This window comes from Anas platyrhynchos, chromosome W (assembly GCF_047663525.1).
Source record: "Anas platyrhynchos isolate ZD024472 breed Pekin duck chromosome W, IASCAAS_PekinDuck_T2T, whole genome shotgun sequence".
In the NCBI taxonomy this organism is placed as follows: domain Eukaryota; kingdom Metazoa; phylum Chordata; class Aves; order Anseriformes; family Anatidae; genus Anas; species Anas platyrhynchos.
This window is the reverse complement of record NC_092620.1, coordinates 15,741,254-15,813,342: the sequence shown is the minus strand read 5'-3', so window position 1 is coordinate 15,813,342 and position 72,089 is coordinate 15,741,254. Positions and strand designations below refer to the sequence as shown.

Genomic DNA, 72,089 nt, shown 5'->3' with positions numbered 1-72,089 from the left:
TTTTGTGCTTAAACAAATGTTTATGAAAGCCTTGGGAAGAGATTTTCACATACAAAATCACTCTATTTTATAATTCTAACTAAATGGATCATAGGAGAATGAAAATATTTAATGATCTGTGCATGATCCTCATTTTAATACATTTAATACACTCCTTTGCTTTATTTCATACAATCTACTTAGGCTAAATTTTAACTGTGTAACTAGCATTGTTGGAAGAATAAAGATTTCGTGAAATTGTCATTCTGTCCCTCTGTCTAACTACTGATACTGCTCATATATCACTTGCGACTGTGAGAAAAGAATATGGGGCAAACTATAACCGCCATTTAAATATAAGTAGCATACTCTATGGATACAACAAGCATCCTGATCATCATGTAAGTCCTCTATGAATACTTCAGTTTGCACAAAAGAGAAAGAGAAAGAAAGATTTTGCTGAGACTAGGAAGCAGATGATTTTAATCATACTCAAGAGCATCAGAACTGCAATTCACTGAAGGAGCAACGGTCAAAAGAGTTTAGGCAGCAATTTGCTTGTCAGCATTTAGGTCAGATTTAAGTCAAGTGAGAAGAAAACTTTAACGTTGTATTCTTGTGAACCACTGTCTCAGCGTGCCTTTAAGAACAGAGAAAATACTCCTTTAATTAACACTTTCAAAAATAACTAACTCTAAAGTCTTTAATACTGCAAAAGCTCTGAGAGACTAAATTTCATGTACTAGAAAACGAAGCAGAAAGTATTTACAACCATTCACACAATTCTTGTCTTAAAGAAACAAAATCAGCAATTTTGCAAACAACTTGTTCAAACATTTAAAATTGTTGACTGTAACTTGCAAAGCTACTTATAAACTTGACTGTACTGCTTGACTACTTGACTGTAACTCGTAAAGCTAGTAACAGGAAATAATTAATCTTGCCTGGGTTTTTAGCAATTCGTTATTTTCCCTCAGAGAGTTAAGCGATGACCTCAGTTCGTTATTTTCATCAGTCATTTTTCTCAAGGTTTCTCTCAGTTGGCTCATTTTTGTCTCATGCTGCTAGAGAAATATCAAATTTTAAAACGTGATTAACAAGAGAGTCTTTTTAGAAATAATTCTCAACTAAGTTCCATTTCAGTGTTAAAAAACAGGACAAACTTTCAAAGATCAAATTTGTAATTCTTCATGGTCCAATCTGCACATACCACCAGTAGTGAAGAAAGCAACATCCACACCGCATATTAAGAAGAAATATAAAGAAAATGGGAGCCATGGTGTACAGCCTATGGATCTTGTTTTTTTTTTTTTTCAGAAAATACCTAGATCTTCTCATTGATCCTCTTGTACATTCCTCAGTTAAGTCAGGTGTGGGAAAGAATTGTGAATGAAAACAAATGTCAAAGCTTTTGTTTACACTTAGCTCTTTTTTTTTTAACATCCATTTTAACCACAAATATGCCCAATTCTCCCTTTTTTTGAATCTTTCAAATATTCTAACTATTCACTGCTGATAGTTAAGACGCTTTAGTTCACCTGTACTTAAACACCTGTCCTGCAATGTCCAGCAATGTATCCAATACGTGCTACATTTCATCGAATTGGAAAAAAATAATTGTGAAACTCAAGATAGTAATCTTTTAATATTTGTTATTATTATTAGTCCACAATATAATTTAATACCAGTACATACCATTAAAATATAAGCAAAAACAGACAAAAGAAACTGCAACAAAGGAAAATTGAAGCGACAATTACTTGTAACAGTCAAAAACCTGCGTGCCTTGAAAAAGAAACCAAGGAATATGTCTTTTTTCCCCTTCATTGGAAATTTGAAATATAATTAAATATTTTCCAGCAGATTCTGGAAAAAAAAAAAACAACACTGAGGCTTTGAAGCCGAGTATAAAACAAATGTTTTCAGAAAGTAACATTCCATTTCTCAGAAACCGTGAGAATCTTCTATGTGAAAATAGCTTTTTGTTCAGAAGTGTTGTCTTCTGCACTAGGAATTCAACCATCCACTACATTTTCTTAAGCCTCACTCTCAGACTGTTATCATGCTGCAAAAAGGACTTAAGCGGTAAATATAGAAATGATCTCATCAACAAAGAAAATGCTACAGATAGGCTCCAAACGGAGTGCTCAATTACTTCCATTGAAAAGGCCAAACCTTTAGAGTTAACCAAGCCTAGGAAAAGCTTGCCCAGCTTGGGATGGAACAGGAGCAAGGTGGCTTGAAATTGACCCTAAACTTTCAAAACAGTCAGGGACAGCAGAATTATAAGTGAAAGGTTTTGAGAGGAAAAAAAAAAGAATTAATATTCTCAATTTCTCCAAACCACATTACACAATGCTTTATAAGGCTTGCATATTTGGGGTTTTGACAATAATTTCACAGTTCTTCAGGGATTTGGCAATAATTTCACAGACCACAGGGCTGTTGTAGGTGGTGCCAGGATGTCTAAACCATCCAATTCCATTATCAAATCGGGTACCATCTGTATCATAATAAAGTGCATCACTTCATTCCTGCCAAATGTTTGTCTAGTCTGTTCCGAAGACCTGCAAATACTGGAAGCACCAGTCTTACTGACCTCTCTAACCCAGTGGTTAACTGCTTCATTTTAATCTAGTTTTCCCAAATTTCAACAGTAATCTGTACCTACACATCCCACAATTCATTGCACCATTCTGAACTGGAAACCACACCAAACTCACTAACAACAGTTTGGCACTTTTTATGCTAAATCTTTCATTTGGGGGTTTCAAACACTTTAAAGAAATAAGCATTATATCCAGCAAACATATGATGGCTTAAGAAAACTACAAGCAAGTTAAAATGTATGGGGAGCAATAAGAATCACTAAGTAAGTTATTGTACTTTTTTCATAGTTCCAAGTACTGCCTAAACGTCTTCATCAGCATCTTTTATTGCAGCGAAAGCTGCTTCACATCTGTGAAGCAATTCTTCTCGCTCAACTAGAGCACGTTCTCGTCTCTCAAGTTCCAGTGCATATTTCTCCTGTGCTGAACGCTCCCTCTATACCAAGGAAAAAAAATGTTGAAACGCCTTCGAAACACATGAAATTACCGATTTATAGTGAACTAGAATTCTTTCCTCTGCAGATATGCTTAGGTTTTGTTTTTAATTATAGTGTTACACAATAGCTGACTAATTAGAAGTATCCTAATGGCCATCTACATTCAATTGGATTTGCGGCAGGACTGCTTGGCCTTCCAAAATGCAGAATTCAGCTCTGCATGGCTGTTCAAGTAACAGCATAGACAATTAAAAGTAGGATTTTGTTTCCAGAAGTTTTGGATAATGCTATTATCTGTAAGACAAAAGAGTCCAGTGCCCTAAACACTAGATTGCTGTATTGTTTCTTCAGTTAGTGGAAAGCACCTCTAGGAAAGTGGTGAGAAAAAAGATACGCACAATTCTTTTGATCTTGGATGGTGCAAAAGACAGTCCCAGCAGGAAATCTAGCAGAAGCACAGAAGCTGTTACAGAATAAAACCAACGCAGGTTTGGGAGCTCTTTAGTTAGTGGCCCAAGCCTGCTGGTGGATAAACTATTGGGAGTCACCAGCAGCAGAAAAGTAAAGGCAGAAGGGATGGTCTTCACAGAAGATCAAGTCAAGAGGGCAAGTGCTCTTGAATGCCCAGAGTGAAGAGCATAGTTTCAGGTGCTGTCAGGAAAAGCAGTGCTTGTAGGTGTTTCTCTCCATGCCAACACCGCATCACAAGACACAACTCTTGGAATAATAGCACTGTGTTCAAACTCCCTTCAGCAGAGCAAATATCTGATCTAACCACTACCCATGTCATTACCAAGTCAGTGAACTAATTTAGGGGAAGAGGTGGATGATGACAGTCATATAGTTAGTAATTTCTGAATTCTCTGTCAAAAGTGAGAATCTTTGTAACATTACTGATCATTACAAAATGTCTGAGGCCATTACAGTTCCTACCTGGAGATTCTGACAGGCGACTTGCAGTTCGCTATTACTCTGACTTTTACCCAAATGGGATGGTAAGGTGTTATCTGTGGAGAAAAAGAACACACTTTACATTAAAAATATAGTCTTAAATAAATAAAGACTGCTTATCCAAACCAGCGAAAGTGTATTTTAAGCGTTTACAGCGACCAGCATAAAGCAAGACATATTGAAATGAAAAAGTAATCTCCTAAAGAATTACGGAGAAATGCTCAAAGTTTTGTTCCATGACTTGTTTGAATCAATCTATGCACGGACTGAAACATGAGGTAGCCAAAGTTTCCTTTTTGTTATGGCTTCAGGAAAGTGATTAACTGCTGAATAGACCCAGACCTCTCCTATTTCCCGTTGAGTGAAACACTTCAGAACTGCAATTTAACAAATTGCTACTGAGTAAATTAAGAGGCATTTAGTTGTATACAATGAGAGTTGATGTACAATAGTCACAGTTTCTCTGTTAAGAATTTAGTTTAGAATAAAGAGAAGCCAGTCCACCATTTAGGGAACCTGAGCACTTTCATTTCTGATAAAGGCTGCCTCACACTCGACTCTAAAAATACTAATAGATACGCCTCTTGCTCGAATATTTAGTCCTACCTAACCGACTACATTAGCAATGAGCGTGAGCACCCATATAGCCCCAATGCAAATTCCTTTTTGTCATTCCTGGTCCTCCCTTGTTCTGTCTTGAAGACCCAAGTGTACATCTTTGGCACAAATGACGATAACACAAACATTACTGCCCATTGTTCCAAACCAGTATTAGTCCGACACTGCCATTATTACAGAGCTGAATTCATTCTTAGGTGGTTAGAAACATATTCGGAGCCTATATTCATAGGTCACATAGGAAGACAGACCTGCCTTCCCATTGACGCTTACCGATGTCCAAACACAAAGAGCTAAACAGGCAGCAGCAAATGAAAATGGATCAGAACAGACTAGAGAACACAGAAAGGATAGAAGTAGGGAAGTATGTGACAGATTCTTAAGAACCAAGCATAACAATACTGCTTCTCAGCAACATGTTACAGCATAAATTGAAACTCCTTACATATTCACTCCTCTTTTGGAGTGATTAGGGCCATACTAGCTGTTCAGTGTTGCTATCTGTCTCTTACTGCAATACGAAGTATTTCTAGAAGAACCTCTGGTACAGACAGTCATGTTTATGCTGAGTTTCAGAGAGTAACGCCTCTTACCAACATCATATTTATGAAGTTCCGCTAGCGATGGTGCTTTACAATCCAGCAACTGCTCCTATTGAACATGAAGGCAACGCATTAATATTTCATCTTGCATGTGGGCCTTTTCAACAACTACATTAACAGACAACTCTTGCCTCCACCACACAAACTACATTACTTAAACTATTAAAGCTGAAAAGCTTCCAGTTATGACGAAGCTTAATGAAACACTCAAACATTTAAAATAGGGAAAAAAAATCAGAATTTGTCTCTTATGGATGGCATGTTCAGCTTGTGAAACCATTTGGTTCAAAGGCAGCATACCCTGCCACAGAATAGCCTGTCTAAAACAAACATCTTAAGACTAAGTGTCATTGCTGCTGTGTTACACAAAACTAATACCTGTGCAAAAGTCAGACTGTGCGACTGAAGGCTTTTACGCAGCAATCGAGAGTTAGAGCATTCCTTACTTTCTGCTCTATTTAATCCAAATTTAGAAAACAAACAAGCAGCATAGAGGGCAAGGAAGTCTGAGTTCTCAGGCCTGATACCTTCCTGCCAGTCACACAATAAATAGAGAACTGCCTACCTAGTCTTAACTTCTTGGATGTGACTACTAACATGATTTTCCTGCATTTTTGAAGACTGTCAACCCTGAAACCTTGACAAGTGTACGAAAGCCTGCAGTTGCAGTTTTCTTGAAAGCTAGACCGAAGTGTCAAATGGCAGAGAAATTAACATTTCTTTAAATAGAAGAATAGGAAATCTAGAAAAATAGAATAAATTCTAGAAGAATTACATCTAAAGAATATTAATTCCATTAGATTTAATACTCAAGATTCTAAAATAATTTAGCCAGGAAGTTTTACAGAAGATGACACGGGAAAAGTGCTCCTCCAGTCAGACGCTAGAAGCTTCTGAACGTCACAGAACAGAGGTTGGAAATTGGCATTTACCTTCAACTTGTAAACAGCAGGGCTTCCAGGAAACAACTTAGCAGATTTTTCAACCCAGTATTTTGCTCTTTCATCAGTGACGGCATTATTGCACAGTAACTCCGCTATCTTCAGTACTAGATCTTTCTGCATTGGGTTCAACTCCACAGAACGCTAGTTTTCCCCATGCACGCACACTGGAAAAAAAGGCAGGAAAAAAAAGGTAACCTGATCTTGCAATCCACACAGAATGGGAAAGAAAATTATAACAGTCATTGAAAAGACACAGGTATTCAAATTAGACAGATCTATTAGTAAATACTTTTTGAATGAGTTAAGAAAGACCTCAGTTGCTAAATGCATCACTAGTCTACAGCACCCAGATACATCTGCTGCAACTCAAAAGAGCAAAAATTCAGAAAAGAAAGAATTTCCAAGGGAAAAAACGCAGAAGCCAGCTACTCTGCCCCCACCACCAGCTATACGCAGGCAGCTGGACTCTTACGTACCTTTAGTCTAACTCCATATAGACATTTTTGAAGAAATATATAATTAAGTCACACCCTACGACAAGCTGGGATGTATTGGCAGCAAAACTTTTGAGCACATCCTCTCCCTCCCCAAAACCTGAACAAAGGCATTCTGATGGTGAATTTTTCATTGGGCAATCATACAAATAAATGTCAATTATGTTCGCCCTGCCCCATCTCACACCCCCCCAAACAAAACCCCCCAAAAAAGCAATAAATACAAACAACTAGAAAACACCCTAGGTCTAGTCTTCCAGTAGCAACTAGATTACTGCTGTCACCTGAGCCCTTGCTAAGAATCTGTCACTGCTGTCAAATTCCCTAATCCAAAGGGCAATGTAAGATATGGAAAGAATTTAGTAGCAGCTAGCACAAAGACCCAGTCTAGGTCACAAAAGAATCATCTTAAAAAAAAATACTGATGAAGCAAAACACATCAAATGAAGAATCCCCTCTGCAGTACGTCATATACACCTTTGGCAACAGAAAGCATACATATTACACTTTTTCCACAAACATGTTTTCTTCTATGCATTTAAGAAAAGTCCAGAACAGAATGATTTTAAAAGTCCCTTTACAATGGATTAAAGCAGGACATCGGAGGTCGGTGGAGTACTTACCCTGTAACATCCAAAAGCTTTTTCTATGTTGTCCTCAGCTTCATAAATTTGTCCAAGAAATCTGTGTGCTCTCCGATCTCTCTTTTGCACACTGAGGTATGTAGATATATACCTATGGAGCAGGAAAAAAAGGATCAATATTCCTCAATAATACGAGTCCCTCTGTCCTCCCCCGCCCCCCCCCAGTGTCCACGGAAGCGGGGCAGGAATTTAACATGTGATACAGGAAATGCAGTCATGGTTGGTTCCAGATACCTGGTCTGGACCTTAAAGTACAGAACAACATTATTTTTACATGTACAGACGCTACTTATTTGCCACCAAGTATTGGTATTTACTAAAAAAAAAAAAAAAAAAAAAAAAAAAAAAAAAAGAGAAAGAAACTGTAACTGTAATTACTTCATAATACAATGGAATAAAAGCCATTTCAAACAGCAAGTTTTTCAGTATCACGCAACTAATTATCTAAGTTGCTGTTTTATAAAGATTTAAACAGCACTTGATACCCACATCTACTGCTACTGTAAAGCAGCATGATAGTGATCTTGATTTCTCCAGTCTACTTCATATTCACTTAGCTTTTCTAAAGTACTTTAGAGAACAGAATAGCAGAATACAGCAACGCGTATTACCTTTTAGCAAGTTCATACTCCTTTACTTCAAAATACAGCTTAGCGAACTGGAATCCTTTCAACGATTTCTGAACGGAAAACACACAACAAGCACATTTTAGATGTACAACACTTTCAAAGTAATTGCATAGGAAGACCCTTCTGATACTTTTTGAGAGACTGAATTTGATAACTAGTTATCAGCTCCAGTCCGCTCCTCATACCCAAAGTTTTGTTTCTGAAAGATGTGGGATTTGGAAAACAATGCTTTTCCAGTAACTGGCCAAGGCTACCAACGTGAAATCGAGGCGGCCGCTGCGCTGAGGGACCGGGGCGGGCGGAGGGGGTTAACGGGAACAACGGCGGGGCCTCGTCCCGTGCTGTGGAGCTGAAACGGGGACGAGCAGGGGAGAGGCTCGCTGTTGGGTTACAGCTCCGTGTAACGCAGGCACGGGTCGAATCTGTGCGCTAGGGGCGTGCAGGGTAATGCTTGTGTAAGCAGCGTTCCCTGGAGAGGCTGAGGGAAGGGTTGCTCTCGCTAGCCTCAGAAGTAAAGCATGATATGAAGATATAGCGCGTGACAGAAACATGTGATGTCTATAGTCATCTCTAACTGCATATATGAACAGCAAGTCGGCTGTTCTGAAAAAAATACTGATAGTCCTGGCGCCGAGCTGTAAGAGAGAAGTTAAAAAGAACTTACCCATGCACGTTCCCCCTCTGCACCACAGCTTCCCAGATAACACTCCAGGAGATGGTTGTCACGAAAAGTTACCAGCCACTTTAACATACCATGTACAAAAACAACGTGGGTCTGGAAGGTAATCTCCCGAGCAAGTATGAACTAAATCCTGTGGCAGACTGCACATAAGAACTGCTCTTTACCTTTCAAAGTACTCAAGTGCCCAAGAGCCTGCAGACAGCACAAAACAGCATCCACCTGACCAGCACCTGCCCAGCTGCCTCAGCTTCCTCACTGCTCATCAGAGGAAGAATGACATTTCAAAGGCCTTCCGCCTACTGACCATCAACATCAATTAGCATGTTCAAAATAAGTACACAACGCGATGCAAATTGCTCTTCAGCAAGCCAAAGTGAAGACAATAGTTATTTTGACAAGACTAAGATTTAATTTGTAAAATTTGACATTCCATACAAATATGTCATAACACAAATACACCCAAAATATGCCAGTGTCTGAACTTATTTAACATGCAAAAAAAATCAATTAGAACACATAAAAAACAACCATAAGCTGCAATTTTACATTTATACATCAGAAGTGTCCTTTTTAAGGAAGTGGAAATAATTAAGCAATAACATCTAAATACTGATTTATACTGCTAGAACATCTGTATACTCAAAAGCCAGAATTCTCTATTTGCCCACAGTCTGTAATGACAACTCTTCCACTTACTAACCCGTTGGGAGAACCAAAGGATTCGAGCTTTTTCACAACATCCGTTCCATCTGTCACAAAACCAAACACCACGTGTTTAAAGTCCAAGGCTTCTACTGTTTTGAGTGTTGTGAAGAACTGAGAGTTATTCGTAGCCCGACCCCTATTTGCCATCGACAGCAATCCAGGACCCGTGTGCTTCACTTCAAAGCTCTCTTCTTCAAATGCATCTCCATAAATTGACCGTCCACCTGTTCCACCATGGTTAGTTACATCACCTCCCTTCAAAAAAAAGCACAGCGTTTACTTTCAAGTCCCAAAGAACAAGATCATCACGAACATCGTGATGTTCAAGAACATCGACCAATAGCACAGTTACATTCTTTCCAAAATAAGAGTTTTTGTTCAAAAAACACAGGTAAAACCTCATTCTTAGTTATCACAAGTACTATAGTTACTTGGATATAAGGCTTTCCACCTTCAGCAGATTTGCTCGTGGTAACAAAGCATTACTGGAATGTTCCTCGTTTATCCTGAACACAGCATTTTATCTTTGTTCCACATGGCAACTACTCTAAGCGGGTCATTCCCACTTTCTGCTTCCTGCTTCACTCGGCCCTTACAACTGGCAACCACGATTATCTCTATTCTCACTTAGTCCCTGCAGGCACAAAACTGACCACCCAGAAAAAGTCATGGTACCACTGATCAGAACTTTCCTGCTTTTGTGCAGAAAGTTTAAAGAAAAGAACAACGAGAGTCATACTTCAGATTCACTTAATACCCAGTCAAGACTGGAGAGTTTTTCACTCTGATGACAAGCCATTTGTATATTGCTATCCATTTCTGAATTTGGAAACGATTGTGCCCTGCCTTGAGGGATGTAGCATTATGCAAAAGCATTCTTGTAGCATGTAAGGAATTCAGTTTATTTTACCTGTTTTAAGTCATTATACCTCCTACTGAATATTTGGAAGACTTTTAGGAACGAAGGGAAGGTATACGTGAGCAGATACCGATCTCCTATGCCTTCAGAAATTATGGGGATACTTTTTGAGAGACTGAATTTGATAACTAGTTATCAGCTCCAGTCCGCTCCTCATAACCAAAGTTTTGTTTTTGAAAGATGTGGGATTTGGAAAACAATGCTTTTCCTGTAACTGGCCAAGGCTACAAACGTGAAATTGAGGTTACTGGTGAAGCAAGCAACAAGCCTTAATACTTGTGACATTTCACAACCACTTCTTACTGAAGAGTGTAGAAGAAGTAGAAGAAGAGAGTCTGCTACATTTAAAGTACAGCCTGTTTTTTTCCCCCAATGTAACAATGTTGCAAAAAGAACCCCTAAAATCTGACAGAGTAAACAAAAAAGATGGTACTTAGTCCTGGTCTAGTACATATCACTCACAACTGTTTCAAGATAGGTAAAATGTTTTCTTCCCACCTAAGAAATCCCACCTACTCTCAGTTTAGAGCGTGGAAACACAGCAAAAACCACGGAGTTCGGGCCACAGGGTTACTGCGGAGCCTGGAGGAGGTGCAAACGAGGCTGCCACGTTCTGGGATATAACCACACAAGGCAGGCCATACCCCTTGGGGTCAGGGGCTGTTTCCACCCACAGTAGGGCTGCGCATACGGTCAGCGGAGCATGAAAAAACTAGAAGAACTGAATTACAATTTAAAGGAAGTATTGCTGAGAGTGGTCTCCCGAACCCACGGCACAGTCCGAAATCCCAACGGTGTTATCAGGCTAGTTATATAAACTTTTTTTTGGGGGGGAAGAGGGCTTCTCGTCATGAACACAGTAAGGACTGCATTCAGCTACTGAACTGTTACTGCACTGAATAACTACATACAATAATAACAAATAATAACAATCAAAAAGACCTTACCTAGCACTAAACTATAGGCTTGAGGTGAAAGCCGCATTACATTGAAAACAAGAGAGAAAGATGTGGTAGGAAGGTACGCATTTTAAACTCAGACAAGGTATTTTCTTTAGGAAAACCTCCTGACTGTGCCGATTCAGAAAACAGCCAGAAGAACCAAGTTGTTCATTACGAAGCAAACTGCAGTTTCTGTCTTAAACCTAATAACTAAAGTGCATACATAGGTTAGGTGTGTGTCTCCTTTAAATCAGGATAAGGAAGTATTTACATAGGCACAGGTAGAAGCATAGGGAAGAAAGGCTGCCTTGCTGCTTTTCCATCCATCTCAAACACTCATTGAAGAGAGCTGATACAAGTCTTAATAACATAGCCTTTATTGATGACACTGGAAAGATGTTTTGAAGCAACCAGTTTTCCATAAACAGGAAAGGAAATTTTGCTTGCTATGATGTAATTACATAAAATCTGTGTAAGTCACTAGTATAAAAAGGAAAAAACAAACACGTGTAGTTGGTAACACAGTACCATCAGGAATTCCTGAGCAACTGCATTTTCAATAGAAAAGGGAAAAATAAAACAGGTGTGCATGAACAGAACTCAACAGTATAAAACAATCAGGTGTATGTTATAAGGAATTCTGATGACTTGTGAACTCAGTTCTTGAGGATGACTAAAGAAATAGATCCTAGCAGGATCAAACCACATATATTTACACTCACAGTGTAAAAGTAATATTGCCAGTTAATTGAAATATGCATTTCCATTACTGTTCTAGACGTTAAAGAAGCTAAATTTAAACCTCAGGTGTTCACATTTGTAACAAAATTCCTCTTGCATCCTGAATAATTAAGGCAAAGTATGTTATCTTTTGAAAATACCTTGTATATAGTTTCTGCATAAAAATATGAAATAAAAATAAAACTATATATATATATTTAATGGAACACTGTTATGTATGGTCCAGCAGAACAAGGCACAAAAAGTGAATACAATGCAAAAGCATATATAAAAGTTAATGAGTTACTCTGAATGGAATATAGCAAAATTCAAGTAGTTCTGAGCATGCTCATTTCCTGCAGTAGGAATATAGACTTCATACAGATATTTCATGCTAAGTCCGATGTACAGATTCATCATGTAAGCACAAACGATCAGAAGCAGGTCATTTGTACAGTGACTGTATCTAGAAATAAGATACTTTTCAAACCATCTGAAACCAGGCTCCTTAATGAGACTATTTGACCTGAAATCTGGGCATGTTTGTTTTGTTTTGTTTTTCCATGAGGTGAGGTATGTTTGGTTTCTTGCCCTAGACACTTGAAGTTTTATATTCATGCTTAATCTGCACATCAATACTTTCATTAATATAAATGACACTCTGTGTCCGTAACATTGGACACATTTGCAAAGTGTGTCTTTGCCGGTATTCACAAGCATATTCTCCATCTAAAATTCCACAGAGATTACTGTGCACAGTGGCACACTTGTACCAATTCTACTGCATTATCAGGGTCTGAAACCTTTCAGGTGAGCTGATATTTAATTTAGTCTATAAGTGTGGTCTATTTATCAACAAATAAGTATACATGTACACGTACAGAGAATGGAAAATTTCAAAATATCTCAGTCTGATTGAAAGGCATGCATCATAATCTATTATCTCATTGCAGCCTCAAAGTCCCTCCCCACGAGTACGATGTATAACATTTCCATAAAGAACAGGGAGAGCAGAAAAGTCTTCACTTCCTTCCCAAAGTTTCAGCTAGTTTCTTCAGTCTTTTCTTCAGCTCTAGAGGAAGCTTCTCATAGCAGGTTTTGCAGACAGGCTTCATATCAAATTCTCATATCAAACTAGAAGCTATTTTTAAATATGTATTTAAAATCCGAGCTCCCAACATCGGATCAAAAAGCAGGTTTTGTCTGTGAACTCCAAACTACTGGAGGTAGTTAGGCCCAACGACGCAAAACATGAATCAACGGTCTGCATTCGAAATACACTCAAATTGCTACTCCCCACCCCTCCCCCACCCCCAAGTGATCTATGTAAAACTTTAAGTGAATTTCAATGAAAACAGGCCTCCGCGTTTTCGGTCCATCTTTTCAGGTATCACTGACACGCCAGAGCGGACTCACGCTTGACGCCTTGCGGACAGGGATGAAAAGCAACCTCAAAAGAAACGCTTGCAGCCTTGGCAGACCCTTCCCTCCGAAATCAACACAACAAGGAAACCAGTAACTATTCCCTCGGTGGACTGTGCTACACAGTCAGCTGTAAGCATCGCTCGAAAGTCAAAACTAAACGCGTCCGGTGGCCTTGAGCACAAGAAGAGGAGAGGAAATATTTTGTGTCGAGGCCACCGGGGAGTATCAACACTGTGGGAACGTATCTGTGCACCTGGCGGCGATGCACTTGACGCTGTCTAGCCCAAACAGTGCCCAAGTCGAACCCACAAAGTCACAGGACAGCTTTGCTGCTGCTGCTGCTGCTGGGAAAGGCACCAACCAAAGGCACAGCCCCTGCACGCAGTCCCTACCGGATCACGCTTAGCTCGGGCACATTCACGCCGCTTCAAAGCAACTCCGAGCGGCAGGCCGGGATCTTTCAGGATTAGGGCCCGCTGAATCGCATCAGGCGGCTGAGCGTTTCCCAGCTAAAATGGGCACGGGTGGCGTTTGTCACCCCCGGGCCCGCTGGCTGACAGGGAGCGGAGCTGTGCGCCCCCAGCCCCCCTCGCTCGGCGCTGTCGCTTCAGCGAGCGGCCGGCCAGAAACCTCCACGGCGCCGCACGGAAAGGACACTGAAACTTGAAGGCGGCGCGGTGCTTCCTTTGTGAAGGAAAGTACCTCTCCCTCGCTCCGGCCCCGAGGAAAGCCCTGCTATAAAACCCCTCCTGTCCGTGAGGCGCCGCGGGGCAGGGGCAGGGGCAGGGGCAGCGGCAGGGGCAGCCCCAACCCTCCCCTCACGACGCCGGCCACCCCCCTAGCCCCCCACCCCACCCGGGACCCCACCGGGACCCCACCGGGACCCCCTCCGCCTCCCCCCCCGCCGGCCAAGGGAAGCGGCGAGGCCTCGCTCACCTCTCTCCGAGAAGCCGCAGAGGCCTGCACGGAGGCGACACAGCGCTCCACCTCGGCCTTGCTGCGCCTCAACATGGCGACCGCAGCAGCGCCGAGCCCGGCCGGGCTCCGCTCCGCTCCGCTCCGCTCCCGTGCCGCGCCGCGCCGCCGCAGCGGCACAAACAAACAGCTCCAGGCGGGGCACCGGCCGCGCCCTAGGAACGCCGCGCACGCAGCGCGCTACGCACACTGCGCACACTGCGCACACTGCGCACGCCCCCGCTGAATGCGCAGGAGCCGTTGCCACAGTGCGGGGAGGGGAGGGGCGAGGCTGTGACGCATGCGCGGGGCGGCCGCTGGGGCTCCCTGACAGGGCTTTAGGAACTGAGGTTGCAAAGGGTCCCTCAGAAAGTAGCTGGGAGCAGCCCTGAAGACGCGCAGGCTGCAGAGTTTGAGACACGAGCTGTAACTTATTCTTTTGGATTGATTGATTTAATTTTGTAAGCCGTAAGGCGGTTGCCCCGCGGCTTGCTGGAGGTGTGCCCCTCTCGCTTTTCTGCAAGTTCCAGGCACTTTGCTCAAATGGAGGCCACTGGGCTGTCCCCAAATGGTGTGATATCTCTGTGGACAGGCTGCGTTAAAAATTCATCCCCTCCTCAGTCTCTAGCGTCCCACTGACATGCACAAGTTTCCTGCTGGACCTAAGCACTACCCACATCTCCACAACTCCTCCCGCCTTTATAAAAAAAAAAATAATAATAAAGTATTGATTCAAAGATCGAAGCCGAAATTCCTTTAAGTGGTATATTCTTTATTGCAGCGCTGGATGCACGGGGGATCTCTCCACCTATCGTGCATACCCAAAGCGGAAAGCAGTCTTGAATTTATACAATCAATCTCTCAATATTCTACAAGCGCCTATACATATGCATTACCTATCCCCGCCTTCCCTCGCTTCTCATGCTAATTAGCCTTTTGGCACCTTGCGCCTGCGTAGAGCCTCCCAAGAATTGTGGGCAGGGGTCTTTGGGACGTGGGCAGGGGTCTTTGGGAGGAAGACCCCGAGTCTTCCTCACAGTGTACTTTTCACCTTTGGTCAGGAATCTGCTGAATTGGCACGTTTCTTAATTGCGAGAGCTGGTTGTTGCCAATTCTTCCGTTTGTTGTATCTTTATAATGAATTCCAATGTCCAGTTTTGAGATTTATAGTCCTTACGTTTGTTTCTCTGTCCGTCTGCCGCTTCCTTATCATGAGTTCCAGTGTCTTGTTTCGAGATATACAGTCCTTGTCTGGGGATTGTCCTTGCCTCCCCAATGCCTTCCCCATACCTCCTTAATCAATCCCCCCTTTTCTTTTCCCATGCAAATTCTTTTGCATCAGATACTTTCATTATTTACAGTAACAAAACAAAGCAGGCATCTAAACAACATGCACACAAATATTCCTAACACTACTAATGTTATAGAGCAATGAACACTTGTTTCAAACATTGGAAATTGGGCAACCAGGAGGTTAACTTATTCCATATTTCACTAAAACTCCATGAAAGATCATCTTTACTGATCTCATGTAGGACCCTTGTCTGCTTCCATATTTCTTCCAGGTCGGTAGAGATCCTTCCACTCTGATCTACATACATACAACAACTTGTATTTATTACTGTACAGACTCCCCCTTGAGCGGCCAGTAACAAGTCTAGGGCCATCCGATTTTGTAATACTACCTGTGATAAACTAGATATCTCTTCTTGTTGAGCCTTTATAGCATCCAGAGCTTTGTTTTCTAACTTCTCTATAATTGCAGAAATATTAACTATCGCCTTTTCCAATTCACTCACTCCTAACCATGGGATAAACCATCGAACAAAACTATGAAAAGCAGTGTGTCTCTCTATCAATGGATTGTTAATTTTTTGTCTAATTCTCCGGATATGATTTCTCAAATAACCTCGAGGCGCTACATCATGTATGGTCAAATTGGGGACTACTGCTCCAAGAGTGCAAGTTCCCTTCCAATTCTCGGGCAAGACCTTACAGGCTGTATCATTGCATAACCAATACCACCCTTTTCCTTCTGGAACCGGCCAGCTGGTTGAATTTGCCCAACTGCTAGTTGTACTAATATCAATTGTTTGATTACAAGATGTCTGATTTCCCACATAAGTAGTACCCGTATTTATACAATCCTGTTTTCCCATACCCTTAGGCAGGTTACACCTTTGTACACATACATAGTAAGATTCCAATGGCACGAAGCTACTAACTTCTAGTTCCAAAACTTCTTCATATTTTTGACCCCAAGATGTGTTTTCCCACAAATTAGTCCAAGGTAAGTTTGCAGGCAAGGGAATCCTGATTAACGATACACCCTTATTCCCATGCTGTGGCAGATGGGTGCATACCCAACAGTTCGTCTTATTAATCACTTGAGATACAGTTTGTATTAAGGTCAGGTGTAAGTTCTCGTCCCAAACTGCCCACCCCGAATCTGAGAACCACACCCCTGCAATCATTAGGATCTGGAAAACCATAATTTTGTTGGTCCAATTGGAGTGGTGGTCCATATCCTCACCAGGGCCTTCTTCACCCTTGAATCGTGGATCCAAGCTGCTTGCTCCTTAATCTTAATGGCGGTGTGTGTTGTCAGTAATACCTGGTATGGTCCCGTCCACTTTCCTTCCGTTTTTCCTCTAGGGGTTGTCCTGAAAAAGTCTTTATATATATAATCCCTGAGCTTAAAAGGGTGGATTGGTTGATCCAACCGTCTAGCCCAGGTCCTGAGAACAAATTTATGTACTTTATTTAATTATTTCTGAAGTTCAGTTATATATGCATATGAATATTCTAATCCTAACTGCGTTCGATCCTCTCCACTAAATAGAAATGGATACGGCCTTCCATATAAGATTTCAAAGGGACTCAAATTCCCTTTTATTCTAGGTTTAACTCAAATTCTAAGTAATGCTAAAGGGAGGGATTGAGGTCATGACAAATTAGATTCTTGTCCGATTTTAGTGTTTAATTAAATGTTTCATTTTTTCTACCTGTCCACTTGCCTGCGGTCTATAAAGAGAATGCAGTTGTCTTTAGAATATCTTTAGAATCTTACTTACCTGTTGTACCACTTGCACACAAAAATGTGAACCTCTCTCAGAAGACATTGCTACTAGAATCCCAAAGCATGGTATTATTTCATTTAACAAGACTTTAACCACTTCTTCTTGCTTTGTTTGTTCGACAGGGAAAGGCTTCAGGCCTTCCTGAAATCATGTCAGTCAGAACCAGTAAATAACAATACCCCCCTTTTCTAGGGAGTTCTGAAAAATCAATTTGCCACAGTTGCCCCGAATAATTTCCTTTACTGATTATTCCAAATTTTATTCTATTCCTGGTATTGGGGTTATTGTGTAAGCAAATGCTACATTGTTGAGTTACTTGTTTTATTGTTGTATATAAATTTTGTTCCACTAATGTCTGACTCAGGCTCTTATGCAATGTGTCAGCTCCCCGATGTGTTTTATTGTGTTCTATAAGAAGTATGGGCCATATCAAATTAGAGGGTATTATTACACAGTTATCTTTTAAATATACTCATCTATCTGGTTTCATTTTACCTTTCAAATCTTCAATTAATTTTAAGTCTTCTTTTGTATAATTTGGCTTTTTGGTTCATATATATAGTTTGGATTTTACCGTCTGGTATTAAAGACAATGCCTTCACCTCAGTTATTTCAGCTGCCTGTTTAGCCTCCTGATCTGCCAATCGATTTCCAATTTCAAAATCAGAGTTTCCCTTTTGGTGTCCTTGACAATGCATCATAGCTACCTTTTCTGATTGTTTTACAGCCTGTAACAATTTTAAAATTTCTTCAGCATGTTTTCTTTTTGTTTTCCCTGAGCACTCAGCAATCCATGTTCTTTCCATATCGCTCCATGAGCATGTACCACGCCGAATGCATATTTAGAGTCTGTCCAAATACTTATTTTCCTTCCTGCTGCTAGTTTCAGTGCTCGTGTAAGAGCAATTATCTCTGCTTTCTGGGTGGACGTCCCAGGGGGTAATGGTTTGGACTTGATTACCTGTTGAGTGGTTGTAATGGCGTACCCTGCCTTACGTTGTCCTTGTTTCACAAAGCTGCTCCCATCAGTATACCAAGATTCGTCAGCATCTTCTAAAGGTTCTTCCTTAAGATCGGGTCGACTAGAATACACAGTCTCTATTGTTTCTATACAATCATGAGTTATAGGTTCATCCAGAGTTCCGCTAAGGAAAGAAGCTGGATTTACGACGTTAGTGACCACAATTTCCACATCATCTTGTTCTACTAATATTGCTTGATATTTTAAAATCTCTGTGGTGAAAGCCAATGATTTCCTTTTTGTTCCAAAACTGTTGAGACCGTATGGGAGACTAACACTGTCATTTTCTGTCCCATTGTAAACTTCCGAGCTTCTTGTATATTGATAACAACAGCTGCAACAGCTCGAAGGCATCCGGGCCATCCTTTACTTACTTCATCTAATTGTTTAGAGAAGTAAGCTACTGCTCGTTTATAGGGACCCAGTCTTTGTGCTAGTACTCCCAAAGCTATCCCTTGTCTCTCATGAGAAAACAACCAAAAGGGTTTCGAGAGATCCGGGAATCCCAAAGCTGGAGCTTGCATCAATTCTTGTTTAAGTTTTTTTAAAGGCGTTTCGTGCTTCTCCAGTCCAGACTAACTTTGACTGATTACTCTTTATCAATTCATATAGAGGCTTTACCAATCGTCCATAATTATAAATCCAAAGGCGACACCAACCTGTCATTCCTAAAAAGGTTTGTAGCTCCTTTACCGTTTGAGGTTCTGGAGTCCGGCAAATGACTTCCTTATGTTCAGTTCCTAGTTCTCGTTGTCCTCCCGAAATTTCAAATCCCAGATAGGTCACACTTTGTTGAGCCAGCTGGACTTTCTGTCGAGAGACTTGATATCCATTTTAAACCCAGAAAATTAAGAAAACTTATAGTCCATTGAATACAGCTCCCTTTAGTCTCGGTAGCTATTAAGAGATCATCTACATATTGTAACAAAGCACCTTCAGTGTCCGGAGGCATCCATGTTTCGAGTTCCCTTGCTAATTGGTTTCCAAAAATAGTGGGGCTATTCTTGAATCCTTGAGGTAGTAATGTCCACGTAAGCTGCGTCTTTCTGCCTGAATTGGGATTTTCCCATTCAAAGGCAAATAGGTTTTGGCTTTCTGTGGCTAAGCCTAGGCAGAAGAAGGCGTCTTTTAAATCCAGTACGGTAAACCAGACTTGACTATTCTTTAATTTAGTCGGCAAAGTATAAGGGTTTGCCACTACTGGATGTATATCCTCAGTGATTTTACTTATGGCCCTCAAATCCTGAACTAACCTATAGCTTTTTTCATCTGCCTTTTTAATTGGCAATATGGGTGTATTGTATTCTGATTCACATTCAATCAATAATCCATACTGTAAAAATTTATCAATTATCTCTTTAATTCCTTTCCTATCTTCTATCCTCAAAGGATATTACTTAACCTTAACGGGTTTCTCTCCTGGCTTTAATTTAATAATTATTAAGGTCACATTTTTTTGCTCTTCCAGGGACTTCGGTAGCCCAAACTACTGGACATATTGATCTGTGATCTCTAAAGGTATTTCACTTTTAGGGTCAGTTTGTATGAGTGCCAAGCTTAACACATTTATTAGTTGTTCTTCTCCTATTCTTAATTTCATTTTCCCTTTTTCAACGACAATTTCTGCTCCTAATTGCTCTAATAAATCTCTACCTAAGAGTGCCCAGGAAGAGTTAGGCGTATATAAAAATCTGTGTATGCCCCATTGTTTCCCTAACTTGTACTTCAAAGGTTCACAAAAATAAGCCTTTTCGGTTACACCTTGTCCTGGTTTCAGTTAGAATAGAGTTAATTTTTTTCTTAGGATGAGAAGAGTGCTGATAACACCCCAATGCTTTAATTGTTGCAGAGCAGTGCTTATACCAAGCCAAGGACATCTCAGCCTTTTGCTCTGTCCTGCCAACGGGCAGGCTGGGGGTGCAGTAAGAGCTGGGAGGGGACAGACCCAGGACAGGTGACCCAAACTAGCCAAAGGGGTATTCCATACCATCTGACGTCATGCTAAACAATATATAGGGGCGGCTAGCTGGGGGAGGGGGCCTGACTGCTCGGGGTTAGGCTGGGCATCGGTCAGCGGGTGGTAAGCAATTGCATTGTGCATCACTTGTTTGTACATATTATTAGTAGTGGTACTATTATCATCATTGTATTATTACTATTATTATTATTATTATTATTATTATTTTGTCTTATTAAACTGTCTTTATCTCAACTCACGGGCTTCACTTTCCATTTCTCTCCCCCGTCTCAGAGAGGGAGGGGGAGGGGGAGCGAACGGCTGCGTGGTGTTTAGCTGCCAGCCGGGTTAAACCACAACACACCTTTTACCCTAATATAATAATTCTGTGAAGGCATTAATGCTTGATTTAGAACTGAATACGTTGCCCCATATCAATAAGAAATTTCACTTCCATTCCTCCCCTAGCTTCATTATAATCAGTGGAGGATCCGCTAGGGTAGATTCCCCAGGTCCCCGTTATTCCTGTTGAAATCAGGGACCAATGATTACCCTAGAAAAAGGCTAGTCAATTTGTCCTCCGAAGCCAGGTCCAAACCGTTTTGTTTTATTTATTTATTTATTTATTTTCATTACATTTCAGAGTTGGTCCAAAAATTCCATAGGGGTTTCTTTTAGACCTTGTTGGAAGCATATTCTCAATTCCCAATTCATCCAGATTTTAGTATTTACTTAGCCGTTCATAATTTTAGGGATGATTAGGGTCTCAGTGGGGTTGGTCAGGGGAATGCAGTTGTCCACAGTTCCCTGAGCGGTCCCATCGGTAATCTGAGCTCGCACATGAACTCAGGTTGTTTTAAGAGTTAACTGTTTTTCTGTTTCCATAACAACTCTCTCTCGGACCCATCATGATCCATTTGCCCCGAAGGGCTAACACCCATGATTTTAAGATCTCTGCCTAGAGCAGAGGCAGAACTATTAACATTCCTACATCCTCTTTCCCTGCTCATTCAACTTCAAACACCTTTAACACTTTCAACAACCCTTTTAACACTTCCTTTATCTTTCTCCAGCCTCTACTTCTCTAATGCCAACATCAAAGGCTCAGTCAGGGGCCAACTTAATTCCGTACCTTTTCCCACCAAGATGCTGAAACAACATCAGTATACAACATTTCATCCTATTCTCCTTCTCAAAACCAACATTAACTGTAGCAAAACATTAGAGTTTAAAGTTCCATTTAGGGGCCACTTTTCTCCACATTCCAGCTTATAAAGCGGCCACCATTGATTACAATATTTTATCAATGTTTTCCTGTTCACACTTCCACCGGCAGATCCTCCAATATCCTTCCAGTGACTCAAAACACATCCTAACGCACTTTTCTTAGGAATTTCACTGCTTACTCGCCCCCCCATTTTCCAGTTTACACTTTCAGAATACACGTGTTACTTACAAAAGCGTATCACAAAAACGTATCACTCACAAATTTACAGGCACGCAATATCTTTCAGTAGCGATGTCACAAAGCTACTATTACCAGCAATATTGCTAAAATCACAATAACAACAGTCAGAGTCAAATTCCACATGCGATAAGTCAGAAAACCGAACTGTGTAACACCATAACGATATCTTTCTTATAACAATGCCACGAACCTACTATTACCACCAGAAAAATAGCCAAAATCACAGTAACAATAACCAGAGTTAAATACCATACTCCATGAGTCAGAAAACCGAAATAAACAACACAATTCCAGATGGACCTTAAAGCGAGCTCTTTCCTTAAGGTCCCCAAATATACTTATGGTGCTTACCACAAAGTATATACCAAACACTGCCTCGCAGAAGATCACCTTCCGACTTACAGACAGTTCCAGACACAGACGGACCTCAAGGTCCCCAGATATACTTGTGGTACTAACCACAAAGTATATACCAAATACTGTCCTGCAGAAGTCACCTTCCGACTTACTGGACAGTCCCAGATGACCGGTCTACCAGAAAACCAAAGCAGAATAAAGAATATACTCACTTACAATGATGGGGTCCTTGTCTGCCTCCGCAGTGATCCGGTGAGTCGAGGAGTCCCTCCGGGAAATCCCGGGGGTACCCTAGGGAGTCCTGTCCCCAGCGGGTCCTGCGGTCCGGCAGAGAGGTAGTCCCATCTGGGGTGCCAGATTGATTCAAAGATCGAAGCTGAAATTCCTTTAAGTGGTATATTCTTTATTGCAGCGCTGGATGCACGGGGGATCTCTCCACCTATCGTGCATACCCAAAGCGGAAAGCAGTCTTGAATTTATACAATCAATCTATCAATATTCTACAAGCGCCTATACATATGCATTACCTATCCCCGCCTTCCCTCGCTTCTCATGCTAATTAGCCTTTTGGCACCTTGCGCCTGCGTAGAGCCTCCCAAGAATTGTGGGCAGGGGTCTTTGGGACGTGGGCAGGGGTCTTTGGGAGGAAGACCCCGAGTCTTCCTCACAGTGTACTTTTCACCTTTGGTCAGGAATCTGCTGAATTGGCACGTTTCTTAATTGCGAGAGCTGGTTGTTGCCAATTCTTCTGTTTGTTGTATCTTTATAATGAATTCCAATGTCCAATTTTGAGATTTATAGTCCTTACGTTTGTTTCTCTGTCCGTCTGCCGCTTCCTTATCATGAGTTCCAGTGTCTTGTTTCGAGATATACAGTCCTTGTCTGGGGATTGTCCTTGCCTCACCAATGCCTCCCCAATACCTCCTTAATCAGTATCCACCTTGTTTCTGTAAGCAGCAGCCACCTGACACCCTGCCGGAGTTAACCCTCTGTTTTATTATTTGCCCTATTAATGGGGATTTCTTTACACATTGGCTTTAATTCCATAAGAAGAAACAGCATTTTTTTCCCCTCTTCTTTTTAAATGACGAGGATTACAAAGTTTGTCAACACCTGCCAGGCTGAGGATTAAAAGTCTTAGCGCTGGTGCAGAGGAGAACCTGAGAGCTGGCTCGGGAGTCACTGGAGGAAATCTTTGCTTTTCGTGATGTGAAATTGCCTTCATGCAGACCAGGTCAAGCGCCTTGACGCTGGTCAGCATCTCTGTGGAACTGGCACCGTGTTGTCCCCAGTGGTTGCAGCACCAGGAGGGTAGCCCGCCCAGCAGGACAGCAGTTGACCATATTCATTGCTAACCTTACAACCAGACCACACTCAGCTTGGCTCACTACATGTTTTTTTGATACCTTGGTGGGAACTGAGCTCAGGATTTGCCGCTGCTGGAGGCAGGAAGGCTTTAGGCTCAGCTCCTTCCCCCTACAGCTACATCCATTGGGCTTTCTGAAGCGCTCCCTACTGTTATTCTAAGCAGGAGCTTCAAAAGGAATCTCTCTTCCTCGTGCATGATTGATCCCATGCAGTAATGTCGTGGTTTAACCCGGCCGGCAGTTAAACACCACGCAGCCGTTCGCTCACCCTCCCCCCTCCCTCTCTGGGACGGGGGAGAGAAATGGAAAGTGAAGCCCGTGAGTTGAGATAAAGACAGTTTAATAAGACAGGAAAATAATAATAACAAAATAATAATAACAATAATAATACAATGGTGATAATAGGGAAATAATAATAATATGTACAAACAAGTGATGCACAATGCAATTGCTCACCACTCGCTGACCGATGCCCAGCCTCACCCCGAGCAGTCCGGCCCCCTCCCCCCGGCTAGCCACCCCTATATATTGTTTAGCATGACGTCAGATGGTATGGAATACCCCTTTGGCTAGTTTGGGTCACCTGTCCGGGGTCTGTCCCCTCCCAGCTCTTACTGCACCCCCAGCCTGCCCGTTGGCAGGACAGAGCAAAAGGCTGAGATGTCCTTGGCTTAGTATAAACACTGCTCTGCAACAATTAAAGCATCGGGGTGTTATCAGCACTCTTCTCATCCTAAGCCAAAACACAGCATTCCACCAGCTACTAGGAAGAAAATTAATTCTGTTCTAACTGAAACCAGGACATCTATCCACCCCTTATTCCATACCATTTATGTCATGCTCAGGTTACACTCTTTTCCATACATTCTAATTAGTCACCTATAGTAATCATGGTAGTGATAACATACAGTATAATATACTAATTAACATGGTACAATTCAGTTCATGGGCTATTCTCACCCAGTATTAAATCTCCTTGAGGTACACACCGGACCTCTCCGTTCTTTTGCATCACCCACCAAGTGTATCCCGGTCCCTGAGCGAAAACAATTCCACGAATAGGTTTGCCTTTTCCTGAGGCAGGAGTAGCCCAGACTGTTTTACCCAGCATATTTTTTACATGCACTACAGGAACTTTATCCCCATCTACAGTACGTAACAGGTTTGATTGGGCAGGTCCAGCTTGGTTGGTAGATCCCCTAGTATTGACTAACCAGGTGGCCTTTGCCAAATGCGTATCCCAGTTTTTGAACGTCCCAGCGCCCATTGCTTTCAAGGTAGTCTTTAACAGGCCATTGTATCGTTCAACTTTCCCGGAGGCTGGTGCATGATAGGGGATGTGATACACCCATTCAATACCATGTTCTTTGGCCCAAGTGTCTATAAGGTTGTTTCGGAAGTGAGTCCCATTGTCTGACTCTATTCTTTCTGGGGTGCCATGTCGCCATAGGACTTGCTTTTCAAGGCCCAGGATGGTGTTCCGGGCGGTGGCATGAGGCACAGAATATGTTTCCAGCCATCCGGTGGTTGCTTCCACCATTGTAAGTACGTGGCGCTTGCCATTGCGAGTTTGAGGGAGTGTGATGTAATCAATCTGCCAGGCCTCTCCATATTTATATTTCAGCCACCGTCCTCCATACCAAAGAGGCTTTGACCGTTTGGCTTGCTTGACTGCAGCACATGTTTCACAGTCATGAATAACCTGTGCTATAGCGTCCATGGTCAGGTCCACCCCTCGATCACGAGCCCATCTGTATGTTGCGTCTCTACCTTGATGGCCTGAGGTGTCATGGGCCCATCGGGCTATAAATGATTCACCTTTATGCTGCCAATCCAGGTCCACCTGAGCTACTTCAATCTTAGCAGCCTGATCCACCTGCTGGTTGTTTTGATGTTCTTCAGTAGCCCGATTCTTGGGCACATGAGCATCTACGTGGCGTACTTTCACAGCCAGGTTCTCTACGCGAGCAGCAATATCTTGCCACAATGCAGCAGCCCAGATGGGTTTGCCCCTACGCTGCCAGTTGTTTTGCTTCCATTGCTGTAACCATCCCCACAGGGCATTTGCTACCATCCATGAATCGGTGTAGAGATAGAGAACTGGCCATTTTTCTCGTTCAGCAATGTCTAAAGCCAGCTGAATGGCTTTCACTTCTGCAAACTGACTCGATTCACCTTCTCCCTCAGCAGCTTCTGCAACTCGTCGCGTAGGACTCCATACAGCAGCCTTCCATCTCCGATGCTTCCCCACAATACGACAGGACCCATCAGTGAACAGGGCATATTTCTTTTCATTCTCTGGTAACTGGTTGTACAGCGGGGCTTCTTCAGCACGACCCACCTCCTCCTCTGATGATATCCCAAAGTATTTGCCTTCTGGCCAGTCCATGATCACTTCCAATATTCCTGGGCGACTGGGGTTTCCTATTCGAGCCCGCTGAGTAATCAGTGCAACCCACTTGCTCCATGTAGCATCAGTTGCATGATGCGTAGAGGGGACCCTTCCCTTGAACATCCAGCCTAGTACTGGCAATCGGGGTGCTAGGAGGAGCTGCGCTTCAGTACCGACCACCTCCGAAGCAGATCGAACTCCTTCATATGCTGCCAACATCTCCTTTTCAGTTGGAGTATAGCGGGCCTCAGATCCTCTGTATCCCCGACTCCAAAACCCCAGAGGCCGACCTCGAGTTTCCCCAGGTTCTTTCTGCCAGAGGCTCCAGGTGGGGCCATTCTCCCCGGCTGCAGTGTAGAGCACATTCTTTACATCTGGTCCTGTTCGAACTGGCCCAAGGGCTACTGCATGGACTATTTCCTGCTTGATTTGTTCAAAGGCTTGTCGTTGTTCAGGGCCCCATTCAAACTCATTCTTCTTACGGGTTACTTGGTAGAGCGGGTTTACAATCAGACTGTAATTTGGGATGTGCATTCTCCAAAACCCCACAACACCTAGAAAAGTCTGTGTTTCTTTTTTGTTAGTTGGTGGAGACATAGCTGTTATTTTGTTGATCACATCCATTGGGATTTGACGACGTCCATCTTGCCATTTTATTCCTAAAAACTGGATCTCTCGTGCAGGTCCTTTGACTTTATTTTGTTTTATGGCAAAACCGGCTTTCAGAAGGATTTGGACTATTTTCTTCCCTTTCTCGAAAACTTCCTCTGCTGTGTCACCCCACACAATAATGTCATCGATGTACTGCAGGTGTTCAGGAGCTTCCCCCTGCTCTAGCGCAGACTGGATCAGCCCATGGCAAATGATAGGGCTGTGTTTCCACCCCTGGGGCAGCCGATTCCAAGTATATTGGACTCCCCTCCAAGTGAAGGCAAATTGTGGCCTGCACTCTGCTGCTAGAGGGATGGAGAAAAATGCATTAGCGATATCAATTGTGGCGTACCACTTGGCTGCCTTCGACTCAAGTTCGTACTGAAGTTCCAGCATGTCCGGCACTGCAGCACTCAGTGGTGGCGTCACTTCGTTCAGGCCACGATAGTCCACTGTTAGTCTCCACTCGCCATTAGACTTTCGCACTGGCCATATGGGACTATTGAAAGGTGAATGGGTCTTGCTGATCACTCCTTGGCTCTCCAATTGACGAATTAGCTTATGGATGGGAATCAGGGAGTCTCGGTTAGTGCGATATTGCCGCCGGTGCACAGTTGTGGTAGCGATTGGCATTTGCTGTTCTTCGACCCTCAGCAACCCCACAACAGAAGGGTCCTCTGAGAGACCAGGCAAGGTAGATAATTGTTTAATGCCCTCTGTCTCTAAGGCAGCTATACCAAAAGCCCACCGGAACCCTTTTGGGTCCTTGCAATATCCTCTTCTAAGATAGTCTATGCCAAGGATACATGGAGCATCCGGGCCAGTCACAATGCGGTGCTTTTCCCACTCATTCCCAGTCAGACTCACTTCAGCCTCCAATACAGTCAACTGCTGAGATCCCCCTGTCACTCCACAAATATAGATGGGCTCTGGTCCTTTATAGCTCGATGGCATTATAGTACATTGTGCACCGGTGTCTACTAAAGCCTTATACTTCTGTGCGTGTGACGTGCCAGGCCATCGAATCCACACAGTCCAATAAACTCGATTGTCCCTTTCCTCCCCCTGGCTGGAGGCAGGGCCCCCCTAATCCTGGTCAGAATCTTCTTCGTTTCTGTGTTTGAAGGACTGTCTGCTGGAAGTTGGAGCAGCAAACTTTTCAGAGAATCCCTTTTTCCTGATTGTTTTCTTTTGCAACTCACGTACCCGTGCCTCTAGGGTCGCGGTAGAATTTCCATCCCATTTTCTCATGTCCTCTCCATGGTCTCGTAAGTAAAACCACAGGGTGGCACGGGGTGAGTACCCACCATACCGTCTTCCTTGTGTAGATGAACGCCTACCCCTGATAGCTGAGACACTGCTCTGTACAGGTACAGAGGAGAATAATCTCTCTTCAAGTTGGTGAAACTTTTCAGAAAGTGTTTTCTCCCAGGTGTTCTCTTTCGGTCGTTGGACACTGGTTGGTTCAGGTGGGGAGGAAGATAGATTCTCTTCAAGTTGGTGAACCTTTTCAGAAAGTTTCTCCACAGCTGAGACGCAGGCCTGTAAGGAAGAGGAGAGACTTTCTTCGTACTGCCGGAGTTGTTTAGCCGCTTCATCCACTGTGGGTTCCTCATCCTCTTTCCAGGCCATTATTGCCAATGAGCTGGCATATGATGATGGTGCACTCCGTACAAACTTCCGCCACATGGGTCGTGTACACTTGACTTCATCTGGATCTTTGGATGTTTGTCTGAGGTCTGGATCCTCATAAATCACTTCCCGTACGGCTAATTCCCTCAGGTACTGGATTCCCTTCTCCATAGTGGTCCACTTGCCTGGTAGACATAAAAGTTCTTCCTTGAAGGGATACCTTTCCCTCACAGCTGAGAGGAGACGCCTCCAGAGGCTGGTGGATTGTGCTCCATCTGCAATTGCTTTGTCAATGCCGGCGTCTCGAGCAAGGGATCCCAGCCGCTTGGCTTCCCTGCCGTCTAGTTCCACACAATTGGCTCCAGAGTCCCAGCACCGGAGCAGCCAGGTGACAAGCTGCTCACCTATACAGCGACCAAAATCTTTTCGCACATCTCGTAGCTCGCGCTCGTTTAGGCTTCGGGTAGTTACTGTTGATTTTTCGACATCCTCATCTTCCTCCTCCCGAATCCTTGATGGCCCAGCATCGTCGTCATCCTCGTCATCTCTATACCTAGTTTTGGCAGAAGCCTCACCTGGATTGGCAGAAGACTCTCTGCGTTCTAAACGACCTGACTCTCTATACCATTTTTTCACCTTCTCTACAGGGGCAGCTTGCACTGCTACTGCTCGTTTCTCTGACTTTGTTACAGGGTCTGCCACAGAGGTTGGAATACCCTCTGCAGGGTCAACTTGCACTGCTACAGCTCGTTTCTCTGACACAGCCACAGGAGCTGGAGCGGCTGCAGGAGCTGGAGCAGTTGCAGGAGCTGGAGCTGGAGCGGCTGCAGGAGCTGGAGCTGGAGCAGTTGCAGGAACTGGGACTGGAGTAGCAGCCGGAGCTGGAACTGGAGCGGGTGCAGGAGCTGGAGCTGGAGCGGCTGCAGGAACTGGGACTGGAGCGGCTGCAGGAACTGGGACTGGAGCAGCTGCAGAGTCCACCGTAGGGGTCACAGTGGCCGTTGGATCTGTCACAGGGCTTGGAGTGGCCGCAGGGTCTGTCACTAAGTTGATAGCAGTATCAATGGCAGCTCGATAGGCATGAGCCAGGCCCCAGCACGTTACAATGATTTGTGTTACTTTGGAACTGCCAGAATCATGACACCTTTTTTTCAAGCATTCTGCCAGTTTTTGAGGATTTTGCCATTGTTCAGGGGTGAATTTCCAACACACTGGAGGTGCCAACTGCTCTAGATGCCTGCCCATATCCACCCATACTCCCTGCCACCCACAACTATACTGCCTCCGGGCAGATCTCCGGATGAGCTTCCTAAGTAATTGTTTAACTTTAAGCAGAACCTGAAGTGCATTCAGGAGGCAGAACAACAAGACTATGGTGGTCTGAGTATCCCAAGAATATTCAGTATCTTGGAGAGCTATTGTGACAAGCTCAGGGGATAAGAGGGTGGTGAAGGAGGAAGGCAGAGTGATCCAGGAGGATACAGGGATGGTGAAGGAGAAAGGGAGAGTAAGCAAGTAAGGAAAAATATCCTCCCCTTTCCCCTCCACAGATTGACTCCCTAATGGAAAAAAACAATAGGAATAATTGCTAATAGTTTCCAAGATACAGTTTCCAAAGTACAGAGTCGACGATGTTACTGAATACAAATAAAGAGTTAGAGTCATGACCAGGTATCTTATCGTCTCATAAGCCATTGCTAGTACCATAATGATCTGAAACCAGGGCCCGGAGAGGATAAACACCACGACAGAGAGCAAATACGGAAAGTAATGTACTATAATACTCAATTTGGAAAACAGGCGCAGCAGAGTTGAGATTAAAGCAATCAGCATTATGACAAGTGACTATTAAGCAGGTCTAATCCTTACACCAGTTTTAGTTTAACACACTCTGGTCAGATCTGCCGTTATCTCAACCTTTCGGGCCCCACGTTGGGCGCCAAAAAGACTGTCGTGGTTTAACCCGGCCGGCAGCTAAACACCACGCAGCCGTTCGCTCACCCTCCCCCCTCCCTCTCTGGGACGGGGGAGAGAAATGGAAAGTGAAGCCCGTGAGTTGAGATAAAGACAGTTTAATAAGATGGAAAATAATAATAACAATAATAATAATAATAATAATAATAATGATACAATAGTGATAATACGAAAGTAATAATAGTATATACAAACAAGTGATGCACAATGCAATTGCTCACCACTCGCTGACCGATGCCCAGCCTAACCCCGAGCAGTCCGGCCCCCTCCCCCCGGCTAGCCACCCCTATATATTGTTTAGCATGACGTCAGATGGTATGGAATACCCCTTTGGCTAGTTTGGGTCACCTGTCCTGGGTCTGTCCCCTCCCAGCTCTTACTGCACCCCCAGCCTGCCCGTTGGCAGGACAGAGCAAGAAGCTGAGATGTCCTTGGCTTAGTATAAGCACTACTCTGCAACAATTAAAGCATCGGGGTGTGATCAGCACTCTTCTCATCCTAAGCCAAAACACAGCATTCCACCAGCTACTATGAAAAAAATTAATTCTGTTCTAACTGAAACCAGGACACTCAGCAATAGGACCTCAGCAATAGGACCTCAGAAATAGGACCTCAGCATTGTGACCTCAGCAATAGGACCTCAGCAATAGGACCTCAGTATTGTGATCTCAGCAATAGGACCACAGCAATAGGACCACAGCAATAGGACCACAGCAATAGGACCTCAGAAATAGGACCTCTGCATTGTGACCTCAGCAATAGGACCTCAGCAATAGGACCTCAGCATTGTGACCTCAGCAATAGGACCTCAGCAATATGACCTCAGATATAGGACCTAAGCATTGTGACCTCAGCAATAGGACCTCAGCAATAGGACCTCAGCATTGTGACCTCAGCAATGGGACCTCAGCAATAGGACCTCAGCAATAGGACCTCAGCAATAGGACCTGAGCAATAGGAACTCAGAAACAGGACCTCAGCAGTACGACCTCAGCATTGTGACCTCAGCAATAGGACCTCAGCATTGTGACCTCAGCAATGGGACCTCAGCAACAGGACCTCAGCAATAGGACCTCAGCAACAGGACCTCAGCAATAGGACCTCAGCATTGTGACCTCAGCAATAGGACCGAAGCAATAAGACCTCAGCAATAGCACCTCAGCATTGTGACCTCAGCAATAGGACCTCAGCAATAGGACCTCAGCCTTGTGACCTCAGCAATAGGAACTCAGGAATAGGACCTCAGCAACAGGACCTCAGCATTATGACCTCAGCAATAGGACCTAAGCATTGTGACCTCAGCATTGTGACCTCAGTTATAGGACTTCAGCATTGTGACCTCAGCAATAGGACCTCAGCAATAGGACCTCAGCAATAGGACCTCAGCATTGTGACCTCAGCAACAGGACCTCAGCAATAAAACCTCAGAAATAGGACCTCAGCATTCTGACCTCAGAAATTGGACCTCAACATTGTGACCTCAGCAATAGGACCTCAGCAATAGGACCTAAGCATTGTGACCTCAGCAATAGGACCTATGCAATAGGACCTCAGCAATAGGACCTCAGCAATAGGACCTAAGCTATAGGACCTCAGCAATAGGACCTCAGAATTGTGACCTCAGCAATAGGGCCTCAGCAATAGGACCTCATCATTGTGACCTCAGCAATAGGACCTCAGCAATAGGACCTCAGCAATAGGACCTCAGAAATAGGACCTCAGCATTGTGACCTCCGCAATAGGACCTCAGCAATAGGACCTCAGCAATAAGACCTCAGCATTGTGACCTCAGCAATAGGACCTCAGCATTGTGATCTCAGCAATATGACCTCAGCAATAGGACCTCAGCCTTGTGACCTCAGCAATAGGACCTCAGCAATAGGACCTCAGCACTAGGACCTCAGCATTGTGACCTCAGCAATGGGACCTCAGCAACAGGACCTCAGCAATAGGACCTGAGTAATAGGACCTCAGCAATAGGACCTGAGCAATAGGACCTCAGAAACAGGACCTCAGCAGTACGACCTCAGAATTGTGACCTCAGCAATAGGACCTCAGCATTGTAACCTCAGCAATGGGACCTCAGCAACAGGACCTCAGCAATAGGACCTCAGCAATAAGACCTCAGCATTGTGACCTCTGCATTGTGACCTCAGCAATAGGACCTCAGCATTGTGACCTCAGCAATATGACCTCAGCAATAGGACCTAAGCCTTGTGACCTCAGAAACAGGACCTCAGCAATAGGACGTCAGCATTGTGACCTCAGCAATAGGACCTCAGCATTGTGACCTCAGCAATATGACCTCAGCAATAGCACCTCAGCATTGTGACCTCAGCAATAGGACCTCAGCAATAGGACGTCAGCATTCTGACCTCAGCAATAGGACCTCAGCATTGTGACCTCTGCATTGTGACCTCAGCATTGTGACCTCAGCCTTGTGACCTCAGCAATAGGACCTCAGGAATAGGACCTCAGCAATAGGACCTCAGCATTATGACCTCAGCAATAGGACCTAAGCATTGTGTCCTCAGCATTGTGACCTCAGTTATAGGACCTCAGCATTGTGACCTCAGCCTTGTGACCTCAGTTATAGGACCTCAACATTGTGACCTCAGCCTTGTGACCTCAGCATTAGGACCTCAGCATGTTGACCTCAGAAATAGGACCTCAGCATTGTGACCTCAGCAACAGTACCTCAGCAATAGGACCTCAGAATAGTGACCTCGGCAATAGGACCTCAACAATAAGACCTCAGAATTGTGACCTCAGCATTGCGACCTCAGCAATAGGACCTCAGCATTGTGACCTCAGCATTGCGACCTCAGCAATAGGACCTCAGCATTGTGACCTCAGCAATAGGACCTCAGCATTGTGACCTCAGCATTATGACCTCAGCAATAGGACCTCAGAAATAGAATCTCAGCATTGTGACCTTAGCAATAGGACCTTACCATTGTGACCTCATCAATAGGACCTTAGCATTGTGACCTCAGCAATAGGACCTCAGCAATAGGACCTCAGCAATAGGACCTCAGCAATAGGACCTTTGCATTGTGACCTCAGCAATAGGACGTCAACAATAGGACCTCAGCAATAGGACCTCAGCATTGTGACCTCAGCAATAGGACCTCAGCAATAAGACCTCAGCAATAGGACCTCAGCATTGTGACCTCAGCAATAGGACCTCAGCAATAGGACCTCAGCATTAGGACCTCAGCATTGGGACCTCAGCATTGTGACCTCAGCATTGTGACCTCAGCAATAGGACCTAAGCAATAGGACCTCAGCAATAGGACCTCAGCATTGTGACCTCAGCAATAGGACCTCAGCAACAGGACCTCAGCATTGTGACCTCAGCAATAGGACCTTAGCACTGTGACCTCAGCAATAGGACCTCAGCATTATGACCTCAGCATTGTGACCTCAGCAATAGGACCTCAGCAATAGGACCTCAGCATTGTGACCTCAGCAATAGGACCTCAGCAATAGGACCTCAGCAATAGGACCTCAGCAATAAGACCTCAGCATTGTGACCTCAGCAAGAGGACCTCAGCATTGTGACCTCAGCATTGTGACCTCAGCAACAGGACATCAGCAATAGGACCTCAGCATTGTTACCTCAGCAATAGGAGCTCAGCCATAGGACCTCAGCATTGTGACCTCAGCAATAGGAGATCAGCAATAGGACCTCAGCATTGTAACCTCAGCAATATTACCTCAGAAATACGACCTCAGCATTGTGACCTCTGGAATAGGACCACAGCAATAGGCCCTCAGCAATAGGACCTCAGCAATAGGACCTCAGCATTGTGACCTCAGCAATAGGACATCAGCAATAGGACCTCAGCATTGTGACCTCTGGAATAGGACCACAGCAATAGGACCTCAGCAATAGGACCTCAGCAATAGGACCTCAGCATTGTGACCTCAGCAATAGGACCTCAGCAATAGGACCTCAGTCTTGTGACCTCAGCAATAGGACCTCAGCAATAGGACCTCACCAACAGGACCTCAGCATTGTGACCTCAGCAATAGGACCTCAGCATTGTGACCTCCGCAATAGGACCTGAGCAATAGGACCTCAGCCTTGTAACCTCAGGAATAGGACCTCAGAAATAGCACCTCAGCATTGTGATCTCAGCATTGTGACCTCAGCAATAGGACCTCAGCAATAGGACATCAGCAATAGGACCTCAGCAATAGGACCTCAGCAATAGGACCTCAGCCTTGTTACCTCAGCATTGTAACCTCAGCAATAGGACCTCAGCATTGTGACCTCAGCATTGTGACCTCAGCAATAGGACCTCAGCAATAGGACCTCATCATTGTGACAAGAGCAATAGGATCTCAGCAATAAGACCTCATCATTGTGACCTCAGCAATAGGACCTCAGCAATAGGACCTCAGCCTTGTGACCTCAGCAATAGGACCTCAGCAATAGGACCTCAGCAATAGGACCTCAGCATTGTGACCTCTGCATTGTGACCTCAGCAATAGTACCTCAGCATTGTAACCTCAGCAATAGAAGCTCAGCACTGTGACCTCAGCAATAGGACCTCAGCAATAGGACCTCAGCATTGTGACCTCAGCAATAGGACCTCAGCAACAGGACCTCAGCATCGTGATCTCAGCATTGTGACTTTAGCAATAGGACCTCCGCAATAGGACATAAGCAATAGGACCTCAGCAATAGGACCTCAGCAATAGGACCTCAGCATTGTGACCTCAGCAATAGGACCAGAGAACTGTGACCTCAGCAATCGGACCTCAGTAACAGGACATCAGCAATAGGACCTCAAGATTGTGACCACAGCAATAGGACCTCACTAATAGGACCTCAGCAATAGGACCTCAGCATTGTGACCTCAGCAAAAGGACCTCACCATTGAGACCTCAGCAATAGGACCTCAGCATTGTGACCTCAGCAGTAGGACCTCACCAATAGGACCTCAGCAATAGGACCTCAGCAATAGGACCTCAGCATTGTGACCTCAACAATAGGAACTCAGCAAAAGGACCTCAGCAATAGGACGTCAGCATTGTGTCCTCAGCATTGTGACCTCAGCAATAGGACCTCAGCATTGTGACCTCAGCATTGTGACCTCAGCAATAGCACATCAGCATTGTGACCTCAGCAATAGGACCTCAGCAATAGGACCTCAGCAATAGGACCTCAGCAATAGGACCTCAGCATTGTGACCTCAGTAATAGGACCTCAGCAATAGGACCTCAGCAATAGGACCTCAGCCTTGTGACCTCAGCAATAGGACCTCAGCAATAGGACCTCAGCAATAGGACCTCATCATTGTGACCTCAGCAATAGGACCTCAGCCTTGTAACTTCAGCAATAGGACCTCAGTATTGTGACCTCAGCAGTAGGACCTCAGGAATAAGACCTCAGCATTGTGATCTCAACATTGTGACCTCAGCAATAGGACCTCAGCAATAGGACCTCAGCAATAGGACATCAGCAATAGGACCTCAGCAATAGGACCTCAGCATTGTTACCTCAGCATTGTAACCTCAGCAATAAGACCTCATCATTGTGACCTCAGCAATAGGACCTCAGCAATAAGACCTCATCATTGTGACCTCAGCAATAGGACCTCAGCAATAGGACCTCAGCAATAGGCCCTCAGCATTGTGACCTCAGCAATAGTACCTCAGCAATAGGACCTCAGCAATAGGACCTCAGCATTGTGACATCTGCATTGTGCCCTCAGCAATAGGACCTCAGCAATAGGACCTCAGCACTGTGACCTCAGCAATAGGACCTCAGCAATTGGACCTCAGCCTTGTGACCTCAGCAATAGGACCTCAGCAATAGGACCTCAGCAATAGGACCTCAGCATTGTTACCTCAGCATTTTAACCTCAGCAATAGGACCTCAGCATTGTGACCTCAGCAATAGGACCTCAGCAATAGGACCTCAGCAATAAGACCTCATCATTGTGACCTCAGCAGTAGGACCTCAGCAATAGGACCTCAGCAATAGGACCTCAGCATTGTGACCTCAGCAATAGGACCTCAGCAATAGGACCTCAGCAATAGGACCTCAGCATTGTGAATTCAGCAATAGGACCTCAGCATTGTGAATTCAGCACTAGGACCTCAGCAATAGGACCTCAGCATTGTGACCTCAGCAATAGGACCTCAGCAATAAGACCTCATCATTGTGACCTAAGCAATAGGACCTCAGCACTGTGACCTCAGCAATAGGACCTCAGCAATTGGACCTCAGCCTTGTGACCTCAGCAATAGGACCTCAGCAATAGGACCTCAGCAATAGGACCTCAGCCTTGTGACCTCAGCAATAGGACCTCAGCAATAGGACCTCAGCAATAGGACCTCAGCATTGTGAATTCATCAATAGGACCTCAGCAATAGGACCTCAGCATTGTGACCTCAGCAATAGGACCTCAGCAACAGGACCTCAGCATTGTGATCTCAGCATTGTGACCTTAGCAATAGGACCTCAGCAACAGGACATCAGCAATAGGACCTCAGCAATAGGACCTCAGCATTCTGACCTCAGCAATAGGACCAGAGAACTGTGACCTCAGCAATCGGACCTCAGTAACAGGACATCAGCAATAGGACCTCAGCATTGTGACCTCTGCATTGTGCCCTCAGCAATAGGACCTCAGCAATAGGACCTCAGCACTGTGACCTCAGCAATAGGACCTCAGCAATTGGACCTCAGCCTTGTGACCTCAGCAATAGGACCTCAGCAATAGGACCTCAGCAATAGGACCCCAGCATTGTTACCTCAGCATTGTGACCTCAGCAATAGGACCTCAGCATTGTGACCTCAGCAATAGGACCTCAGCAATAGGACCTCAGCAATAAGACCTCATCATTGTGACCTCAGCAGTAGGACCTCAGCAATAGGACCTCAGCAATAGGACCTCAGCATTGTGACCTCAGCAATAGGACCTCAGCAATAGGACCTCAGCATTGTGAATTCAGCAATAGGACCTCAGCAATAGGACCTCAGCATTATGACCTCAGCAATAAGACCTCATCATTGTGACCTCAGCAATAGGACCTCAGCTCTGTGACCTCAGCAATAGGACCTCAGCAATAGGACCTCAGCCTTGTGACCTCAGCAATAGGACCTCAGCAATAGGACCTCAGCAATAGGACCTCAGCATTGTGAATTCAGCAATAGGACCTCAGCAATAGGACCTCAGCATTGTGACCTCAGCAATAGGACCTCAGCAACAGGACCTCAGCATCATGATCTCAGCATTGTGACCTTAGCAATAGGACCTCAGCAACAGGACATCAGCAATAGGACCTCAGCAATAGGACCTCAGCATTCTGACCTCAGCAATAGGACCAGAGAACTGTGACCTCAGCAATCGGACCTCAGTAACAGGACAACAGCAATAGGACCTCAAGATTGTGACCACAGCAATAGGACCTCACTAATAGGACCTCAGCAATAGGACCTACGCATTGTGACCTCAGCAAAAGGACCTCACCATTGAGACCTCAGCAATAGGACCTCAGCAATAGGACCTCAGCATTGTGACCTCAGCAGTAGGACCTCACCAATAGGACCTCAGCAATAGGACCTCAGCAATAGGACCTCAGCAATAGGACCTCAGCATTGTGACCTCAACAATAGGAACTCAGCAAAAGGACCTCAGCAAAAGGACGTCAGCATTGTGTCCTCAGCATTGTGACCTCAGCAATAGGACCTCAGCATTGTGACCTCAGCAATAGGACCTCAGCAATAGGACCTCAGCAATAGGACCTCAGCAATAGGACCTCAGCATTGTGACTTCATCAGTAGGACCTCAGTATTGTGACCTCAGCAGTAGGACCTCAGGAATAAGACCTCAGCATTGTGATCTCAACATTGTGACCTCAGCAATAGGACCTCAGCAATAGGACCTCAGCAATAGGACCTCAGCAATAGGACCTCAGCATTGTTACCTCAGCATTGTAACCTCAGCAATAAGACCTCAGCAATAGGACCTCAGCAATAGGACCTCAGCAATAAGACCTCATCATTGTGACCTCAGCAATAGGACCTCAGCAATAGGACCTCAGCAATAGGACCTCAGCATTGTGACCTCAGCATTGTGACCTCAGCAATAGGACCTCAGCAATAGGACCTCAGCAATAGGACCTCAGCATTCTGACCTCAGCATTGTGCCCTCAGCAATAGGACCTCAGCAATAGGACCTCAGCAATAGGACCTCAGCACTGTGACCTCAGCAATTGGACCTCAGCAATTGGACCTCAGCCTTGTGACCTCAGCAATAGGACCTCAGCAAGAGGACCTCAGCAATAGGACCTCAGCAATAGGACCTCAGCAATAGGACCTCAGCAATAGGACCTCAGCATTGTTACCTCAGCATTTTAACCTCAGCAATAGGACCTCAGCATTGTGACCTCAGCAATAGGACCTCAGCAATAGGACCTCAGCAATAAGACCTCATCATTGTGACCTCAGCAGTAGGACCTCAGCAATAAGACCTCATCATTGTGACCTCAGCAGTAGGACCTCAGCACTGTGACCTCAGCAATAGGACCTCAGCAATAGGACCTCAGCCTTGTGACCTCAGCAATAGGACCTCAGCAATAGGACCTCAGCATCGTGATCTCTGCATTTTGACCTCAGCAATAGGACCTCAGCAATAGGACATCAGCAATAGGACCTCAGCAATAGGACCTCAGCAATAGGACCTAAGCATTCTGACCTCATCATTGTGACCTCAGCAATAGGACCTCAGCATTGTGACCTCAGCAATAGGACCTCAGCATTGTAACCTCAGCAATAGAAGCTCAGCAATAGGACCTTAGCAATAGGACCTAAGCAATAGAACCTCAGCATTGTGACCTCAGCAATAGGACCTCAGCAATAGGACCTCAGAAATACTACCACAGCAATAGGACCTCAGCAATAGGACCTCAGAATAGTGACCTCAGCAACAGGGCCTCAGCAATAGGACCTCATCATTGTGAACTCAGCAATAGGACCTCAGCAATAGGACCTCAGCAATAGGACCTCAGCAATAGGACCTCAGCCATAGGACCTCAGCCATAGGACCTCAGAATTTTGACCTCAGCATTGTGACCTCAGCAACAGGACCTCAGCAATAGGACCTAAGCAATAGGACCTAAGCAATAGGACCTCAGAAATAGGACCTCAGCAATAGGACCTCAGCAATAGGACCTCAGAAATAGGACCTCAGCATTGTGACCTCAGAAATAGAACCTCAGCATTGTGACCTCAGGAAATGGACCTCAGCATTGTGACCTCAGCATTGTGACCTCAGCAATAGGACCTCAGTAATAGGACCTCAGTAATAGGACCACAGCAATAGGACCTCAGCAATCGGACCTCACCATTGAGACCTCAGAAATAGGACCTCAGCAATAGGACCTTAGCATTGTGACCTCAGCATTGTGACCTCAGTAGTAGTACCTCAGCAATAGGACCTCAGCATTGTGACCTCAACCATAGGAACTCAGCATTGTGACCTCAGCATTGTGACCTCAGCAATAGGACCTCAGTAATAGGACCTCAGCAATAGGACCTCAGCAATAGGACCTCAGTAGTAGGACCTCAGCAATAGGACCTCAGCAATAGGACCTCAGTAGTAGGACCTCAGCAATAGGACCTCAGCAATAGGACCTCAGTAATAGGACCTCAGCAATATGACCTCAGCAATAGGACCTCAGCATTGTGACCTCAGCATTGTGACCTCAGCAATAGGACCTCAGAAGTAGGACCTCAGCATTGTGACCACAGCAATAGGACATCAGCAATAGCACCTCAGCAATAGGACCTCAGCATTGTGACCTCAGCAATACGATCTTAGCAATAGCACCTCAGCAATAGGACCTCAGCATTGTGACCTCAGAAATAGGACCTAAAAATAGGACCTCAGTATTGTGACCTCAGCATTGTGACCTTAGGAATAGGACCTCAGCAATAGGACCTCAGCATTGTGACCTCACCAATAGGACCTCAGCAATAGGACCTCAGCAATAGGACCTCAGCATTGTGACCTCAACGTTGTGACCTCAGCCATAGGACCTAAGCAATAGGACCTCAGCAATAGGACCTCAGCATTGTGACCTCAGCCTTGTGACCTCAGCAATAGGACCTCAGCAATAGGACCTCAGCATTGTGACCTCAGCAATAGGACCTCTGCAATAGGACCTCAGCATGGGGATCTCAGCATTGTGACCTCAGCAATTGGACCTCAGCAATAGGACCTCAGCATTGTTACCTCAGTATTGTAACCTAAGCAATAGGACCTCAGCATTGTGACCTCAGCAATAGGATCTCAGTAATAGGACCTCAGCAATAGGACCTCAGCAATAAGACCTCAGCAATAGGACCTCAGAATTGTGACCTCAGCTATAGGACCTCAGCAATAGGACCTCAGCGATAGGACCTCAGCAATAGGACCTCAGCATTGTGAACTCAGCAATAGGACCTCAGAAATAGGACCTCAGCATTGTGACCTCAGCAATAGGACCTCAGCAATAGGACCTCAGCAATAGGACCTCAGCAATAGGACCTCAGCATTGTGACCTCGGCAATAGGACCTCAGCAATAGGACCTCAGCAATAGGACCTCAGCATCGTGACCTCAACATTGTGACCTCAGAAATAGGACCTCAGCAATAGGACCTCAGCAATAGGACCTAAGTAATAGAACCTCAGAATTGTGACCTCAGCAATAGGACCCCAGCAATAGCTCCTAAGCAATAGGACCTCAGCATTGTGACCTCAGCATTGTGACCTCAGCAATATGACCTCATCAATAGGACCTCAGCATTGTGACCTCAGCAATAGGACCTAAGCAATAGGACCTCAGCATTGTGACCTCAGGAATAGGACCTCAACAATAGGACCTCAGACCTAAGACCTCAGCATTGTGACCTCAGCAATAGGACCTCAGCAATAGGACCTCAGCATGGGGATCTCAGCATTGTGACCTCAGCAATAGGACCTCAGGAATAGGACCTCAGCAAAAGGACCTCAGCATTGTTACCTCAGCATTGTGACCTCAGCAACAGGACCTCAGGATTGTGACCTCAGCAATAGGAGCTCAGTAATAGGACCTCAGCCATAGGACCTAAGCAATAGGACCTCGGCATTGTGACCTCAGCATCTTGACCTCAGCAACAGGACCACAGCATTAGGACCTCAGTAATAGGACCACAGCAGTAGGAGCTCAGCATTGTGTCCTGAGCATTGTGACCTCAGCAATAGGACCTCAGCAATAGGACCTCAGCAATAGGACCTAAGCATTGTAACCTCAGCATTGTGACCTCAGCAATAGGACCTCAGCATTGTGACCTCAGCAATAGGACCTCAGCAATAGGACCTCAGCATTGTGACCTCAGCAATAGGACATCAGCAATAGGACCTCAGCAATAGGACCTCAGCATTGTGACCTCAGCAATAGGACCTCAGCAATAGGACCTCAGCAATAGGACATCAGCAGTAGAACCTCAGCAATTGAACTCAGCAATAGGACCTCAGCAATAGGACCTCAGCATTGTGACCTCAGCAATAGGACCTCAGCAATAGGACCTCAGCAACAGGACCTCAGCCATAGGTCCTCAGCATTGTGACCTCAGCAATAGGACCTCAGCAATAGGACCTCAGAAACAGGACCTCAGCATTGTGACCTCAGCAATAAAACCTCAGCAATAGGACATCAGCAATAGAACCTCAGCAATAGGACCTAAGAAATAGGACCTCAGCAATAGGACCTCAGCATTGTGACCTCAGCAATAGGACATCAGCAATAGAACCTCAGCAATAGGACCTAAGAAATAGGACCTCAGCAATAGGACCTCAGCATTGTGAGCTCAGCAATAGGACCTCAGCAATAGGGCCTCAGCATTGTGACCTCAGCATTGTGACCTCAGCAATAGGAGTTCAGCAATAGGACCTCAGCAATAGGACCTCAGCAATAGGACCTCATCATTGTGACCTCAGCAATAGGACCTCAGAAAAAGGACCTCAGCATTGTGACCTCATGAATAGGACCTCAGCATTCTGACCTCAGCAATAGGACCTCAGACATAGGACCTCAGCATTGTGACCACAGCAATAGACCTCAGCATTAGAACTTCAGCAATAGGACCTCAGCAATAGGACCTCAGCATTGTGACCTCAGCAATACGATCTTAGCAATAGCACCTCAGCAATAGGACCTCAGCATTGTGACCTCAGAAATAGGACCTAAAAATAGGACCTCAGCATTGTGACCTCAGCATTGTGACCTCAGCAATATGACCTCAGCAATAGGACCTCAGCATTGTGACCTCAGCCTTGTGACCTCAGCAATAGGACCTCAGCATTGTGACCTCAGCAATAGGACCTCAGCATGGGGATCTCAGCATTGTGACCTCAGCAATTGGACCTCAGCAATAGGACCTCAGCATTGTTACCTCAGCATTGTGACCTCAGCAATAAGGCCTCAGCAATAGGACCTCATAATTGTGACCTCAGCAATAGGACCTCAGCATTGTGAACTCAGCAACAGGACCTCAGCAATAGGGCCTCAGCATTGTGACCTCACCATTGTGACCTCAGAAATAGGACATCTGCATTGTGACCTCAGCAATAGGACCTCAGAAATAGGACCTCAGCATTGTGACCTCAGCAATAGGAACTCAGCTATAGGACCTCAGCAATAAGACCTCAGCTATAGGACCTCAGCATTGTGACCTCAGCAATAGGACCTCAGCATTGTGACTTCAGCATTGTGACCTCAGCATTGTGACCTCAGCAATAGGACCTCAGAAATAGGACCTCTGCAATAGGACCTCAGCATTGTGACCTAAGCATTGTGACCTCAGCAATAGGACCTCAGCAATAGGACCTCAGCATTGTGACCTCAGCCATAGGACCTCAGCCATAGGACCACAGCAATAGGGCCTCAGCAATAGGACCTCAGCAATAGGACCTCAGCAATAAAACCTCAGCAATAGGAACTCAGCAATAGGACCTCAGCATTGTGACCTAAGCATTGTAACCTCAGCAATAGGACCTCAGCACTGTGACCTCAGCATTGTGACCTCAGCAATAGGACCTCAGCCATAGGACCTCAGCAATAGGGCCTCAGCAATAGGACCTCAGCAACAGGACATCAGCAATAGAACCTCAGCAATAGGAACTCAGCAATAGGACCTCAGCATTGTGACCTCAGCAATAGGACCTCAGCATTGTGACCTCAGCAATAGGACCACAGCAATAGGACCTCAGCATTGTGACCTCAGCAATAGGACCTCAGCATTGTGACCTCAGCAATAGGACCTCAGAAAAAGGACCTCAGCATTGTGACCTCAGGAATAGGACCTCAGCATTATGACCTCAGCAATAGGACCTCAGACATAGGACCTCAGCATTGTGAGTACAGCAATAGACCTCAGCATTAGAACTTCAGCAATAGGACCTCAGCAATAGGACCTCAGCATTGTGACCTCAGAAATAGGACCTAAAAATAGGACCACAGCATTGTGACCTCAGCATTGTGACCTCAGCATTGTGACCTCAGCAATAGGACCTCAGCATTGTGACCTCAGCCTTCTGACCTCAGCAATAGGACCTCAGCATTGTGACCTCAGCAATAGGACCTCAGCATGGGGATCTCAGCATTGTGACCTCATGTCCTGGTTTCAGTTAGCACAGAATTAATTTTCTTCCTAGTAGCTGGTGGAATGCTGTGTTTTGGCTTAGGATGAGAAGAGTGCTGATAACACCCCGATGCTTTAATTGTTGCAGAGCAGTGCTTATACTAAGCCAAGGACATCTCAGCCTTTTGCTCTGTCCTGCCAACGGGCAGGCTGGGGGTGCAGTAAGAGCTGGGAGGGGACAGACCCAGGACAGGTGACCCAAACTAGCCAAAGGGGTATTCCATACCATCTGACGTCATGCTAAACAATATATAGGGGTGGCTAGCCGGGGGGAGGGGGCCGGACTGCTCGGGGTTAGGCTGGGCATCGGTCAGCGAGTGGTGAGCAATTGCATTGTGCATCACTTGTTTGTACATACTATTATTACTTTCCTATTATCACCATTGTATTATTATTGTTATTATTTTTATTATTATTTTGTTATTATTATTTTCCTGTCTTATTAAACTGTCTTTATCTCAACTCACGGGCTTCACTTTCCATTTCTCTCCCCCGTCCCAGAGAGGGAGGGGGGAGGGTGAGCGAACGGCTGCGTGGTGTTTAGCTGCCGGCCGGGTTAAACCACGACAGCCTTTTTGGCGCCCAACGTGGGGCCCGAAAGGTTGAGATAACGGCAGATCTGACCAGAGTGTGTTAAACTAAAATTGGTGTAAGGATTAGACCTGCTTAATAGTCACTTGTCATGATGCTGATTGCTTTAATCTCAACTCTGCTGCGCCTGTTTTCCAAATTGAGTATTATAGTACATTATTTTCCGTATTTACTCTCTGTCGTGTTGTTTATCCTCTCCGGGCCCTGGTTTCAGATCATTATGGTGCTGTGTGTTGTAGCAATGGCTTATGAGACGATGAAATATGTGGTCATGACTCTAACTTGTTATTTGTATTCAGTAACATCGTCGACTCTGTACTTTGGAAACTGTATCTTGGAAACTATTAGCAATTATACCTATTGTTTTTTTCCATTAGGGAGTCAAGCTGTGGAGGGGAAAGGGGAGGATATTTTTCCTTACTTGCTTACTCTCCCTTTCTCCTTCACCACCCCTGTATCCTCCTGGGTCACTCTGCCTTCCTCCTTCACCACCCTCTTATCCCCTGAGCTTGTCACAATAGCTCTCCAAGATATTGAATATTTCTGGAATACTCAGAATACCATAGTCTTGTTGTTCTGCCTCATGAATGCACTTCAGGTTCTGCTTAAAGTTAAACAACTACTTGGGAAGCTCTTCTGGAGATCTGCCCGGGGGCAGGATAGTTGTGGGTGGCAGGGAGTATGGGCGGATATGGGCAGGCACCTAGAGCAGTTGGCACCCCCAGTGTGTTGGAAATTCACCCCTGAACAATGGCAAAATCCTCAAAAACTGGCAGAATGCTTGAAAAAAAGGTGTCATGATTCTGGCAGTTCTAAAGTAACACAAATCATTGTAACGTGCTGGGGCCTGGCTCATGCCTATCGAGCTGCCATTGCTCATGCCTATCGAGCTGCCATTGATACTGCTATCAACTTAGTGACAGACCCTGCGGCCACTCCAAGCCCTGTGACAGATCCAACGGCCACTGTGACCCCTACGGTGGACTCGGCAGCCGCTCCAGATCCGGTTCCTGCAGCCGCTCCAGATCCGGTTCCTGCAGCCGCTCCAGTCCCAGCTCCTGCAGCCGCTCCAGATCCGGTTCCTGCAGCCGCTCCAGATCCGGTTCCTGCAGCCGCCCCAGCTCCAGCTCCTGCAGCCGCCCCAGCTCCAGCTCCTGCAGCCGCTCCAGCTCCAGCTCCTGCAGCCGCTCCAGTCCCAGCTCCTGCAGCCGCTCCAGTCCCAGCTCCTGCAGCCGCTCCAGCTCCAGCTCCTGCAGCCGCTCCAGCTCCAGCTCCTGCAGCCGCTCCAGCTCCAGCTCCTGCAGCCGCTCCAGCTCCAGCTTCTGCAGCCGCTCCAGTTCCAGCTTCTGCAGCCGCTCCAGCTCCAGCTCCTGCAGCCGCTCCAGCTCCAGCTTCTGCAGCCGCTCCAGTTCCAGTTCCTGCAGCCGCTCCAGCTCCAGCTCCTGCAGCCGCTCCAGCTCCAGCTCCTGCAGCCGCTCCAGCTCCAGCTCCTGCAGCCGCTCCAGCTCCAGCTCCTGCAGCCGCTCCAGCTCCAGCTTCTGCAGCCGCTCCAGCTCCAGCTCCTGCAGCCGCTCCAGCTCCAGCTCCTGCAGCCGCTCCAGCTCCAGCTTCTGCAGCCGCTCCAGTTCCAGCTTCTGCAGCCGCTCCAGCTCCAGCTCCTGCAGCCGCTCCAGCTCCAGCTCCTGCAGCCGCTCCAGCTCCAGCTCCTGCAGCCGCTCCAGCTCCAGCTTCTGCAGCCGCTCCAGTTCCAGTTCCTGCAGTCGCTCCAGTTTCAGCTCCGGCCGCTACTCCAGTCCCAGTTCCTGCAACTGCTCCAGTCCCAGCTCCTGAAGCTGCTCCAGCTCCAGCTCCTGCAGCCGCTCCAGCTCCAGCTCCTACTGCTGCTCCAGTCCCAGCTCCTGCAACTGCTCCAGCTCCAGCTCCTGTAGCCGCTCCAGCTCCAGCTCCTACTGCTGCTCCAGTCCCAGCTCCTGCAACTGCTGCAGCTCCAGCTCCAGCTCCTGTAGCCACTACAGCTCCGGTTCCTGCAACTGCTCCAGCTCCTGCAGCCGCTCCAGCTCCTGTGGCCGTGTCAGAGAAACGAGCAGTAGCAGTGCAAGCTGCCCCTGTAGAGAAGGTGAAAATATGGTATAGAAATTCAAGTCGTTTAGAACGCAGAGAGTCTTCTGCCAATCCAGGTAAGGCTTCTGCCAAAACTAAGTATAGAGATGACGAAGATGATGACGACGCTGGGCCATCAAGGATTCAGGAGGAGGAAGATGAGGATGCCGAAAGAGCAACAGTAACTACCCGAAGCCTAAACGAGCGCGAGCTACGAGATGTGCGAAAAGATTTTGGTCGCTGTATAGGTGAGCAGCTTGTCACCTGGCTGCTCCGGTGCTGGGACTCTGGAGCCAATTGTGTGGAATTAGACGGCAGGGAAGCCAGACGGTTGGGATCCCTTGCTCGAGACGCCGGCATTGACAAAGCAATTGCAGATGGAGCACGACCCACCAGCCTCTGGAGGCGTCTCCTCTCAGCTGTGAGGGAAAGGTATCCCTTCAAGGAAGATATTTTATGTCTACCAGGCAAGTGGACCACTATGGAGAAGGGAATCCAGTACCTGAGGGAATTAGCCGTACGGGAAGTGATTTATGAGGATCCAGACCAGACACAAACATCCAAAGATCCAGATGAAGTCAAGTGTACACGACCCATGTGGCGGAAGTTTGTACGGAGTGCACCATCATCATATGCCAGCTCATTGGCAATAATGGCCTGGAAAGAGGATGAGGAACCCACAGTGGATGAAGCGGCTAAACAACTCCGGCAGTACGAAGAAAGTCTCTCCTCTTCCTTACAGGCCTGCGTCTCAGCTGTGGAGAAACTTTCTGAAAAGGTTCACCAACTTGAAGAGAATCTATTGTCCTCCCCACCTGAACCAACCAGTGCCCACCGACCAAAAGAGAACACCTGGGAGAAAACACTTTCTGAAAAGTTTCACCAACTTGAAGAGAGATTATTCTCCTCCGCACCTGTACAAAGCAGTGTCTCAGCTGTCAGGGGTAGGCGTTCACCCACACAAGGAAGACGATATGGTGGGTACTCACCCCGTGCCACCCTGTGGTTTTACTTACGAGACCATGGAGAGGACATGAGAAAATGGGATGGAAAATCTACCGCGACCCTAGAGGCACGGGTACGTGAGTTGCAAAAGAAAACAATCAGGAAAAAAGGATTCTCCGAAAAGTTTGCTGCTCCAACTTCCAGCAGACAATCCTTCAAACACAGAAACGAAGAAGATTCTGACCAGGATTAGGGGGGCCCTGCCTCTAGCCAGGGGGAGGAAAGGGACAATCGAGTTTATTGGACTGTGTGGATTCGATGGCCTGGCACATCACGCGCACAGAAGTATAAGGCTTTAGTAGACACCGGTGCACAATGTACTATAATGCCATCGAGCTATAAAGGACCAGAGCCCATCTATATTTGTGGAGTGACAGGAGGATCTCAGCAGTTGACTGTATTGGAGGCTGAAGTGAGTCTGACTGGGAATGAGTGGGAAAAGCACCGTATTGTGACTGGCCCGGATGCTCCATGTATCCTTGGCATAGACTATCTTAGAAGAGGATATTGCAAGGACCCAAAAGGGTTCCGGTGGGCTTTTGGTATAGCTGCCTTAGAGACAGAGGGCATTAAACAATTATCTACCTTGCCTGGTCTCTCAGAGGACCCCTCTGTTGTGGGGTTGCTGAGGGTCGAAGAACAGCAAGTGCCAATCGCTACCACAACTGTGCACCGGCGGCAATATCGCACTAACCGAGACTCCCTGATTCCCATCCATAAGCTAATTCGTCAATTGGAGAGCCAAGGAGTGATCAGTAAGACCCATTCACCTTTCAATAGCCCCATATGGCCAGTGCGAAAGTCTAATGGCGAGTGGAGACTAACAGTGGACTATCGTGGCCTGAACGAAGTCACGCCACCACTGAGTGCTGCAGTGCCGGACATGCTGGAACTTCAGTATGAACTTGAATCGAGGGCAGCCAAGTGGTACGCCACAATTGATATCGCTAATGCATTTTTCTCCATCCCTCTAGCAGCAGAGTGCAGGCCACAATTTGCCTTCACTTGGAGGGGAGTCCAATATACTTGGAATAGGCTGCCCCAGGGGTGGAAACACAGCCCTACCATTTGCCATGGGCTGATCCAGTCTGCGCTAGAGCAGGGGGAAGCTCCTGAACACCTGCAGTACATCGATGACATTATTGTGTGGGGTGACACAGCAGAGGAAGTTTTCGAGAAAGGGAAGAAAATAGTCCAAATTCTTCTGAAAGCCGGTTTTGCCATAAAACAGAATAAAGTCAAAGGACCTGCACGAGAGATCCAGTTTTTAGGAATAAAATGGCAAGATGGACGTCGTCAAATCCCAATGGATGTGATCAACAAAATAACAGCTATGTCTCCACCAACTAACAAAAAAGAAACACAGACTTTCCTAGGTGTTGTGGGGTTTTGGAGAATGCACATCCCAAATTACAGTCTGATTGTAAACCCGCTCTACCAAGTAACCCGTAAGAAGAATGAGTTTGAATGGGGCCCTGAACAACGACAAGCCTTTGAACAAATCAAGCAGGAAATAGTCCATGCAGTAGCCCTTGGGCCAGTTCGAACAGGACCAGATGTAAAGAATGTGCTCTACACTGCAGCCGGGGAGAACGGCCCCACCTGGAGCCTCTGGCAGAAAGAACCTGGGGAAACTCGAGGTCGGCCCCTGGGGTTTTGGAGTCGGGGATACAGAGGATCTGAGGCCCGCTATACTCCAACTGAAAAGGAGATATTGGCAGCATATGAAGGAGTTCGATCTGCTTCGGAGGTGGTCGGTACTGAAGCTCAGCTCCTCCTAGCACCCCGATTGCCGGTACTAGGCTGGATGTTCAAGGGAAGGGTCCCCTCTACGCATCATGCAACTGATGCTACATGGAGCAAGTGGGTTGCATTGATTACTCAGCGGGCTCGAATAGGAAACCCCAGTCGCCCAGGAATATTGGAAGTGATCATGGACTGGCCAGAAGGCAAATACTTTGGGATATCATCAGAGGAGGAGGTGGGTCGTGCTGAAGAAGCCCCACTGTACAACCAGTTACCAGAGAATGAAAAGAAATATGCCCTGTTCACTGATGGGTCCTGTCGTATTGTGGGGAAGCATCGGAGATGGAAGGCTGCTGTATGGAGTCCTACGCGACGAGTTGCAGAAGCTGCTGAGGGAGAAGGTGAATCGAGTCAGTTTGCAGAAGTGAAAGCCATTCAGCTGGCTTTAGACATTGCTGAACGAGAAAAATGGCCAGTTCTCTATCTCTACACCGATTCATGGATGGTAGCAAATGCCCTGTGGGGATGGTTACAGCAATGGAAGCAAAACAACTGGCAGCGTAGGGGCAAACCCATCTGGGCTGCTGCATTGTGGCAAGATATTGCTGCTCGGGTAGAGAACCTGGCTGTGAAAGTACGCCACGTAGATGCTCATGTGCCCAAAAATCGGGCTACTGAAGAACATCAAAACAACCAGCAGGTGGATCAGGCTGCTAAGATTGAAGTAGCTCAGGTGGACTTGGATTGGCAGCATAAAGGTGAATTATTTATAGCCCGATGGGCCCATGACACCTCAGGCCATCAAGGTAGAGACGCAACATACAGATGGGCTCGTGATCGAGGGGTGGACTTGACCATGGATGCTATAGCACAGGTTATTCATGACTGTGAAACATGTGCTGCAATCAAGCAAGCCAAACGGTCAAAGCCTCTTTGGTATGGAGGACGATGGCTGAAATATAAATATGGAGAGGCCTGGCAGATTGATTACATCACACTCCCTCAAACTCGCAATGGCAAGCGCCACGTACTTACAATGGTGGAAGCAACCACCGGATGGCTGGAAACATATCCTGTGCCTCATGCCACTGCCCGGAACACCATCCTGGGCCTTGAAAAGCAAGTCCTATGGCGACATGGCACCCCAGAAAGAATAGAATCAGACAATGGGACTCACTTCCGAAACAACCTTATAGACACTTGGGCCAAAGAACATGGTATTGAATGGGTGTATCACATCCCCTATCATGCACCAGCCTCCGGAAAAGTCGAACGATACAATGGCCTGTTAAAGACTACCTTGAAAGCAATGGGCGCTGGGACGTTCAAAAACTGGGATACGCATTTAGCAAAGGCCACTTGGTTAGTCAATACTAGGGGATCTACCAACCGAGCTGGACCTGCCCAATCAAACCTGTTACGTACTGTAGATGGGGATAAAGTTCCTGTAGTGCATGTAAAAAATATGCTGGGTAAAACAGTCTGGGCTACTCCTGCCTCAGGAAAAGGCAAACCTATTCGTGGAATTGTTTTCGCTCAGGGACCTGGATACACTTGGTGGGTGATGCAAAAGAACGGAGAGGTCCGGTGTGTACCTCAAGGAGATTTAATACTGGGTGAGAATAGCCCATGAACTGAATTGTACCATGTTAAATAGTATATTATACTGTATGTTATCACTACCATGATTACTATAGGTGACTAATTAGAATGTATGGAAAAGAGTGTAACCTGAGCATGACATAAATGGTATGGAATAAGGGGTGGATAGATGTCCTGGTTTCAGTTAGCACAGAATTAATTTTCTTCCTAGTAGCTGGTGGAATGCTGTGTTTTGGCTTAGGATGAGAAGAGTGCTGATAACACCCCGATGCTTTAATTGTTGCAGAGCAGTGCTTATACTAAGCCAAGGACATCTCAGCCTTTTGCTCTGTCCTGCCAACGGGCAGGCTGGGGGTGCAGTAAGAGCTGGGAGGGGACAGACCCAGGACAGGTGACCCAAACTAGCCAAAGGGGTATTCCATACCATCTGACGTCATGCTAAACAATATATAGGGGTGGCTAGCCGGGGGGAGGGGGCCGGACTGCTCGGGGTTAGGCTGGGCATCGGTCAGCGAGTGGTGAGCAATTGCATTGTGCATCACTTGTTTGTACATACTATTATTACTTTCCTATTATCACCATTGTATTATTATTGTTATTATTTTTATTATTATTTTGTTATTATTATTTTCCTGTCTTATTAAACTGTCTTTATCTCAACTCACGGGCTTCACTTTCCATTTCTCTCCCCCGTCCCAGAGAGGGAGGGGGGAGGGTGAGCGAACGGCTGCGTGGTGTTTAGCTGCCGGCCGGGTTAAACCACGACAGTGGGTCACTTGGGCAAATCAAACCGGACAAAGTTCATTTTGCCTATTCCTCGCTTCTGCGTCTGATCCTTTCGTTGAGTTGATTATGTTTGAAATGGTTAAGGGATCATACGCAAAAAATTGTAGTACAAGATAGTTGGTATGAAGGTTGGTTTAAATCTGTTTTTGGGAACATGGGTGGATGGTTTTTTCTTCGTCAAAGAGGAACTTCGTTTTCTACTTATATTGATTATAGTTGCTGCAAAATAAAAACGGGGGAATTGTGGAGGAATCGTTAAGTGAGGCAGGACATGTGAATGTTGAGCAGTTGGGAGACAATGGGCTGGTGAAGCACCGTACTCAACTCACATGAGCCTTGGCACGTATGCAGCTGGCTGAGAGCCAATCAGGCTCAAGGACACGATGCCCTTGGGCCATCGGGAAAGTCCCTAAGGCGGGACAGGTAGCCAAAAGAAGGAGGACCAGACTGAAAAGCCCGGGAAGTGTTAACCAATCCTGAGCTTAGTTTCTGCAATATGTATGAGTTGATTATGTTCAAACTAGATAAAAGATGACTGAGCTATCCATTAAAGTTGAAGTTCACTGTTCACTCATATTGAGCGTCTGGGTCTTCCTTCCGTCGGCAACAGGCACTCCCCCAGGGATATCTCCCTGTCCCCTGGAACTCATATTTCCCATTTTTCCTAGCCCTTGTCAGTGTGCTGCTACAGAAATTTCCCTCCTGCAGGGTACCTCACACTAACGTTCCGATTCTGGAAAACGGGGGTGTACTGCCAAGCACTTCCCCCTGCAAGGGCTACCACACACCTATGAATTTACCAGATTCCCTGGTGTACTTCCAAGCACTTCCCTGTGCAAGGATTACCGTACACCAAATTTCCCGAGACTCTTCCTTTCTCTCCCTTATCTCACGCTTCGTCCATCTCCGGCCGCGCCCCTCGCGGAGCCACGGAACCACGGATCAGGACTCCACACTCGCTTCGTACAAAAGTACGTCTCAATCACACATCACGCAGAGTCTCACCTGACCCCCAAGGCAATACTTAAGATTTCTTACCTTGGTCTGTGCACAGAGTTACCGGATCAATTCTTAAAACCCGGCAATCTTACCTTTTCAGAACTTGCTCCACAACCTTCCCTGAGAGCCCCACTTCAACCGCTGGTGTTTCCAAGGGGGAAAGCTGCACCTCCCGTGCAGGGGGTGGCGGGAAGGAATACAAAGCCTGTGCTCAGCCCTGACGCATCACAACTGGGTTTCTGCTCAGCTGGGGAGGAAGCTTCTGGAAAACTAGGCAGCGCCCCCCGAGGCTGCCCAAGCGTGGTCCGCGGTGCCCTGCAGCCGCACGGAGAGCGGAGCTCAAACTGGCCCGACACGGCGGCAGGGACGCGGCCGTCCCCACACGTGCAGTTCCTGCCTGAGGAGGCCACAGCGCTTCTGCCTCTCTGACAGGCTTGGAGGGTAACGACATCAGAATACGCTTGCTTTAGTTTGAGCTTCCAGGCGGGCGCTACTGCCATCGGGATGGCCCACGGGGACGGGGCTGGGGGCAGGCAACCACAGGCAGCTTTAACATCTCAGTCCTCCCCGTCGGCCATCTCCCAGCTACCACGTGGGCCAATCAACGTGACCAGACACCAATTCACCCAAGGCAACAAAAACATTTACAAAGCTACATCTCTCTTCATAACTGTTTGTTGTTTACGGCTGAAACCAGTCCTGGGATAGGATATGCTACCTGGACCGAGCAAAGCCTTTGATATGGTCCCTCACCACATTCTTCTCTCTAAATTGCAGAGGTAGGGATTTGAAGGATGGACTGTTGGGTGGATAAAGAATTGGTTGGCTGGTCGCGGCCAAAGGGTTGTGGCCAACGGCTCTATGTCTGGACGGAGGCCGGTCACAAGTGGCGTCCCTCAGGGGTCGGGCTCGGGACCGGTGCTCTTCAACATCCTTAGCAATGGCACAGACGACGGAATCGCGCAAGTTTGCGGATGACACCAAGCTGAGCGGTGCAGTCGATACAATAGAGGGAAGGGATGCCATAAGTGCAAGGCGTTGACCTTGGGCTGGGGCAATCCTAGGTATCTCTATAGGCTGGGAGAAGAAGAACTTCAGAGCAGCCCCGCGGAGAAGGGCTTGGGGGTCCTGACGGACGAGAAGCTGGACGTGAGCCAGCAGCGCACGCTTGCAGCCCGGAAGGCCAACTAAGTCCTGGGCTGCATTAAAAAAAGGGGTGGCCAGCAGGGAGAGGGAGGTGATTCTCCCCCTCTACCCTGCTCTTGGGAGACCCCACCCGGAATACTGCGTGCAGGCCTGGGGCCCCCAGCACAAGAAGGATGTGGAGCTCTTGGAAAGGTCAGTCTCACCTCTGTCCCTGGAAAGCTGTTGGAACAGCTTGTTCCGGATGCCATCTCCAAGCCACTGGAAGAGAAGAAAGTTATGAGGAGTAGTCAGCATGGATTCACCAAGGGGAAATCGTGCTCGACCAACCTCGTAGCCTTCTATGATGGCATCACCAGCTGGGTTGATGGAGGGAGAGCAGTGGACGTCATCTACCTTGACTTTAGCAAGGCTTTTGACACTGTCTCCCACGACACCCTGCTAGCAAAGCTGAGAAGGCGTGGGATAGACAAGTGGACGGTAAGGTGGGTTGAGAACTGGCTGACTGGCCGAGCTCAGAGGGTGGCGATCGGCGGCGCAGAGTCCGGCTGGAGATCTGTGACTAGCGGTGTTCCCCAGGGGTCGGTGCCGGGTCCGGTCTTGTTCAACATCTTCATCGACGACCTTGATGAGGGAATAGTGTCCACCCTCCGCAAGTACACCCATGATACAAAGCTGGGAGGAGTGGCCGACACGCCAGAAGGCTGTGCTGCCATTTAGCGAGACCTGGGCGGGCTGGAGAGCTGGGCGGGAAGAAACCAAATGAAGTTTAACAAGAGCAAGTGTAGAGTCCTGCACCTGGGAAGGAACAACCGCATGTATCAGTACAGGCTGGGGGATGACCTGCTGGAGAGGAGCTCTGCGGAGAAGGACCTGCGGGTCCTGGTGGACGACAGGTTGACCACGAGCCAGCAGTGCGCCCTGGTGGCCAAGAAGGCCAATGGGATCCTGGCATGCATTAAAAGGAGCGTGGCCAGCAGGTCAAGGGAGGTGATCCTCCCCCTCTACTCTGCCCTGGGCAGGCCTCACCTGGAGTACTGTGTCCAGTTCTGGGCTCCCCGGTACAAAAAAAGACAAGGATCTCCTGGAAAGAGTCCAGCGGAGGGCAACAAAGATGATACGGGGCCTGGAGCATCTTCCCTATGAGCAAAGACTGAGAGACCTGGGTCTGTTCAGCCTGGAGAAGAGAAGACTGAGAGGAGATCTTATCAATGTTTACAAATACCTTCAGCGTGGGAGACAGTGGGATTTCGCCACCCTCTTTGCAGTGGTTAGTGGGGATAGGACAAGGGGCAACGGCCTGTACTGGGTCTGGCTGGGATGTTAACTTTCCCTGCAGCAGCCCATACAGTGCTGTGCTCTGCACTTGTAGCTAGAACAGCAGTGGTATCACACCAGTGTTGCGTCTACTGCCGAGCAGCGCTGGCACAGCATCAGGACTCTCTCTAACCCTCCTAGGGGGTGGGCAAAAAAGCGAGAAGACAAACATCACCAGGGCAGCTGACTTCAACCAACCAAAGGGATATTCCATACCGTACGATGTCACACTCAGCAATAAAAGGTGGAAACAGGAAGAAGAGGGGAAGGCTGGGCTCTCCTTGTGAAAACGTCGGTCTTCCTCCCGAACACCGGCTACGCGCGTTGAGGCCCTGCTTCAAGGACGTGGTCAAGCATCGCTCATTTGTGGGAAGTAGAGAGTAATTTCTTTCCTCTGCACTTCCACGTAGCCTTTATTCGTTTTGGTTTTTTCCTTTTTTCCCTTTCCCTTTTTTTCCCCTTTAGTTAAATTGTTTAGTTAATAATAATAATCGTTATTATTATCAAGGAAAGATTATTATTTTTTCCCTTTAATTCAATTATCCTCATCTCAACCCGTGAGTTGTTCTTTCCTTTACTTCTTCCCCTCCTCATCTAAGGAGGGGGAGCGAGAGAGCGGCTGTGGTGTTTAGCTGCCTAGCACGGTAAAGCCACCACAGGAAGTTCCGCACCAACGTGCGAAAGAACAGCTTCACGGTGCGGGTGACGGAGCACTGGAACAGGCTGCCCAGGGAGGTTGTGGAGTCTCCTTCTCTGGAGATGTTCAAGGCCCGTCTGGATGCCTACCTGGGCAGCCTGCTCTAGGGAACCTGCTTTGGCAGGGGGGTTGGACCCGATGATCTCTTGAGGTCCCTTCCAACCCCTACGATTCTGTGATTCTGTATAAACAGGAGTAAAAATACACGCGTTGATAGCGATAGGACAAGGGGGAGTGGTTTTAAACTAAGACAGGGGAGATTTAGGTTAGATATTAGGAGAAAGTTTTTCACTCAGAGAGTGGTGAGGCACCGGAACGGGTTGCCCAGGGAGGTCGTGGATGCCCCATCCCTGGAGGCGTTCAAGGCCAGGCTGGATGCAGCTCTGGGCAGCCTGTTCTAGTGGTTGGCAACCCTGCCCAATCTATGCTTCTATGATATGCTCTTTGAAAGCATACAGGCTAAAAGAAGGGTCAGATTGGTGCCTCGGGGGCAAGTTTCTTCGCCTTCTGCGGTTGCCTAACAGTGCCTCTTAAGCAGAGAGATTACCAGTGGTCTTCCTCCTCTCCTGTCTCGGGAATTAAACATCTTTTGTAAAAGAATACAAGCGCTGATAGCATTAGCTAGACCGACCGGGGAACAGTTGAACATGTAAATACTTACTCAAGGTCCACTTGAGCACGTTTCTTTGAGCAGTTCCATCGGCTCTTCTAGGTCAACAAAACAGACCAATGAAAGAGACCAAGGGAAAATACGGAAATAGAACAGTTGGTCAAGTGCCAACTTAAGAAGCTTTCTCTGAAAGGGCAACAGCATCTCCACCTTCACCCACCCCCTCCCCCCCCAAACTAGTTGACTTGCACGACTATTTTCACGTGACCCCACAAACGGCAAATCCTATATTATTTCAAGTAGACCAAGGGCTGTTTCTTGGTTTGGTTTTTATCATTCAGCTTCCTCAAAAGACTTTAGTCATTCACAGCTGCAATCGTTAACCCCGCAAACAGATCCAGTAACAAAGATCATTTCTCCTGCTAACGAATCAAGTTTCTTTATGAGGAACGGAGTCACAAAAATCATCTCATTTAGCAAGTTTCAAACACTAAGAGTATTTAATAGCATTTTAACGTTCCCACGCTCCAGTAAGCCTTGAATGTAATCGCGATTAAACAAGGAGCAGAGTGAAGCCAGAGGTCTAACAAAGCACGAGAGGTGATCGCATTTAAAAGCCTTATGGTGCCTTTACCTAATCCTTCTTCTAGTTACTGAACAACGGACTTCGTTTAGGGAAAAAAAAAAAGACACTAAAAATAAATACAAAAAAAATAAAGAGAACGGCAGCCGAGTCTCGAACTTATCAGAAGCTGACTCAAGAATCCCAGAGCCTTCTACATCCTGTGGGAGGAATTCCTTCTCAAAGTTGCGAAAGCCACGACGAGGACTGAAAAGAAAGCGGTAGCAAAACTCCTAGGGTAGTCAAGAACAGGCTGACAAGCACCTGTCAGAAATCACACCCGGTAGAGCTTGTTCTGCCTCCTCCTCGGGACAGGGGCAGACAACAGACAATGCCTGGAAGCTTTCTTCCAACCTTATTCTTCTCTGGTTCTACATCTGCCAGTCCTCAACACGGCTATTTCGCAATAAAAGCGTGCCCTTTTATTTGGGAGCAGGGGGAAGATAGCAAGGCCTCAAACACACAGCACATCCTAGATCGTCTTAGGAAGACGGAGACCCACAGGACCGCCGAGCGCTTCTAGCTTCGCGTTCCAAATGAATGGGCAAACCACCACCTACACGACACTGTCAACGGACCAAAACATTCTACACACGTGCGCTCCAGGGAGACGCCGTTTTAACTTGCGGAACTATTTCCATCGGTAAGACACGCAAGACAGAGGTGATATCCCCATGCTCCATCTTTATTGTGCAAACGCTGCTCAAAGCTCTTTCTTACCCTCCATAGACAGCCGTCCAAAAAAAATAATAAATCAAACATCAACAGGGGCTAGACTGATGGGCAACATATGAAACCTATTCGGCGGCGATAGTCTGAAGGGCCCGAGGGTGGGCATTCACAGCCATCCGGAATCCATTGGTCAGGTCCAGGTTAGCAGCACACTTCTTGCCAACAACCACGAAACGCCCAAGAAGCTGGAAAAAGGAAATAACGTCACCTAACGTGCTGCGCCACGACGCACAGAATGAACGCGAGCAGAGAACCACCCACAGAACACGGTTAGCTAATCCTTCACAATTCAACCGCTGCTCTTTGAATTACCCTCTAGACAGTAACAGACTACAAAACAGTCACAGAAGCTGAATTTGTCTCGGGGCTTAAAGCCCCCGTCATAGCTTCGGGCAACGTAAGCCGCTCTGGCGGAAAATAAAAGCTTCACGGTGCCTTTTCTCTTGCGTGAGCTCACAGAGCCTTGGAACTTGACTTGCATAGCTAACAGCGAAACAAACACCCAAGCGCCGCTCAACCAGCTTTCCCTTTCCTCGCCTCTGACCTGACCAAACCCCAAGCCCTCTTCTGCATAGTCAAGGCACCACCCCCGCTGTCCGGAAAGCGTGAAAACGGGCATCAGACCGCACGTCGGAACAACGCTGCTTTTTGCACTGCAAGCGCGTAGCTGGAGACGAGCATCGCTTTATATCACTGCTCTCAGTCAAAAAGCTCAGCTCCATTACAAGCTAGAGGCGAAAGACTACAGCATCGGACAACCCCAAATAGCCTACTGTGCGCCCCTCTGCAACATCCAGAGGAAAAGAGGGGACGGGAAAGAGTCTAGGAAGTTACAAACCAGTTACAGGTACAGCCAGCCTAGCGAACAGAAAGCTCCCACAGTACTCACGGGTCCGCCAGAATCTTCTGCTTCACATAACCGGACAACTACCTTCTCAGGAAGGACTAGGAAAAAACACTGGAGCCTGAGGCGAACTATCACGGAACGCAAGGCACTGGAGGAAGAGTAAACAGTTAAAACGTAGTCGGCTTCAGAGAAAGGCAACAGCTTAAGCAAATCACTATGCCCCACTGAACTCGCCCTACCAAAGCAGATTATCAGGCGCCCCAAACGCGCATGACAAAACAGCCATTCTTCTTAAGCGAGCTTTGAATAGGCAAAGTTCTCTACCTTCTACGCACAAGACACACAAGCGGCAAACAATGGCTAACCGTCCTTCGGTTACGTCCAAATACTGCCTCGGCCAGAGGCAGGAAGGCATCTTCAAAGAACCTGGAGTAATCCGGCTGAGGCCGTATTAACTCTCCGTCCTCGAGAACGCCACCTACTCAGGGGAAGGAACGTTCCAAATTAGCCCGTTACGGCTGGCCCGACGTCAGACACCTCCAGACCGAGGCCAAGGCATCACCTTCGAAACACGAATACCACCGACCTGTAGGAAACCATCAACTCGCAACTAATTGCGAGGGAACTCCCCAAATCACCAGCAGACAGAAACTGCATACGGCACCAGAAGCAGGATCCAGCGCGCAAGGTGACGGGGGCAGCGAGACAGCCGAGTACTTCAGGTTAGTGACTTCCGCTATTTTTATTTGTTTTAGATGCGACAGAAACACCGCCGATAAGACTCGATTCCACAGATGCTTTGTACTTCTTACTCACCATCGCCTTTCACTGCACGACAATCGAGAATTATAAGCCTTCCTCACGCTCCTCCCTATAACATCGCTCAACCGTGAAACAGGCCTTTCGGACTGGAGTTCCTGTCCTGGACAGGCCTTCCTAACTGGAGTTCATCAGTCCGTTCTCAGAGGGTCCAATTCTTAAGCATCATAATTGACTTCCTTTTTTAATGAAGTCATTACAAATGTACTATTTATCATCCAGCACATCAATAATGTAAAGCAAGGTATCATACAAGGTATGAATAATAACATCATTACAGCACATAAAAATAAAAATAACATCCTTCTAACCCATGGTCCACCAGGCAGCCATGAAAATAAATCCCAATCCATACCCTTCCAAGTTTGTGCTGGGACGTGGGCCAATTTTCTAATTTCTTTTGTTATCTGTTTAACCACTTTCCCATTACCGTCAATTTGTAAGCAACAATTAGAATCATTTAGTTCCCCCCCCCCCCCCTTCTGCTAGTAAATAGTCTAAAACCATTCTATGTTGAAAAATAGCATTCCTCATCTGGGCGGACTGGTCAGCTAAAAGATCCAAAGCTGTCGCTGTTTGATTGCTTATTATTTCGAGGACAGCTTGCAACCTAATTATTCGATTCAAATTATGAAGAGGTTCTCGGGCTCCAGATATTACCTCATTCGGGTTCCGGGTAGCCGGTCCATAATACTGTATGATTCTTTCAGGGGGCCATTCATTGTCTCTCCGTTTTTGAGCACTACCTCCGGCTAAGGAAGCATCAATAGATCGTTTTTCTCTATTCAGATCATCATATAATTTTATTCCTAAGTGATTTCCTTGTATTTGTGACAATAAAAAGAACAAGGGTCTTATGTACCCCACATAGCATATTCTTCCTGACCAGTCCTTTGGTAGCCTTTTATAGGCCTGTTTGCCACACACCCAATAATGAGCCCACGTCCCATTTGGAAAAGGACCGTCCCGTTCTCTTTTATTCCTTGGGGCGTGAAAATACAAAGTGTTTTCATTACCAAGTGGTCCTGTTACAATGTTTGCCCCATTAGTACTCATATATATACACCTCCAAGCTCCCGCACTAGATTCCCACTCACAATTACGACTAAGTTCTCCTTCACGACTTGTCATATTACGAGCTGACCAGAAACGTTTAAAGAACACTTGTGTCCCATTCTCATTTTGCCACCTCCAGCGGTAGACTCTTTACCACATGCTGCTCCCTAGTGGTGTTATCATGCTGACAACTCAGGATTTGAACGTCAAATTGTCCCTTTGATTGTGCTCTTGCCATGGCTTCACATCCAGGTCCAAAAAACGTCTTATATGAGCATTTCAGCCAAGTCCCGTTTTTCAGCTGGACATGCGTAGCATTCCATTTCCCTTTACTTGCTGTACAGTTTCTAGGTCCACATTCAGGATCAGTACATTCATATCCAGGAGATAGAGCCCATTTACAAATGCTTTTTCCCACCTTTACTGTTCCTGTTCTGTTTAAACAGTATATACCTTTCTCTGACGAGTGCAACTGCCACGGGCCTTCTTCCCCTTTCCAGAATTGTGTACCATTATGAACTTCACTCAAATTACTAACCCACCCCTTAGGTTCAACCGGGCCAGCTACCCAGGGCCAACTTTCAGCTCCCCCTGGTCCCCCACAAACCCAGCAATTGCTAAGGTTAAAAGCCTTGGCCACTTCCTCCCCCAGAATGAAAAAGTTATTCCCATGGCTTAATTGCCCTTGTAAAAATAGTACCAGGAAGTATAACATCCTTCTGCGTCGTCCAGGGGGTATCGTGGGGGTGTGAGAAATGCCTTCAATCAAGGGGTTGGGCCCACTTCCAGGATCTATTTGAGCTTGGGTTACTGTTCAGCCTTTGAGGGTGATCCAGCTCCTGGAAAACTAATTACAATAGGTTAAAAAAAAAGCTTATTTATTATATACATATATCTTTGCTTGCTTGTTTGTTTCTTTTTCCTGGGACAACCTGGCTTTAGTGCGGGAGAAGTCCGGTCGAGGCCCTCTCACTCGGCAGTATTTGCTTATCGGTTAGAAGACCTCCGCACTCGCTTCGGAACTACGTTCCGTCTCAGTCACACTCTTACACACACACAGGCAACCGAATCCCACCCAACCGAACGGTACACGCCTTAAATGCTTACGACTCCGTCGTCTTCGTTCGGATCTTCGCGCGCAGAATTACGGGCAAAAACAATGCTGCAGCCGGCAAGGGAGCTCATAACAAAATCAAAATCTTTGCTTACCTTTATTCAGGTTCAAGATGGCATTGGTTCCGGACAGGAGCCACCAAATGGTGGGGGCGCCTCTCCTAGATTAAAATCCAGGAACCAAAACCATCCCGGACGAGCCCCTAAGTTGTTATAAATAGCTCAGTCCCAAAATAGGATTATAATCAAAGTTTACAATTTATTAAAAGAATAGAGGTAAGCAAACAGCGCTGGCAAACAGCGCTGGGTGCGCCGGGAGTCTCCGCTCCACCTGGTCGCACACCCGTTACATCAAGATGCTGATTTTTTATGCTCCTAGACTAATACATATTCATTACTATTTCTAAAAAAAAACAAACAACGGAGTTATTATAATTAGTTCCGGAATTTGAACCCTCCTACTGGAGCATGCGTATCAGTCTCTGGTGCTCCCTCTGGGGGTCTTTCATGATGAAGGCTCATAGTCTTCCTCTCAGGCTTTTTTTTTTTTCTTGTCCTTCTTCTTTGTACTCCTTGGCTGTATGTCAAAAGCTTGCACAGCGTTCCCTGCAAGCTTTGTCTTTTAGCCGTCCTTCAGCTTTTCCCTTCTCCCTAATCTCCTGGCCAGATATCAGGGGCTTGCATAGTGTCCCATTCAGAAGTCATAACAGTTAGCAGTTGTTCTGAAACCCCCAGATATCAGAGACTTCAAGGAAAGAACATACGAATACATTTTCCTTCAAGCTCTCCATTGACACGAATTGTTAAAACATTCCTCGCAGATCATAATAGGCAAGACGCCTTCAATCAAGGGGTTGGGCCCGCTTTCAGGGTCGATTGGGGCTTGTGTTACCATTCAGTTCAGCCTGTCGGGGTGATCCAGCTCCTGGAAAACAAATCACAATTTTATATGGGTTTATAAAAAAGGTTCTTATGTTATTTTCTCGGGACAACCTGACCTTAGCGTGGGAGAAGTCGGGTCGAGGCCCTCTCACTCGGCGGTCAGTACCCATAGGGGTTGCCTCCCTCGGTAGACCATACACACCGCAGTGGAGAGTCCTGCCCCGGTCTTGCCTTCTCCCTTTCCTCCCTTTAGGCTTGTCCCCTTTATTTGGCGTCCTTAATTCATGCAGAGCGTCACTGCCAGAACATTAGTTCTTCTCTAGCTTTAGTTTCAGTTCCCCAGGAGCGGACTCAACCCTCCAAGTTTCGGTACTTACTGGTCCTTTTATTCTGGATGTGCAGGTAAAACAAGGTACGGTCCCTCCCACCGGGGGTTCAATGATTCTTCCCTCCAGGTTTTTATTAAGACCTTGTCCCCTGGTTGTATCTTATGAATAGCAAATCCTAAAGGTGGTGTTTGAGCCATCACTCCAATTTCTCTTAGCTCTTGTAATCTCCTTCCAAGAGTAATTATATATTTCTGCATGCTACGACCCTCAACTACATTGTTCCCTAGAGGCATCCCTTGAGAATAAGGCATACCATATAACATTTCATATGGCGATAATCCAGTCTCACTGTGTGGTTTAGTTCTTATGTTTCGAAGTGCCAATGGTAAGCATTTCATCCAGGGCATTTGTGTCTCGATCATTGATTTAGCCAATTGTTGTTTTATTGTTTGATTCAATCTTTCTACTTTCCCTGAGCTTTGTGGGTGCCACAGAGTATGGTATTCCCACTGAATACCCAATGATTGACAGAATACTTTTATTATTTTAGAAGTAAAGTGTGTGCCCTGAACAGAATCAATGTACTGGATTATCCCGTATTTAGGTATCAGGTGTTCTAATAGAATTTTTGCCACCATTTGTGCCGTAGCTCCTGCTACGGGATAAGCTTCTACCCATTGCGTTAAGTGATCTACTATTACCAATAGATATCTTATCCTCCCTACCTGGGGCAATTCAGTGAAACCAACTTGTACCCTCTCGAAAGGCCTATAAGCTGTTTTTCTCCCTCCCGCGGCTGCTTGTCAAAACACTTTCTTATTTATCTTCTGACAAGTTAAGCAACGTGGTGTAATTTGCTTTGCTATTTCAAAAACAAACAATGCAACCAAATTGTTTTAGTAAATGATCACTTAACACCTTTGTACCCCAATGTGTTTGTGCATGCAAACGTCCCAGTATTTGCTTCGCATAAGCTTTTGGCCGTATCTCTCGCCTGTCTGGCAGCGTCCATTTTCCTTGTTCTAACTTAGCCCCCATTTTCTCCTGTTTCGTTTGTTTGTTTTGTTTTGTTTTCCATTGCATTTCAAAGTTGGTCCAAAAATTCCATAGGGGTTTCTTTTGGACCTTGTTGGAACTGATTCTCCATTCCCAATTTAACCAGATTTTGGTATTTACCGTTCATTATTTCCGGGGTGACTATAGTCTCAGTGGGGGGTCGGTCAGGGGAATGCAATTGTCAGCAGTTCCCTGAGCGGTCCCATCGGCAATCTGAGCTCACTCATAAACTCAGGTTGTTTTAAGAGTTAGCTGCTCTTCTGTTTCCATGACAACTCTCTCGGACCCATCATGGTCCCTCTGCCCCAAAGGGCTCACACCGGTGATTTTGAGATCACAGCCTCCTGTTGAGGCAGAACTATTAACATTCCTACATCCTCTTTCCCTGCTCATTCACCTTCAAACAGCTCTGTTAAATACTACATGCCGCACCTTTAACACCGTCGACAACTCTTTTAACACTTCCTTTTATCTTTCTCCAGCCTGTACTTTTCTCATGCCAACACCAAAGGCTCAGTCAAGGGCCAATTAATTCCACTCCTTTTCTCTCTAAGATGCTGAAACAACCTATCAGTATACTACATTTCATCCTATTTTCCTTCTCTCCTCAAAAACATTAGTTGCAAGATAGCCTTATAGTCGATTGATCCATAAAGTGGCCATTTAGCTTATGTAGTGGCCACCATTGATTGCAATACTTAGTGAAAGTCCTCTTCCTTTCCCTGCCCCCAGTTCTAACAATATCCTTCGAATGTGCCAATATGCACCCAAGGAGGCTTTCTTTAAAACGTCTTTGTTTTGGATGTTACCCGTTTCCTTGATTTCCCATTCCCTTTTATTTATTTGTTTATTACTATTCCTTACTAGTTACCGTCCTTTGCTTCAATTTCCACGCAAACCTTTTTACTGCGGGTTTTTTACCATCTTTTCCTAATCTTCTTCCCTAATGCCCCAATTCTCTGGGATTGAACGCTTCTTCCCACGTACAAACTTTACTATTTCAGATTATTAATGAGCCCCGTTCCAATCATAAAGCCACGGAACTTCAGGAAAACAGCTGAAGCACTCAGCCTTCCGTCTTCTAGACGAACATGACCACCGTTTCCACAAAATTGACATTTCAACAGGACCGAATTTCAAGCCGATTTTTCTCATGCGCTTTCTTAGTGAGCCCATACAAAACAAGGAATCACTCCTGTGTATCCGTCAATATGGGGGGTTTAAAAAGGTATTGAGGCCTAAATAAATTCGCTCTCCCCCTTCTTACCGAATTCCCAGGGCTCAAACCCGAACCACCAAAGAAATGACTCTCTCCGTTCTACCGCTTCGATAATCAGTCAGCCCCCTCCCCCTCTCCAGTACTTGGGAAACTGACCAAACACCACAGCAAATACGCCAGGGCTTCTAAACTGTTAGTTACTTAGATAATGCTCCCGCCTTTTTTCTTGTCACACTCAAAGCATTTAAGAGCAAAAATAGGATCACAAGATACACTGCCAGGCCCATATATTGGGCACCACCAATCAACACTTGGATAAAACAGCACTTCTTTTCGGTCTGTCACGCACTTCGCTCGTCTCCGGCCGCTCCCCTCACGGAGAACACGGAACCGCGGATCGGAACTCCGCACTCGCTTCGCAGCGACGCTGCGTCTCACTCCCACAGCACAATCATGCAATCACACAGAGAGGCCTCTAGCACATCTCATTCATACCACAAGAATATAATTTAGAATGATAACCAACCAAACGAGTATTGTCTCTGACCGTGTTCTTCGTGGAGTGACTCATTCCACTTGGTTTCAAACCCTTACACTTACACAAATGCTTTCAACACAAAATACCTGGACGTTTAAGAATAAGACATACAATTATTAACACTCCAGTTAGTATCCCTCCAGCAGCTGAAAACATACCGCTTGTCCGCAGCTTCAGGAGGCCTTTGTCTGCTCCTGCGGTGAGCGGCCGAGAGTGGAGTCCCCTCCGAGCAAAACACTCAGGGTGCACCTAGGGGCGTCCGCTAATCATTATTCCTTAATGGACTTTCTGGTGGTATGTCTGGTAATTTGCTCCCTTTCTTCTGGTCCTTGGTCTTCAATTCTGTCTGAACCATCTAGGAATTTTACTATGGCAATTCCCACAGCCCTTGGTTACCTTAGTAAGAGTGTCTTGCAGGGGGTTTAGGACCTATCACCCACCCACGAATGCTATAGGAATCGCTTCGGTCCTTCACCGGCCAAGTCCCTCGCGGGAGACTGGAGCCGCGGTTAGAAGACCTCCGCACTCGCTTCGGAACTAAGTTCCGTCTCAGTCACACTCTCACACACACAGGCAACCGAATGGTACACGCCTTAAATGCTTACGACTCCGTCGTCTTCGTTCGGATCTCCGCGCGCAGAATTACGGGCAAAATACAGTGCTGCAGCCGGCAAGGGAGCTCATAACAAAATCAAATTCTTTGCTTACCTTTATTCAGGTTCAAGATGGCATTAGTCCCGACCTGACTCGAACAGGAGCCACCAAATGGTGGGGCGCCTCTCCTAGATCAAATCAGAATTCAGGAACCAAAGCCATCCCGGACGAGCCCCCAACCGTTATAAATGACAATTCCCCCCTTTTCTTCTTTATAAACCGTTGATTTTTGAAAAACCTTTCTCTAAGGTGTAATTTGGTAGATTTCTTCTTCTCCTTCGCTTTCCATCTCCTCATTGTCACCTTATCTGAGTAAGGTGGTGGCTCCATGGTCATTCGTTTCAATAGTGCGGTTTCAGTTAACCACTGTACTAGTCCTCTTACACGGGGGATAACGCAGCAACCAATGGCTGTCAAAACTCCTACAACTACGATCAAGGATGTAAATATGCCTACTTTTTCTGCCAATTCACTGGCAAGGGTGGTAAGCCCTTGCAATGCTCTAGTTACTGAGCCATCTGGGGCAGTATTGCTGGGTATAAGAGTGCAACCATGGTTGCTCAGTATCTCACACACACACCCCACCTCCTTCCTCCGCGAGCATCATATCTAATGATGTTCTGTTTTCCCAAGCCATTTTGCTGGTGGCATCTAGTTGTTCAGCGATTCCTCTCATCGCATCCCTTGTATAATTTATGACTCTCTGCTGATTAGAATAAATATAATTAATCCAATCCACATTCTTATTGATCGTTACCCACCAGAACAGTGACTCAAACCCTGCAGCAATTTGATTCCTGGCTTTCTGTTCATCGGAAACTCCTCTAGGCACCCCAAAAGAATCTATGTATACTCTGTCATCGAATGATACTCCTAAGCCTCTTTAACTTCTTCTGGGTATTTGTGATGTTTCTCTTTCAAATGCCAGGGTGAAGGGTATAGCTAATCGAACAAGCGCACAAGTGCCTCCCCAGTTATATGGTAGGGTGGACCGTAAGATCTTCCCTCCACCGTACCACCGTACCACCAGAGATCTGCCCTGGGTGGGGATCTCAAGTCTTGAGCAGTTTCCCATCAAGTCCTTGGTAGCACAAGGCAAATTCTCCCAGATGCTGGGCAGCACTCACACCCTGCCGTGAGAGGCAAGCTGTATGGTTACCTATAGCTGTAGAGAATGCAGGGGGAACCGCGATGTTGCTATCGCGCAAGGAACAGCAAAGAGAGACTTACGGGCCTCATTTCCCCAGGCAGTCTTTTCTTGGTACAATGTAATCATACATCGCATCCCCTGGGAATCCTTGGTCACACTTAAAACATCTTATCAAAGCCTGTCCCTGCTAGGATTCAGGCCACAACACAGGCAGCCTTCTTTGCCTGCCATTCCTTCATCTCTCTTCCTCTCCTTTCCATCCTGGCCCTGACTCCCCCTGAAGATTTTCTTCCTCTTTCTCCAACCCTCTGCCTCACTACCCGCTGCACTGTCAATACCATTAGTTTCGCTCTCTGCTTTTCCTTCTCATCTCCCCTCCGGACACACACCTCCAGGGCCTCCCGCAGGAGGGTCCCCCAGTGACTGTTCACTACAGCCCCCCCACCTTCTGGAGCATTTTCTGCGTATCTCGCCAGGCTTTAATCACACAATGAACTTTCAAGAGCCCTTGGGATACCGGGTCCTTGGGACTCATCCCCGAGTACTTTCTCATTCTGACCCCAAGCCTCTCATATGATTTCTGTGTTGCACACTATTGTTACTCCAGCCAGGATTGGCAAGTGGGTATTTCTGCTCTGCCGGTATTAGCCCTGGTCCTGGAGGATGAGCTCTTTCCCATTCTTGTATAGCAGCTCTCCACCTGATCATTCCCATTTCTTTCCCTGTAAACAACATACTTACAGGCATAATTCCCTTCCCCAAGAGTATAAGTCAGGTCGTAGGAACTGGTCTAATTGTTCAGCTAGGCTGTTGGGGTCCTCGAATAAACACTTCCTCTCCTTCTTAAAAGTCCTAACCTCTCTGCTGCTAAGGACGGGGGGTAGTTCACCTAAGAGGATACACGGTTAGTGTTAGTACTGTTAGTACCAGGGAAGGCAAAATTCTCAACATATCTTCTACCTTGTTCTAATTCTTGACAGAGCCTAGAGCACGATCCTTCTTTAGGGACAGTGTTAACTACAGTCCCTGTCTCCCTTCCTGGAGTGACTGCTGCTGCCACGGGTACAGTATTAGGATTATAGGGAGCATAACTTGGCTCCTTCTCCGAAAAAGGAAGCTTATTGTTTACACATAAATGTAAAGCCTGAATTTTCATCAGACCCCTATTTTGGCCAAAACACTGCTGTTTCCTTAATTGGTTCTTTTGTCCAGACTGATACACAATATTTAATTTTATTTTTTTTTTCTTTTACAATCTCCTCTAATTTTGGGATTATGTTTCCAATTTCTTATCATTCTTCAGGAAGAACTGTTGGTAGGCACTTGTGGAGGAATCGTTAAGTGAGGCAGGACATGTGAATGTTGAGCAGTTGGGAGACAATGGGCTGGTGAAGCACCGTACTCAACTCACATGAGCCTTGGCACGTATGCAGCTGGCTGAGAGCCAATCAGGCTCAAGGACACGATGCCCTTGGGCCATCGGGAAAGTCCCTAAGGCGGGACAGGTAGCCAAAAGAAGGAGGACCAGTCTGAAAAGCCCGGGAAGTGTTAACCAATCCTGAGCTTAGTTTCTGCAATATGTATGAGTTGATTATGTTCAAACTAGATAAAAGACGACTGAGCTATCCATTAAAGTTGAAGTTCACTGTTCACTCATATTGAGCGTCTGGGTCTTCCTTCCGTCGGCAACAAATTGGCGCCCGAACAGGGACCGGTCTGAACGGGATTTGGACACTGCTGGCAGCGATCCAGGGCCACGGTTGGACGGAATAAAGGAGAAGCCGGTCCTGCAACGCAGCCCAGGAGGTGAAAAGGACAAGAATCCCTGCACCCGCGCCGGGAAGGTGAAAAGGACGTGGAGTCCCCCGCACCCGGGAGTGGATCCCGCCGGTCGCGCGTCGCCGAGATCTGCAGCTCGGAAGGTGGAAGGGAGTCCCCGCACCCGGGATGAGCCTATTTAGGGTCCCGCCGGAAAAGCGCCGCCGAGGTCTTTGCAAAGGCTACAATCGACGTATATAAAGGTATGAAAAGATAAGCGGCGTATTATTTGCTCAAATGCTTTTTAGAAAAGCGGAGCATTTTAGATATAGATTGTAGAAAAAGATTTGCCAGGGTTATTAGTATATGGGCTAGCTAAGGGTTGTTTTACAAATCCTGATACAGTTTTTTGAACAAACAGAGTGGCGTAAATTTGGAAATAAATTGTTTGATGATGTTAGGAACGATGTTAAGTTTACTGGGAGATTTGATGAGGCCATGGAGAGCAGTGGCTAATGCATTAGCCACACATAAAGATGAGCAAAGAGTTGCCGCTGCTGCAACAGAGTGGTTAGGACCACCAAGAAGGGTTAATAATGTTAATCCACAGCAAATAAATATGGAAGGAATAGATTGCCCGTTGCCACCTTCCGTTAGAACTTTTACTATTACACAGGGGGCCTCGGGAATTTCGGGGGTGCCTGTGACAATGTCCTCTGTAGCAGAGGAGGAGCTCTCACTACCAACAGCTCCAACTGCTCCAATAGAAAGTGAGAAAGGAGCAAGTGAAAGGACCAGTGCTAACTCATTTCTATCAAATATAAATCCCTTCACAACGGGGGCGCAGGGAAGAGAAGGTCTGCAGCCATCGAAGGCCTTTGCTGTTACGCCCCCTGTTGACCTGAACGTGCCTTTTGACCCAGGCCCTATTGGCCTTGGAAAGGAGCGATGAAGGCAAATAGCAAATGAGGCACTGCGTGAAGGGAATTATGAAACGGCAGCACAGTTAACACAAGCTTTTCCGGTAGTATACTCGCCACCAGATGCACAGGGGAATGTGACCATTAATATGACAAATTTATACTGGAAACTACTAACTCAATTACGATCTACAGTAAATGATTCTGGTTTAAAGGGGGAACCTACTCGGCAAATGTTAGATTATATTTGGGGAACTAATATATTGCTCCCCGGGGACATACGTGGTATAATGAAGCTGATCCTAACACAACACCAACAGCTTCTTTTTAATGCGCATTGGCAAAGTGTTTGTCAAGAGGCAGTAGCTGTGATAAGGGCACCTGGAGATCCGTTGTATGGTGTCACGTTGGAGGAATTGATGGGACTCGGACCATATTATAGATTAGAGACACAAGCGTTGCTGGGTCCAGACAAAGCTAAAGAATCAATGAGATTGGCTCGAAGAGCCTTGGACCAAATTAGAGAGCCAGGGGGGATACCATCCTATATGGGCATCAAGCAAGGAAGGGAGGAACCATTTGGGTTGTTTATTGATCGAGTAGCAAACGCAATACAAGCGGCTGGGGTACCTGATTATCTAAAGGGCACTATTCTAAAGCAGTGTGCAATTCAAAACTGCAACCCTTCAACTCGTAGTATATTAGCTACGTTACCGGGAACTTGGACAATTGAGGAGGGTTTAGAAAGGATGGCTCAGGTACCCGTGGGTCCGCAGGCTATGTTGGTAGATGTAATAAAACAACTAGGGAATAGCATGAAAGAACAGGCACAGGTATTCAGAGAGACTGCACAGCAATCGCAGAATCAAGTACTCACTGCCCTTGCTCCTTTGCAAATGCCCGGAGGCCGTCCTACTGGCCGAGGGTCTTCACTGCAACCGCGTTGTTTTCGCTGTGGGATCACCGGACATAGGAAACGAGATCAGTGTGGTGTCATCTGTCGGTATGGTGCGTCGGGAAACGGCCAGAGCAGCGGGAAGGACCGCCCCGCGACGACACAAAAAGCAGCATTTACCACAGCGGCCGGAACGACACCGTTTACCTCCGACCAGCCACCAGAGGGAGTCTCGGCTTGGATTTGGCAACAGCAGTAGATGTAACGCTATTGGACTCTAAACCCACCAGGGTAGGAACAGGAGTTATGGGACCAGTTGTTGTCAATGGTGATCCTGTGGGAGCTTTATTGATCGGAAGATCGTCTGCTGCCTTGAATGGATTGCAGGTATTGGTTGGACTTGTAGATGGAGACTATTGTGGGGAAATACAGATTATGGTTTCTGCAATGTTTCCTCCAATGCATGTGCCGCGGAATACAAAGATAGATCAATTAATTCCGTTGCCACACCTTGCGGCATCTCTACCACCAATGGTCAATAAGGACCGAGGACTCGGAGCATTTGGCTCCACAGGAAAAATAGCGTTATTAACGCTTGGCATGCAGCAGAGACCACGACAAAAAATCACAGTATGTTTAAAGGCAATAAATCGTGAAGGTCCAGATCAAAGATTTGAATGGACTGTATTACCCCAGGGAATGCGTAATTCACCTATGTTATGTCAGCTTTATGTTGACGCAGCTCTGCAACCGATTCGACGAAAATGGCCAGAGACAATAATCTATCATTACATGGATGATATTTTGTTAGCCCAGAAGGAACCGTTTTCTCTACAACAGAAAAATGACTTAACACTGACCTTAAAACAAATGGGACTCGTACTTGCACCGGAAAAGGTTCAGGAGACAAGTCCCTGGAAGTTTTTGGGTTGGAAAATTACAGATTCCACCATTCAGCCTCAAAAACTTACAATCCAATCGGATATCAAAACTCTTAATGATGCTCAAAAACTGCTGGGAGATTTACAATGGATCAGGCCAGTAGTCGGGATTCCAAATGAACTGT

General features: G+C 46.3%; 2 protein-coding genes and 1 long non-coding RNA gene across 5 annotated transcripts in view; all 3 read right to left on the bottom strand.

Moving 5' to 3' along the window:
- LOC140000549 (coiled-coil domain-containing protein 138-like) overlaps positions 1–109 on the bottom strand; it is a 7,312-nt gene extending 7,203 nt beyond the window's left edge. Inside the window, exon 1 of the mRNA XM_072030567.1 lies at positions 1–109. This exon is cut by the window's left edge and continues 268 nt beyond it. The gene's annotated coding sequence lies outside the window, so the exon portion shown is untranslated.
- Positions 110–1,025: 916 nt separating this feature from the next.
- LOC140000515 (uncharacterized) lies at positions 1,026–14,561 on the bottom strand. Of its 3 annotated transcripts, none has more exons than XR_011805557.1 (5): positions 14,236–14,561; positions 7,890–9,549; positions 7,258–7,369; positions 3,959–6,304; positions 1,026–1,040 (listed from the first exon to the last, which is right to left on the bottom strand). It is a non-coding gene; the product is annotated as an uncharacterized lncRNA (long non-coding RNA). The 3 variants fall into 3 exon arrangements; XR_011805556.1 differs by having other exon boundaries at positions 1,029–1,043; XR_011805558.1 differs by having other exon boundaries at positions 1,029–1,043; positions 3,959–6,281.
- A 9,587-nt stretch (positions 14,562–24,148) lies between these two features.
- Positions 24,149–60,584, bottom strand: LOC119714305 (uncharacterized). Its single transcript, XM_072030465.1, has 6 exons — positions 60,551–60,584; positions 59,014–59,112; positions 58,677–58,816; positions 57,880–57,972; positions 54,016–54,247; positions 24,149–26,848 (listed from the first exon to the last, which is right to left on the bottom strand). Exons 1-6 carry the CDS (start codon positions 60,582–60,584, stop codon positions 24,447–24,449), a joined length of 3,000 nt encoding a protein of 999 aa, XP_071886566.1. The 3' UTR covers positions 24,149–24,446.
- Positions 60,585–72,089: the final 11,505 nt, after the last annotated feature.

Coding starts and splice junctions, on each gene's coding strand:
- LOC119714305 (XM_072030465.1), bottom strand. CDS start 60,584: ATGACAAGTCGTGAAGGAGAACTTAGTCGTAATT. Junction 58,817..59,013: donor GGCCGAGGCAGTATTTGGAC/GTAACCGAAGGA, acceptor CTTTCTCTGAAG/CCGACTACGTTTTAACTGTT. Junction 54,248..57,879: donor CTGTGAATGCCCACCCTCGG/GCCCTTCAGACT, acceptor CTTTGCTAGCAG/GGTGTCGTGGGAGACAGTGT.